Consider the following 63777-nt stretch of genomic DNA (forward strand, 5'->3'; position numbering starts at 1 on the left):
GCTTTATAGACTGAACCTAGCCTGTATGGTATATCTGTTCCTTTCAGATAATTTGAGAAGGATGGTCTCCATGTGATGAACTTGGCCCAGTTGTCCCTCTATTTTTTTAAAATAAAAGATCATACCTCTGAAAGGAGCGTCAAAACTTGACTTCTCCCATTCAAAAAAAGACCCTCTGCATAGAAAGGACTCCATTTATTAGCAAAGTTGAGAGCTCAGTATACGTGCTAAGTGAAATGTCAAACGTATGCTGCATTAAAGTGAATGGCATTGCTAGTGAAGCTTCTGAATCTTGCAGTATATAATAAATGAGTTGAGCTATTTTTATTTAATTTTTTAGAGTTCAAAGTTTCTTACATAAGAAATGCCCAGGATTTTTTCTAAAAGACAAGATTTTTAAAACTTTGTTAAAAAGTATATCTAATTGATTTTTCTCCCGCACAAACAATTTGTGAAGACCTGCCTCTTGTCCAAAGAATTGGCCTAGGATGGAAGTTGAGCTGGTGACAAATTTGGTGTGCCACCTGGGGAAAGGATACTTTTTTTTTAAACTATCTTTTTATGGATTTTTGTAAGCTGATTAGAGTTAGACAGCCATATAAGTCCTGAAAATTAAATTAAAATAAAATCAAACTATCAGGGGACGCCTATCTGTTGGTATAGGTTTCATAGGTTTTCATAGGTTTATTGGATTTATATACCACCCTTCTCGCAAGGACTCAGGGTGGCGTACAACATAAAAGAAAACACATATTACAAAAATTAAAAGGGACATTAAATAAAGTATCCAAAAAACCCCCCAATTGATATTTACAATAAAAATTTAAAAACTGAATTAAGATTAACAACCAAATTAATCCTATATTTTATTCTATTCAGGCCAGGCTGGCTTGCTGGAAAAGTCAACTTTTTAGCGCGTCGGAAGGACCAGAGGTCGGGGATTATGCGAAGCTCCAGGGGCAGCTCATTCCAGAGGGGAGGCACTCCCACAGAGAAGGGTCTCCCCCTGGGGGTCGCTAGCCGACACTGTCTGGCCGACGGCACCCTGAGAGGCCAACTCTGTGGGATTGCACTGGACAGTGGGATGCTACTGGTGGCAGTAGGTGGTCTCACAGGTATCTTCCATAAGGAATAATGCAACTAGAACTATTGTTAACAGATAATTGAAAGTTATCCGGTTGGGTGGAGGGAAAAGGGAAAATACCCTTGAACTACAAAAAGAAGAGCTGCTACCAATTCAATAGTAAGATAAGAGGGGCTAGAGCCCAGACCAAAAAATTAACATGAGAAAATGTTACTTTTCTACTTTTGCATCAGGCAAGCCCCCTCCTTTTCACACAATGATAGCAATAGCAATAGCAGTTAGACTTATATACCGTTTCATAGGGCTTTCAGCCCTCTCTAAGCAGTTTACAGAGTCAGCATATCGCCCCCACAGTCTGGGTCCTCATTTCACCCACCTTGGAAGGATGGAAGGCTGAGTCAACCTTGAGCCGGTGAGATTAGAACCACTGAACTGCAGATAATAGTCAGCTGAAGTGGCCTGCAGTACTGCACCCTAACCACTGCGCCACCTTGGCTCTTTTGGTCATGATAAAAGAAGGGAGGGGAGATGTGCATTCAGACTTGGATAGTTCCTGGTGGTGAGCGACTGCTAGGCACCCCCCCTCGCCGCACCCCCCCCCTCGCCGCATGAACAACGGACAGTGACGGCGCTTTCTTTAACGAGGCCAGCTTAACTTGACTGATTAACTTGACTGTGCAGAAGAAAGCGAAATCTTTGCCCAGGAACCAATGCTGTTTGGGGACGCTGCTGCCAGGCATTGGAAAATTCCAAAGGAGGAGGTGCGAGGAATGGAAGATGGCTGCTCGAGCGAGACGCTGAGCTGTGTGTGAGAGGTGAAGAATGGAAGTGAGAGGGACAGAGCCCCTAGAACTTTGAACTTTGAAGGGAGAAATCCCCCGCCGAGGCTACCCATTGGGACGTCCAGAGGAGCGTTTTGGTTGGAGAGGGGTTGCTCAAATAGCCCCTAGATGCCCCGAACACTCCGAACTTTTCCATCTGTATGCTGGCTTGCAGCAAGACAACGGCGCTTAAGACCGGCTTTTTGAACTTGGCGGTGGCGGCAGGGGCGGCATTAGGCGACATTAGGATGGCAAGCCCCTAAATTTCTAAGCTTGGCTGCTAGACCTGGAAGAGAGGAGTGGGGTGCACCAGAAGGGAAGAGTGGGGGAGTGCTGGAAGGGGAGGAACTCAAGTGATCCTTGGATACTTTGAACGCCCTGGAAACCTTTGCATCCCCACACTGGCATTTGGAAAATGGCGACGGCGCTCTGAACTCATTCTGAATCCGGCATTTTTAAATTTGGTGGCGGCGGCAGTGGCAGCGGCGGCGCTGGGACAGCAAGACCCCGGCCCCTGGTTTCGGAGGGGAAGAGTCCCCTTATTGCGAGGTTTGAGGAGGAATGGTGTGCGGTTCTTTTCTATCAACTGGACCATGTGTATTATGATTGGTTGGTTGGTTGGCCTGTGCTGCTGCTGCAACAGCCTTCCCTCCTCCCCCCCTTGCTCTTGCTGCTCATTATCCATAATCTGCCGCCCCACAGGGAGACATTTTACAACCGTACCCTAGGCTGGGCCAGCTACCACTTCAGTCATTTCCGAATTTTTGAACTTTGGACTTTTGGACTCTTCCCCCCACTCCTCTCCTGCCTCCTCTCCCACCCCTTCCACCATTGTTCTTAATGCTGCCCTGTTTCATCTATGCCCCCTTGGGACTGTGCCACTTCAGACTAATGGTGATAAACAGAGGGGGGGGGTTAGGCTTTGGACTGCCTCCTGTTTTAATTTGGCATTCCAGGGACATCAGGGACATCATTCCATCTGCCCTCTATTTTACAATCGTCATCCACTCCACCGTCCACCGGACTTGACTTTTTTGCGAACCCATCTACGAACTGTACTCGAATTTGCACATCTTTAATAGCTGCGCAATTCTCTTTTTGTATGGGGAGTGCATGTGGTACGTATGTATTGATTGAATGATCCCACACTTTTAACTTGTGTAATCCCCTTTTATATTATACTGTTGTATTTTAAATTTTTGTGGGGGTGTGAGTGAGTGAGTGTTTCAGTGTGTAAGTGAGATTGGGATGGGAACCGGGTTCCCCCCACACTGAGTGCTCGCAGAAGTGTTGGGGAGACCTGGGCCTGTTCCAATCTCAGGATGATTGATTCGAAGGGCCTGTGGGGGTGGGTGGAGGGACTACGGACACGGGAGTGGGCCGGAGCATTACGGTCTTAACAGGGAGGGGCAGATATGGCGGGGACTTTAGGGCTGGCCATTACCGGGGAAGGAGGGCTCGCTACGTTACAGAGATCCCTCCTTCTGGCCCTATGAGTCCCACTCCAAGGCCAGATGGCGTGAGTAATCAGGACCCTGGTCTCAGGCTGCTGTCGCTAAATGCCAGGTCTGTAGTTCACAAGGCTCCCCTCGTCCGGGACCTAATTTTAGACGAGAGGACAGACCTGGCATGTATTATTGAAACCTGGCTGGGCCCGGAGGGAGGAGTCCCCCTCATAGAGATGTGCCCAGAGGGTTTTCAGGTGCTTCATCAGCCGCAACCGCAGAGAAGGGGTGGGGGTGTGGCTATTGTTATCTGAGAGTCCCTAGTACCTCGTAGGATCCCTGCTCCGGAGCTTGTCGGGTGTGAGTCCTTGCTGGTGAAGTTGGACCTCAAGGGTCAAGTGGGCTTGCTGTTAACGTACCTGCCTCCCAACAGCGTTGCAGCAGCCCTCCCCTCGCTCCTCGAGTCAGTAGCTGAGCTGGCAATTGAGTTCCCCAGGCTTATGGTTCTGGGGGATTTCAATTTGCCTTCGCTCGGTGAACACTCTGATGGAGCGCAGGAGTTCATGGCTTCCATGACAGCCATGGGCTTGACCCAAGTAATTCGGGGCCCGACTCACTCGACGGGTCACACGCTCGACCTCGTATTCCTCTCGGAGCTGTGGAGTTGTGATCTTGGTTTGAGGGGTAGCGAGATCTTACCCCTGTCATGGTCGGACCACTACCTACTGAGGCTTGACTTTCGGAGACCAAACCCCCACTGTAGGGAGGAGGAACCGATTAGGTGGTTCCACCCCAGGCGCCTTATGGACCTTTTGGGCTCTCAGATGGAGCTTGGTGTTGTTCCTGATACCCTCGTCCGCAGTCCGGCGGAGTCTCTGGTCGCTGCCTGGAATTCAGCAGCGGCAGAGGCTCTTAACCGGATTGCGCCTTTACGGCCGATCCGAGGCAATGGATCCAGGAGGGCTCCTTGGTTTACTGAGGAACTTCGGGGGATGAAGTGCCGAAAGAGACGCCTAGAGCAACAATGGAGATCCAATAAGTCTGAGTCAGACCGAGCGCTTTTAACATCCAGCATCAGAGTCTACCTTCGGGCAATCAGGACGACAAAAAGAACACACATTGCCTCTCTGATTGCTTCTGCTGAGTCGCGCCCAGCCGCCTTGTTCAGGATAACCCGTTCCCTCCTAAACAGGAGGGATACGGGCGATCCTTTGCAAGACAGAGCTGAGGACTACGTCCAATTCCTTGTGGATAAAGTTGCTCGGCTTCGGACGGACCTGGACTCCAATTGCGCAGAGCCAGCCGAGAATCTGGATGGACATCACTGGATTGATTTTCAAGCTGTTACCCCTGAGGACGTGGACAAGGCCATGGGAGCCGTAAGTGCCTCCACATGTGTGCTGGACCCGTGCCCCTCCTGGCTGGTTGCTAACAGCAGGGAAGTGACACGGGGCTGGATCCAGGTGGATCCGGTTTAAAGGTGGTGAAACCCCTCCTGAAGAAGCCATCTTTGGATCCAGCCGTTTTAAACAACTATCGTCCAGTCTCCAACCTCCCCTTCGTGGGGAAGGTTGTTGAGAAAGTGGTGGCCTTTCAGCTCCAGCGGTCCTTGGAGGAAACCGATTATCTAGATCCCTTCCAGTTGGGATTTAGGCCTGGCTACAGCACGGAAACCACTTTGGTCGCGCTGACCTATGATCTCTGGAGAGCCAGGGATGGAGGTCATGCCTCCATCCTAGTACTCCTCTATCCTTGTGCTTCTTGACCTCTCAGCGGCCTTCGATACCATCGACCATGGTATCCTTCTGCGACAATTGCGGGAGGTGGGGGTGGGAGGCACTGTTCTACGGTGGTTCTCCTCTTACCTCTCGGACAGGTCGCAGTCGGTGTTGGTCGGAGGGCAGAGATCGACCCCTAGGCCCCTGAATTATGGGGTGCCGCAGGGTTCGGTCCTGTCCCCCCTCCTGTTTAATATCTACATGAAGCCGCTGGGTGAGATCATTCGACGGCACGGGATAAAATACCATCAGTATGCGGACGATACACAGTTGTATCTGTCCGCCCCGTGCCAACTCAGTGAAGCGGTTGACGTGATGTGCCAGTGCCTCGAGGCTGTTAGGGTCTGGATGGGGGTTAACAAGCTTGTACTCAATCCGGATAAGACCGAGTGGCTGGTGTGTTTCCCTCCTACTAATTGGCCAAGATTTCCATCTCTCAGGCTGGGGGGTCAAACAATACGCCCCTCAGACAGGGTTCGCAATTTGGGAGTCCTCCTGGACCCACAGCTGACTTTCGAACACCATCTGTCGGCTGTGACCAGGGGGGCATTTGCCCAGGTTCACCTGGTGCACCAGTTGCGGCCCTACCTGAACCGGGAGGCCCTCACAACAGTCACTCGTGCCCTTGTGACCTCTAGACTGGACTACTGCAACGTGCTCTACATGGGGCAGCCCTTGAAGAGCATTCGGAGACTTCAGCTTGTCCAGAATGCAGCCGCGTGAGCGATCGTGGGTGCACTCGGTTCACCCACGTAACACCTATCCTAGCTGCACTGGCTGCCTTTTGGTCTTCGGATACGCTTCAAGGTGCTAGTCGTCACTTATAAAGCCCTACATGGTGTTGGACCTGGGTACTTGAGAGACCGCCTGCTGCCAATTACCTCCAATAGACTGATCAGATCCCACAGATTAGGCCTCCTCCGAATTCCATCCGCCGGCCAATGCCGACTGGTGACTACCCGGAGGAGAGCCTTCTCTGTGGCTGCTCCGACCCTCTGGAACGAGCTCCCCGTGGAGACTCGAACCTTTACCACCCTCCAGGCCTTCCGCAAAGCCTTTAAAACCTGGCTGTTCCGACAGGCCTGGGGCTAAAGAGCCTTTGCCCCCCTCCTCAAATGGTATGGTTGTTGTGTGTTTTAATTGTGTATTGTTATGTTCGTCTTTTTATCCCCTGTCTGTACCCCCTTCCCTGACTGAATTGTGAGCCGCCCTGAGTCCCCTTCGGGGAAAAGGGCGGCATATAAATGTAATAAATCCAAATCCAATACTTGCAAGACATCAATAAAGAATAATGAAAAATGATGAGGGGCAGCATCTCAGAATCTGTGTATACAGAAGCCATAGGAAATGTTTTTGTTGAGAACCTATGTCAAGATGTGTACTTTTAGGGATCTCAAAGTATATAAATAGAGATTTCCCCCCCACTTATATCAGCTGAGATTTTATTCCACCGGTGGCGATATCCATCACTGAATCTTCTGTTGCAAAGCACTGAGTTATTCCTTATTCTGCCTTCCCAAAATTTGCTCTCAAAGACATTTTCAAAGCAAAAGTAAGTCACACATGCAGAGAGATACTCAAATACACATACAATTAACAAATGAATAGTAGAGGATTTCCTGTATAGGCAGATGGTTGAATGAGATGACCTTTAGTCACTGAGCCGAGGTGGCGCAGTGGTTAAATGCAGCACTGCAGGCTACTTCAGCTGACTGCAGTTCTGCAGTTCGGCTGTTCAAATCTCACTGGCTCAGGGTTGACTCAGCCTTCCATCCTTCCGAGGTGGGTAAAATGAGAACCCAGATTGTTGTTGGGGGCAATATGCTGACTCTGTAAACCGCTTAGAGAGGGCTGAAAGCCCTATGAAGTGGTATATAAGTCTAACTGCTATTGCTATTGCTATCTTCCCAAGTCTGTGACTCTATAGTTCTAAGTAATAATCAACCAAAAACAACATATTGAAAGCAACAGAGCAACAGACCAAATTCAGCCGTAGACTGGGAAGCTGGAAAACATCTCTTTATCAACCTGCGCTTGGACCAGGTTGATGGATGATGTCAGTCAGAACCTTTAGGGAAAATTCATTTATCCTGCATTGGATTGGTTCAAGCTGATAATAATTATATTATACATACACACATGCATAAGCAGTCCTTACATATTGTATTACTTCATTTCCTTTTCCTCTTTCCTTTCCCTTTCATTTTTTTCCTCTTTGTTCTCCTTTATTAAATAAATACATTTTTTTTAAAAAAGATACAGATTCTGGGATTTGAATTTGAATTTATTGGTCTTGTATGCCGCCCACTCCCAAAGGACTCCGGGCGGCTTACAATAAACAAAGGAAGGAGATAAATAGACAAATAGACAAACAACAATTTAAAATACACAACATTCATAGTTCCCGTGGGGCTGACTATTTCAACAGCCCCCCAGCCTGCCGGAGCAGCCAGATCTTCATGGCTTTGCGGAAGGCCGGGAGATTAGTAAGGGTCCGGATCTCCACAGGGAGCTCGTTCCAGAGGGCTGGAGCTGCAACAGAGAAGGCTCTCCCCTGGGGAGTCGCCAGCCAACATTGGCTGGCAGATGGGATCCGGAGGAGGCCTAGTCTGTGCAATCTGATCGGTCTATGGGAGGTAATTGGCAGGAGGCGGTCTCTCAGGTACAATGGGTGTTTCATCTCCAATTGTCCTACACTGAGTCATCAAACAAAAGCTCCTGCATGAGCAAATTACATGCCCATAGAATTTCATTTCTGTAGAAGGCAGTTGAATTCTGCTAGGATAGTATCTGTACTCATATACCGGTATATGCTTTTTATGGACATGCTTGTTGTTTCAGGGTAGTTGTTTCATGCTTGCTGTTTCATTGACAATTGTGAAATATTTTCACAGGGCCATTAATTGAAAAAATATAAGAGGTAATATATATTTCACTATTCATAATAGTACATTTTTAACGCCTACGGTTCCAGCTTGTGTTTCTTAAAGGCAATTCATTACTCTCTTCCAGATATGCCAAAGATGCAGTTGTAAGAATTAGTTTGCTGATTGTTCAGTTCAATTCACCCTTTCATATTCTAATACATTAGAAATATACAGTAATAATAATACTCTAATACAGTAGAAAACAGCCTAAAAAAAGAATTTTCTGTAAGAAAACTGATAACATCCCAACAGAGTTAATGTTGGACTTTCCTTCAGTTCTTCTTTTAGAAATAGTAACTGTGTTTCTCTGGTTTGGAGCCCACTGGATGAAATAATTTATTTGCTTTTCCTGTAATTTCTTCCTCAGCTGACCTTCATCCCCATACATGCAAGCAATCACTGTCTCTCTGTTTATCCAAAGAAGGCACTTTGACTTCTCTGTGTTGATAAATAAATACCAATCCCACCAGGGAAAGTATGGATTGTCAAGACTGAATTACACTCCACTCAGTAATGCACAGCACTTGGCAGTCCTTGAAACAAACGACTGTGAAAGCTGTGGGATGTGTGACGACAGAATGCTGGGAGAAAAGATGAGATGCAATTTGTGCCTGAGGAATCACCCAGATAGGATCTGTTGGCTCTAGAAAATGCTCAAGGACGCTTTGAAGACAAGTTTTCTTTTCCTGCTGTTGTTTTCCAACAAGCACTATGTTCCGTGGCTAACTGCTTCTGAGCGGAGATTCATTTCATTATCGTGGGAATGGTGCTCAGAAAACAGCTTCTAATTACAGCCATTCTTAAATCCTCTGATAGTAAATGCCATAAATTTATATTGATGGAAAAATCATTTTTAATTTCTCCGTGAACCCCCTCAAATTTACTGCTCATGAAGGACAAGATAACTGCAGAACGGCTACTAGGAATGGATTAAATGAATCTTCAGATTTCCAAAGATTTTAAAAGCAGAGGCCAACAGGGGGGAAAAACCACTTAACTTAAAAAAATGTGCTTGGACTTAAGTGTTTGTAAAGGATTTGATGTGGGTCTGGAATATGTCATGGTTAAATGCAAAGCTTATGAGGATGATGAATCAGATGAGCAAACAGGATCCCCTATCTGACTGTATACACTGAAATGCCTCTGGACAGAAATCCCCAGCACTTAGCTACAAACTTTATCAGCAATTGTAAATAGCAACAAAGTTGTGTCTATAGTATCATAAATCTTCAAAGCATCTATTTAAACATTAGATAAACTTTTGACTTGACTGATAAACTTTTGAAGATTATAATTATGTACAAACTTATTAAACAAAAGAAAAGGGAAAGAGCACTAAAATAGTACTATGAGTTTGTTAATTTTGTTAATTTTCTACATGCAAATACTTTAATCTTCCAATTAAATTCAAATCTAGCAAAAAAAAAATCTTCCTATTTTACTGTGCAGATCATCATCATCATCATTCCAAAATCAGTTCACCGCGTGATGAAGGCTTCTTTAATGAAGGTTATGGATCACTGGTGGGTTCCGGATCGGTTGCAATGGGGCTGGACGTCCGTCACATGAATGCGCACAGTGCACGTGCATACTCCTGCAGCACACACATGTATACTTACCGCCCACAATGCTCCACAACGCCTCCAGAATGCTCCAGCTGTTTGGCAGAGCCTCACACAGGCAGCGTATGCTCCGTGCGTGGAAGCCCTGAAAACTTCAGATACTGGTAAGGAGTGCAGATGGGTGGGTGGGCCCTCCGGAGCACCGTACCGGAACGGTACCTAGCGTTCCCGGCACATATTGTTAAGGATTTATAATATATATGATTTCTCTGTATAGAATATGATCTATTAAACTTTACAAGTTCTGAATATATATATATGGAAGGGATGCACAAAAGTTTTTTGTAACCAATTGACACACTTTCTACAATTTGTAATGGAAGATGGTTTTGTGGTGTTTTTTGTGTTTTGTCTGTGTTTATTCAAAAATAAAAAATTATTATATATAAAAATAGCAATAGCAATAGCAATAGCAGTAGACTTATATACCGCTTCATAGGCCTTTCAGGCCTCTCTAAGCGGTTTACAGAGAGTCAGCATATTGCCCCCAACAATCTGGGTCCTCATTTTACCCACCTCGGAAGGATGGAAGGCTGAGTCAACCCTGAGCCGGTGAGATTTGAACCGCTGAACTGCTGATCTAGCAGTAGCCTGCAGTGCTGCATTTTAACCACTGCGCCACCTTGGCTCTATAGGTTTAATATAATAATAAAAAAAAATAGGTTTAATAAGCATTGCTTTGTCTTTCTGATCAGGTACCTGCATGGGCAATCTCTGAAAATCAGTTTTGTGATTTCTGGCTAGGCAGACCATAACTTTGGAAACTTGTGCTATTCATTTGGTTTAAATTAGCTGATTTAAACTAGCTGCTCCAACTTGTGTTCAGACTGAGGCTACTTGCAAAGCCAGGGGGAAAATATGTTTGTAATTTGCTCCTGCAAATTACAGGGGGTCCATCAGTGTCTTCACATTAGCCAGATAATGTGAGCCAAATAAACAACTGCAGGGCAAGCTTGCTGATAAACCCATCTTGGAGAAACCTTGCCTAACTTGATTTAGAATAAGGGAGTGGTATGTATATTGAATATTTCCATAGAAACCTCTGGCAGTACTTTGAAACTTAGAATGAATTTAGACAAAGGGCTTATTTTTCTCACAGAAGTAAAAAGACAAACACTCTGTTTAGTTTAGTTTAATGAAATTTGTATGCCGCCCACTCCCATTGGGACTCTGGGCAGCTCACAGGCAAGATAAAGGCATTTTAAAATATTTTAAAATAAGAAATACAATATTAAAATTAACACAACATCCATTCTGTCCAAGAGGGGCTGGATATTAATCAACAGCCCCAGGCCTGCCGGAACAGCCAGGTCTTGGTGGCTTTACGGAAGGCCGGGAGAGTGGTGAGGGTCCGGATCTCTACGGGTAGTTTGTTCCATAGGGCCAGTGCAGCTACAGAGCAGGCCCTCCCCCGAGGGGCCGCCAGCCGGCATTGTCCGGTCGACGGTACCCGAAGAAGGCCCAACCTGTGTGATCTTATTGGTCGTTGGGAGGTAAATGGTAGCAGGCGGTCTCTCAGGTAGCCAGGTCCTAAACCATGTAGGGCTTTAAAAGTAACAACTAGCACCTTGAAGCGTGTCCGGAGACCAATGGGGAGCCAGTGCAGCTCGCGAGGATAGGTGTAACATGGGCAGGGACGTGCAGTCACTAGAGGCAGGGGAGGCGGGGCCTCACCAGTCTTCTGAGGGAAAGGAAGAATTTTAAATAATTTTTTTAAAATAATTAAAGCCAGGGTAGTTGCTACCAGATTCAAAGTCACAGTGGCTTGGTGTCTGCTCTCAGTGTTAACTATGGGAGGAGGCCAGAGAACTTGGAGCCTCTTTTGCCTAAGGAATTGTTCGCCTTTTAAAAGTTAAGGCGGAGTTAACAAGCGGATACTTTCATATGCAAAAGAGGCACTGATTCTCCCACCTCCTGATCGGGGAGCAGCAAATCATTCCTTATGAGCTTACGTTAGCACGCTTACGTTGGGCGGACAAGAGGAGAGTTGAGAGAGTTTCCACAGCTGGAAAAGGTGGATTGGATGGAGGGAGGGGGGGATTCAAATTTATTGTAATTTAATTTGTAATTTGTAATTTAATAAAAAAATTAATTTTTTATTGTGAGGTTTGTGTGTGTGGTTTTTTTCTTTCTTCACAGCGGTGGGGTCGGAGGAGGCAGGGGGGCAAGGCGGCGGAGCACGGAAGCGGCAGGGACGTTCTCGCTGCTGTGTTTCAACAGGTCAGGCGTCTCGCATTCATGTCCGCCATAAACACGAGACACCTGGCCTGTTGGACACAGTGGTGGTGGGGGGAGGAATTGGCTGGGTGGGCTGGCTGGCTGGGGAGGGGAGACCCCTTTAAAGCCCAGCACCGAGCGGGGAGGAGGAGAGCGGGGAAGTGCGCATGGGCAAGAAAGATGGCTGCCGGGTTTGCCGCTCGGCTTCTGTACTGAAACAAAATCTTGCAGAGAGGAGGAATTTGGCGTTTTGGAGCTGGCCCAAGGGAGGTGAGGCTGTCTGAACACCTAGCGGTCCTAGAGCTGGCAGCGGATCGGAAAATTTGACCTCTCCGAGTTGCCAGCTCGGAAAGACGCCGAGCCCCGAAAAAAAACGCCGAGAGACGCCGTTATAGGTGGCCGCCGACATTGCTGGCCGCGGACGCCGCCTAACGCCGTCTAACATTGCAGAACGGAAAAAAACCTGCGGAGACGGCGGAGACTGAACAACTAAAAGAAACGCTGGTGAGAGGGGAAATTGGCCCCTAGGACCGAGTCGGGGGAGTTGGGAAGCAACGCGGACGCCGAGAGACGTCATTATTGCTGACCGCCGACATTGCTGGCCGCGAATGCCGCCTAACGCCACCTAACATCGCGGCTTGAACGAAAAAACTTGCGGAGACTGCGGAGACTGAAAAAACAAAAGGAGAGCTGGTGAGAGGGGAAATTGGCCCCAGGGACCGAGTCGAGGGAGTGGGGAAGCGATACGGATGTCCTGTGACTTAGAGCTGGCAGCGGATCGGTAAAACTCCAATTCTCCGAGCTGCCAGCCCCGACGGACGCCGACATTGCTGGCCATTAACATCACCAATATTATTGGTTATAGACATCGCCCACCTCTGGATTTGACTTTCTGACGTGTTGGGGCCCTTAAGAACGCTGAGCTCGACCGTTGAATGGAACGCCCCCCCCTCCTCTTCCATCGAAGACAAGTTTTCTTTCCTCCCTCTTTCGATTCTTGGAAATGACACTAAGGGAGGTTATTGGAATGAACCCACCCATCAGGCTTTTTCCATCATGGTTAACTTCCCGGCTCTCACTGCTGCAGTTGACATTTGAACCCACTCTATCTCCCAGCCCCTCCCCTCCTTGGACTATATTGAACTCTTCAGAAGAGCCCCCCTCAAGGTGTGGCCCTCCCCTAGGAGAGGGCGGAAGACACCTTTGGACTTATATAAGCCTAGTACGGACTTTGTGAGCCTGCGCAATTTTTAATTTGGTATGTTGAGTGTATGGGATTGTCTGTGACAGTGTGAATGACCTCACTTTTACTATTATTATTGCTGTAATTTGTGTTTTTAATTACTACATGAGGACTGTTTGAGTGAGTGCCTGGGTATGACTGATTCGGAGGACCTGCCGGGGTATGCGGGGGTCACCGGGGTGGTTGGGGGGACTACGGCCATGGGAGAGGGTCGGAGCATTGCGGTCATAACAGGGAGAGGCAGATATGGCGGGGATTTTAGGGCTGGCCATTACCGGGGAAGGAGGGCTCGCTACATCACAGAGATCCCTCCTTCCGGCCCTACGAGTCCCACTCCAAGGTCAGATGGCGTGAGTAATCGGGACCCTGGTCTCAGGCTGCTGTCGCTAAATGCCAGGTCTGTTGTGCACAAGGCTCCCCTCGTCTGGGACTTAATTTTAGACGAGGGGGCAGACCTGGCATGTATTACTGAGACATGGCTGGGCACGGAGGGAGGAGTCCCCCTCGTAGAGATGTGCCCAGACGGATTTCAGGTGCTTCATCAGCCGAGAGCCCAGGGAAGGGGTGGCGGTGTGGCTATTGTTATCCGGGAGTCTTTAGCACCTCGTAGGATCCCTGCTCCGGAGCTTGTCGGGTGTGAGTCCCTTCTGGTGAAGTTGGACCTCAAGGGTCAAGTGGGTCTGCTGCTAACGTACCTGCCTCCCAACTGCGTTGCAGCAGCCCTCCCCTCGCTCCTCGAGTCGGTAGCCGAGCTAGCAATTGAGTTCCCTAGGCTCATGGTTCTGGGGGACTTCAATTTGCCTTCGCTCGGTGAACACTCTGATGGAGCGCAGGAGTTCATGGCTTCCATGACAGCCATGGGCTTGACCCAGGTAATTCGAGGCCCAACCCACTCAGCGGGTCACATACTCGACCTCGTAATCCTCTCGGAGCAGTGGACTTGTGATCTTGGTCTGAGGGGTAATGAGATCATACCCCTGTCGTGGTCAGACCACTGCCTACTGAGGCTAGACTTCCGGAGGCCAAACCCCCACCGTAGGGAGGAGGAACCGACCAGGTGGTTCCGCCCCAAGCGACTTATGGACCCCTTGAGGTTCCAGACGGAGCTTGGGGTTATTCCTGATACTCTCGCCCACAGTTCGGCGGAGACTCTGGTTGCTGCCTGGCACTCGGCAGCATCAGAGTCTCTTGACCGGATTGCGCCACTACGGCCCCTCTGGGTCGGCGTATCCCGGAGGACTCCTTGGTTCACCGAGGAGCTCCGGGAGATGAAGTGCCGGAGGAGACGCCTAGAGCACTTGTGGAGGTCCGATAGGTCCGAATCGAACCGAGCACTTTTGACAGCATGCACCAAGGAATATATCAGGGCATTAAGGACAACTAAAAGAACACATATTGCCACCTTGGTTGCGTCCGCCGAGTCCCGCCCAGCCGCCCGGTTTAGGATAACCCGCTCCCTCCTAAATAGGAGGGAGGCAGGGGACCCCCTACAGGGTAAGGCTGAGGAGTATGTCCAGTTCTTGGCGGACAAAGTTGCTCGGTTTCGGTCGGACTTGGACTCCACCCCTGCAGATCCAGCCGAGACACAAGGGGATAACTTGGCAGACCATCTCTGGGTTGAGTTTCAGGATGTTGCCTCTGGGGATGTGGACAAGGCTATGCGAGCTGTGAGTGCCTCCATCTGTATACTGGACCCGTGTCCCTCCTGGCTGGTTGCCAACAGCAGTGAGGTGACACGAGGCTGGATCCAGGCGGTCATTACCGCCTCCCTTCGGGAGGGGCACTTCCCCGCCGCACTTAAAGCGGCGGTGGTGAGACCCCTCCTGAAGAAACCATCCTTGGATCCAGCCGTTCTTAATAACTACCGTCCAGTCTCCAACCTTCCCTTCGTTGGGAAGGTTGTTGAGAAGGTGGTGGCCTTCCAGCTCCAGCGTACCTTGGAGGAAGCTAGTTACCTTGACCCCTTCCAGTCCGGCTTCAGGCCCGGTTACAGCACAGAAACCGCTTTGGTCGCATTGACCGACGATCTCTGGAGAGCCAGAGATGGAGGCCATGCGTCCATCCTGGTTCTCCTTGACCTCTCAGCGGCTTTCGATACCATTGACCATGGTATCCTTCTGCGACGACTGCGGGAGGTGGGAGTGGGAGGCACTGTTTTGCAGTGGTTCTCCTCCTACCTCTCAGACAGGTCGCAGTCGGTGTTGGTGGGGGGGCAGAGATCGTCCCCGAGGCCCCTTACTTATGGGGTGCCGCGGGGCTCGGTCTTATCCCCCCTACTATTTAACATATACATGAAACCGCTGGGCGAGATCATTCGGAGGCACGGGATAAAATACCATCAATACGCGGACGATACACAGTTGTATCTGTCCGCCCCGTGCCAACTCAATGAAGCGGTGGACGTGATGAACCGGGGTCTTGAGGCCGTTAAGAACTGGATGAGCGCTAACAAACTGGTACTCAACCCAGACAAGACCGAGTGGCTGTTGTGTTTCCCTCCCAACAATTTGGCCAGCGTTCCATCACTCAGGCTGGGAGGTCAAAATTTACACCCCTCAGATAGGGTCCGCAACTTGGGAGTCCTCCTGGACCCACAGCTGACTTTTGACCATCATTTGTCAGCTGTGACCAGGGGGGCATTTGCCCAGGTTCGCCTGGTACGCCTACCTGAATCGGGAGGCCCTCACAACAGTCACTCGAGCCCTTGTGATCTCTAGGCTGGAATACTGCAATGTGCTCTACATGGGGCTGCCCTTGAAGAGCATCCGGCGACTTCAGCTAGTCCAGAATGCGGCCGCGCGAGTGATCGTGGGCGCACCTCGGTTCGCCCACATAACACCGATCCTCCGTGAGCTGCGCTGGCTACCTGTTGATCTCCGGGTGCGCTTCAAGGTGCTACTTACCATTCATAAAGCCCTCCATGGTAGTGGATCTGACTATTTGAGAGACCGCCTTCTGCCGATTACCTCCCTTCGTCCCATCAGATCGCATAGAGTAGGCCTCCTCCGAATTCCATCTGCCAGTCAGTGCCGACTGGCGACTACGCGGAGGAGAGCCTTCTCAGTAGCAGCTCCGATGCTTTGGAACGATCTCCCCGTGGAGATTCGTACCCTCACCACCGTCCAGACCTTCCGCACAGCCCTCAAGATCTGGCTATCCCGTCAGGCCTGGGGATAAGACCCTAATCTCGCCCCACCCGAATGTTGAATGAATGTTGTGTTTTAGTGTTTTTATTTTATTATATTCCACATTTTCTTTTTGTGTTTTGTCTTGCACTCCCTTCCTACAAATTGTAAGCCGCCCTGAGTCCCCTCAGGGAAAAGGGCGGCCTATAAATGTCAAATAAATGACTAAAAAAATGAAAATGAGTCCAGGCAGGGAGCAGGTCGGGCGGGCTGGCTGCAGGATTGTGACTGGAGGCGGGGGCGGGGGCAAGGTGGTGGAACGCGACGGCGGCGAGAAGCATCTCAGATGGAGCCAGGACACCCGGAAGACAAGCCGGCACTTAAAGGCATGCCGAAGTGCCGGCTTGTCTTCCGGGTGTCCTGGCTCCATCTGAGATGCTTCTCGCCACCGTCGCGTTCCACCGCCTTGCCCTTGCCTCCTCCGACAAACAATCCTGATGCCCCGGCCTGCAGCCAGCCCAGCACCAAGCGAGGACGAGGGGGAGGAGGAGGAGAAGAGCGGTGAGTCCAGGCAGGGAACAGGTCGGGCGAGGGGTGGGTGGGCTGGCTGCAGGCCGAGGCAGCAGGATTGTTCATCGGAGGAGGTGGGGCACAAGGCGGTGGAGCGTGACGGCGGTGAGAAGCAACACCCCCGCCACTGTGTCCGACAGGCATCTCGCGTTTATGTCCGCCATAAATGCGAGACGCCTGTCGGACACAGTGCTGGGGACATTGCTTCTCACCGCTGCTGCGGTCTTGCCTCACCAACGCTAACCATCACCGCACGTCACTGAACATGGGTGTATCTAGGTACACCCAATATCGCTCACGCGGCTGCATTCTGGACCAACTGTAGTCTTTGAACACTCTTCAGGGGCAGCCCCATGTAGAGCGCGTTACAGTAATCCAGTCTTGAGGTGACGAGGGCGTGAGTGACCATTCGAAGTGCCTCCCGGTCCAGGTAGGGTGCACCAGGCGAACCTGGGCAAAAGCCCCCCTCGTCACAGCTGACAGATGGTGTTCTAACATCAGCTGCGGGTCCAAGAGGACACCCAAATTGCGGGCCCTCTCTGAGGGGTGTATAATTTCACCCCCCAGGCTAAGAGGTGGAATGTCTGGACTATTCTTGGGAGCAGCATCAATAGCCACTCGGTCTTGTCTGGATTGAGTGCAAGCTTGTTCGCTCCCATCCAGACCCTGACAGCCTCCAGGCACTGGCACATCACTTCCACAGCTTCGCTGAGTTGGCACGGGGCGGACAGATACAACTGAGTATCGTCCGCATATTGATGATATTTGATCCTGTGCCGGCGTATGATCTCACCCAGCGGCTTCATGTAGATATTAAATAGGAGGGGGGACAGGACCGAACCCTGTGGCACCCCATATTTGAGGGGCCTAGGGGTCGATCTCTGTCCCCCAACCAACACCGACTGCGACCTGTCCGAGAGGTAGGAGGAGAACCACCGTAAGACAGTGCCTCCCACTCTCACCTCCCATAACCGTCGCAGAAGGATACCATGGTCGATGGTATCGAAGGCCGCTGAGAGGTCAAGAAGCACAAGGATAGAGGAATGTCCTCTACCTCTGGCCCGCCAGAGATCATGGATCAGTGCGACCAAAGCAGTTTCAGTGCCATAACCAGCCCTGAAACCCAACTGAAAGGAATCCAGATAATCTGTTTCATCCAGGGTCCGCCAGAGTTGAAAGGCCACCACCTTCTCAACAACCTTCCCGACGAATGGGAGGTTGGAAACTGGGCGATAGTTGTTCAAGATGGCTGGATCCAGGGAAGGTTTCTTAAGGTGGGGTCTCACCACCGCATCCTTTAGGGGGTGCGGGAAAGATCCCTCGTGAAGAGAGGTGTTAACAATCCTCTGGAGCCAGCCACCTTTCATCTCCCTGCTGGTCGAGACCAGCCAGGAGGGACACGCTCCCATGGCCTTGTCCACTTCCTCAGGAGCGACAAGTTGAAACTCGCTCCATAAGATCCGATCAAGACCTTCCCCCGGCATCTCGGCTGGTACCGTCCAAGTGGAGTCCAGGTCCGTCCGAATCTGAGCGATTTTATCCGACAGAAACTGAACAAATTTCTCAGCTCTACCCTGTAAAGGCTCGTCCGCATCCCTCCCTTTGAAGAGGGAGTGGGCTATCCTAAACAGGGTGGCTGGGCGCGACTCTGTGAGTGTTTATACATGGTAGAACCAAAGGTGCCCTTTCAGTCTTTGTGGAGGAGGGCAAAGAGAATGCAGGAAGAGAGCAATAATAACGAACAACTTATATTCATCTAAACATGTCCTTAATATTATATCAGAGTCCATCCTCCAGGTGTATTCCTGAAACCTTTAGTAACAGGCAAGAGTATCTGCAGGTTAAAAAAAAATTCAAGACATGATCAAAGCTCTGTTTTTCATGTGTGTAACAAATATGATTCATATATAAAAGATGGGTGGAGCTTTGTTTGCAGTGTTCTAGCCGCTATCTTGATTTTTTTAAATCACACCCCGTTGACACCTCTGGTAGCAGGTATCTAAGGAAAAGGTGTATTTTCTCCCCTTTATCATGGCATCCTAGTTGTGGAATGTTGCTCCAGTAAGCCTTGCAGAATCAAATGAACCTTTATTTTTTCAATTTAGTCTTTCCTACTTGTAATATTCAACTCTAATTTAACTTTTCCTTCTGTTGCTTGAAACTTTCTGTCCTAGTAATGTAATCTTCAGCTGTCCTACTTCCATGTGAATGCCTTTTTATAGTAATGGACCCCAGAGTACTCTGACATTGAGCTGCCTTTAAACCTTATTACAGGGAATACTTACAAGATTACTTAGCTGCCATTCTTGTCATACTATTTGACCACATTCTCCACTATAATATTAATATTAAAAATTAAAGCTTCGTTGTGTTTATTTTTAAATATTTTGGAGGCAAGTTAAGTCTTTAAAAAAATCCAAAATACAATATACAGGTAGTCCTCAAGTTATGACCATGATTGAGCCCAACGTTTATGTTGCTAAGCGAAACATTTGTTAAGTGAGCTTGCCCCATTTTACGACCTTTCTTGCATAGTTGTTAAGTGAATCATTGCAGTTGTTAAGTTCCTAACATGATGAATCTGGTTAATCTGCTTAAGTGAATCTGGCTTCCCCATTGATTTTTCTTGTCACAAATGCTGATCACATAACTCCAGAACAGCGCAATGGTCATAAATGTGAACTAGTTGCTAAGCAACTGAATTTTGAACAAATGACCATAGAGATGCTGCAGTGGTCGTCAGTGTGAAAAATGGCCATAAGTCACTTTTTTCAGTGTTGTTGTAACTTTGAATAGTCACTAAATAAACTGTTGTAAGTCGAGGACTACCTGTATATTGGATAATATATTCATGTCGGTGAAATTATTATATAATTCAAGTTATAACTCTTTAAAGAAGTGTGTACTGAGGTATTTTTATTTTGTATTGCTTTAAAATGTTCTGATATACCTTGAATTTGATTGGAAATGTTAAATCAAGCTAGAACTGCTATACAAAGGCATTTCTGTGGTCAGCTGAGAATGATAATTAGATTAAATGCTCTTCTCTTCTTACTCATTCCTTTCTCTGCCCTTTCTCTGAAATTTGTTGCACCTTGTGAATTGTAGCTGAGTTCATATCCCAGCATAACTTCAGCAACTACAAGACTTTTTTTGTGCTCATTTATATGGGTGGAGTTCCTGATGATATGGTGAACAGGTATCAGGGACAATCCCTGGCTGTATTCGAACACTGGGTGGGGTTCCTGCTGCAAGTTCAGTAGACTAAGCAATAATTAATGTTTAACTTTATGAAATGAAGTTTCAAAATTGGAAAGCTGTAGAAACCTCTAATGAATTTGTTGCCAAGGAAATATTTTCTTTCTTTTGAAATATTTTTTTGTCCTGGATTTCTGTCAACAGTACAGAACACTGATGGCTGTCTAGTGAAAACAAGAGAAAGGAAGTTGAAGCCAATATTGCAGAAGCTGTGTGTGTGTGTGTGTGTGTGTGTGTGTGTGTGTGTGTGTGTGTGTGAGAGAGAGAGAGAGAGAGAGAGAGAGAGAGAGAGAGAGAGAGAGAGAGAGAGAGAGAGAGAGAGAGAGAGAGAGAGAGAGAGAGAGAGAGAGAGAGAGAGAGAGAGAGAGAGAGAGAGAGAGAGAGAGAGAGACTTCACCAACTGAATAACTCAATGATGACCAAGTATGCCCAGTTGTCACATTAACTACAGTGGGAGTTTGTTGAATAAATGTAAATATTTATCTCTACAAAGGGTGTTTTAAGTTTTTGCCTTAACTACAGTTAAAAAATGATTGCATTTTGTTTAATGCCAAATTTATTCTCTCTTAGCCAGGATTGAAGCTTGCTACAATTTGGTAGTTTATTATATTTGCTGAGTTGGTTTCCTCCCATTTTAGTTTCTAAATGCTACTTAAGGAATCCTGTATTTGCTCCAGAAGAAAAGTAACTCATTCAACTATTCCCATTTAAAGAAATGTGAAAGGATCTAATGTTAGTTATCCATTCCCAAATTATTAACATGTTTTATTGCTTTGAAAGTCATTTACGTCCCATATAATTTTTCTTTAGCTTTCAAGTAATCTTTAAATAGAAATTGAAAGAAGCTGCATAATTCTAAGCCTGCTTCGAAAGTGTCTGAGTGGGGTTGCTTTCCAGTGGCGTCCCTATATTAGAGAACAGAAGTTCAGTGCAATGGCAAAAGCATTATGTGTAACTGTTATGCCAATTGATAGGAGTGGATGTGAATTTAATAAGAATGCTGCTCATGCCCACATTATGTCTTGAAATGGAATGCTCTGGGTGGGGCAAATTCAGCTGCAGCTCCTTTCTCTGGAGGTAAGCCAACTCATCTCTTCTGCTTTGATCATCTGAATCACAAAAAAGGTAGGTTATTTTCACAGGATATGAAATAATATACATGTTTAATAGAAAAATAAATTTGTCTTTACAAAAAAATCTTGATTTTTAAAAAATCTTGATTTAAAAAAAAACAATATTGTTTTTTCCCCACTTGTAAAATAAATTTAATTCCTAACCATATACAATATTGCTACTTGAATGGTGGAATAATGAAAAACAATCTGTGTTAAATCTATTTAATCCTAGCAGATTTATTTGTGCTTAACTGAATTAAGATGTTTAAAAGATGTACAAAGGCTATATTGAATCACCATAGGATCATCAGTAAGTTCATAGATATGTCATATTCTTCTGGAAATAACTTTTCTGAGTGAATATATTCCCACTGCATGATCAGATAGAACAGTCACTTATTTAGGGATGGAATCTCCATAATAGTAATGTTAGTGACTTCATTAATTTCACTTGGACAAAAATTAATGTGAGCACAGAAACTTTAAAATAACCTGCATGTTCCCCAAAGAAAAGGTGTAAAGGAGTCTAATAGGTCCATTTTGGATTAATAAGCTTATGTCTTTTAATATATATATTTTAATTGGAAAAAGTGCTACCGGGTTCTTTCTGATTTTTTAAAAATTAAACATGTAGAAGGTTCGATTATTATTGTTTTAGTCCTACCTGGAAATTGATATACATAATATTTCTTTTACAGAACCTTGAAGACAAGTACTCTCTGCATGTCAGTTTCCCAATTTAATCCCATATATGTTCACCTGAACGTTTCAGTAAAACTCTGGAGACGCTATGGATCTGACAGTCTTGAGTAGCTGATGAAATGCACAGTAACTCTTGTCGGTATAAAATTATTGTTTGCAGGCAATTGTTTGAATGGAGGCTGAAGTGCACTGATAACCATGTAAGAGCTAAATTTTGCTTAGTGTATCCAACAAGATGTAGTTCAGTGGTGAGAAAAGCAAGGCCTGCTTCTTAGGCCAGAAAAACCAGATGCACAGGTACAGAAGAGGCACTACTGGCTCAACAGTAGTGCCTATGAGGGGGATTTAGATGTCCTGGTGGACCACTGTTTAAGCATGAGCCAGCAGTATGCTGCAGCTGCCAAAAAGGCCAATGTAGTTCTAGACTGCATCAACAGAGGGATAGGATCAACATGGGAAATGGTAGTATTGCTCTATATTATATTAGTCAAGTCACATTTGGAATACTGTGCCCATTCTGGTCACCACAATACAAAAAAAGATTCTTGGGGCCTAGTAAGAGTGCAGAGAAGAGCGACAAAGATGATAAGGGTTTTGGAGGCTAAATTGTATGATGAACGGCTAATAGGAACTAGATATGTTTAGCCTAATGAGGAGAAGGCTTAGGAGAAATATGACAGCAGTCTTCAAATACTTGAAAGGTGTCACAGGGGAGAGGGTATGAATTCACTCTACATAACACTTGAGGGCAGGATAAGAAGCAATGGGTGGAAGCGTGTCAGAGGGAGAGCCAACCTCAAAGTAAGGAGGAATTTCCTGAGAGAATGATTTATATATATATAAATATATATATACTTAAAGTCACAACCCCTGGTATGCCCAAGTATGGGAGGAAGGTCACACTTCCACTCTCTGTCATTAGGCTCGTCACAAGAGACCATACAGACAGAAACCCAATATTTTTTACTGTTGCCTTTTTGTTATATTTGCTATATTTATGCTGATAAATAAATAAAGGGAGACTAGTATAGATCTATTTCAAGCTATTTAGCTCTCATCAGCTAGCCATACCCAAGTTGGGAATCGAACCTGTGCTCTATTGCCTCCCAGGCAGGGAGTTAACCATTTGAGCTACATAGAACGACTCCTTATCAGCCAGCCAGGATGGGAGGTATATACTTAAAGTCACAACCCCTGGTATGCCCAAGTATGGGAGGAAGGTCACACTTCCACTCTCTGTCACACTTCCACTCTCTCTCTTTACACTCTCTGGGTATGGCTAGCTGATGAGAGCTAAATAGCTTGAAATAGATCTATACTAGTCTCCCTTTATTTATTTATCAGCATAAATATAGCAAATATAACAAAAAGGCAACAGTAAAAAATATTGGGTTTCTGTCTGTATGGTCTCTTGTGACGAGCCTAATGACAGAGAGTGGAAGTGTGACCTTCCTCCCATACTTGGGCATACCAGGGGTTGTGACTTTAAGTATATACCTCCCACCCTGGCTGGCTGATAAGGAGTCGTTCTATGTAGCTCAAATGGTTAACTCCCTGCCTGGGAGGCAATAGAGCACAGGTTCGATTCCCAACTTGGGTATGGCTAGCTGATGAGAGCTAAATAGCTTGAAATAGATCTATACTAGTCTCCCTTTATTTATTTATCAGCATAAATATAGCAAATATATATATATATATATATATATATATATATATATATATATATATATATATATATATATATATATATATATATATATATATATATATATATATATATATATATATATATATATATATATATATGTTTTTTTATTTGTGCTGATAAATAAACGAGCCGATTGACAGATGATGGAAGCAGTTAGCTTCCTCCCATAATTGGGGCTTACCAGGGGTTACATACATACATACATACATACATACATACATACATATATATAGTGTCACAACCCCTGGTATGCCCCCAATTATGGGAGGAAGCTAACTGCTTCCATTATCTGTCAATCGGCTCGTCACAAGAGTCCATCATGACAGAAACCCAATATTTTTACTGTTGCCTTTGTTATATTTGTGTTGTATTTATGCTGATAAATAAATAAAGGGAGACTAGTATAGATCTATTTCAAGCTATTTAGCTCTCATCAGCTAGCCATACCCTTACTGGGATTCGAACCTGTGCTGTATTACATCTTAGGCAGGGGTCTTAGCCATTAAGCCACAGGTCCTCCTCCTTATCAGCTGAAGCCAGGGAAGAAAGTATATATTTAGTGTCACAACCCCTGGTATGCCCCAATTATGGGAGGAAGCTAACTGCTTCCATTATCTGTCAATCGGCTCGTCACAAGAGTCCATCACGACAGAAACCCAATATTTTTACTGTTGCCTTTGTTATATTTGTGTTGTATTTGTGCTGATAAATAAATAAAGGGAGACTAGTATAGATCTATTTCAAGCTATTTAGCTCTCATCAGCTAGCCATACCCTTACTGGGACGTCTGCCTAAGATGTAATACACCACAGGTTCGAATCCCAGTAAGGGTATGGCTAGCTGATGAGAGCTAAATAGCTTGAAATAGATCTATACTAGTCTCCCTTTATTTATTTATCAGCACAAATACAACACACACACACACACACACACACACACACACACACACACGCACATATATATAAGCTTGTCTTAAAATAATTTGCATACAAAGGCTTGGAAGATTTGCAAATGCAAAGGATTTTAATTTTTCTGCTGGATTAAAACAATGAACACAAATCAATAAACTGGCCCTCTGCCTCGTTAAAGCATATGAAATGAACTTTTATTGAGCTGGATATCCCTGGTTAATAACCTTCATAGGTATTATAATGACCTTAATGGTTTTTAAGACAAGATTTTATTTGGAACCATTTGGTTTTCTATACGGGAAAATTATATCCTTGCACTTAAAATAACACCATCATAGCAACTGAGTGTTTAGAAACTATTATACATGAGCAATAAGCAACATACATATAGTCTCAACCATTCCTTTAGTCACCATTTGAAGTTACAAATAACACTGAAAAAAATGACTTATGACCAATCTTCAAACTTAGGACCATTACAGCATCATCACAGTTGCATCCAGTCATTTGTCATTTGGCATTTATGACAGTTCCAGTGTCCAGGTGATTAATTGCAATCTTCCCAGCAAGTTTCTGATTAGCAAAGTCAATGGGTAAAGCTGGATCTACTTAATAACTATGTGATGCATTTAATAACTACAGTGATTCGCTTAATAATCATGATAAAATCGTACATGACTCACTTAACAACAGCCTGGCCTACAACAGAAATTCTGGTCTGACCAAGGATTGCCTGTATATTTTCCTTTAAAAGGGCTTATGAATGAAAATGTCATTAAAGGGCATTTGATTAATGCTATTTGAAATCTAAATATTCCTTATTCTGGATAAACATTTGGCATCCTTTTGCTAAGTTTCCTTCCATCCATCTAGTTTTCAGTGGGTATTTAGGAATCTGTAGGAAGAAGGAAAAAAAAGAAATTGTAATAACAGCACCAGAAACATAGGTGACCTATATACTATATCTTCACCAAATGATTTGAATGGGATGCAGGCTTTTAATGAAAATATTATGATATGTTATATTGTATTCAAATAAAACTAGGAATATAAGTTATGTACCAAATTTACATCTATCTACATAAATCTTATTTTGGGGATGGTTACCTAACTACTGTTGTCTTCATAATTGGACACATTTTTTAAAGTAATCCAATCCAATGTACGATTCTCTAAGTAAATCTTTATTAGGAATAGGACCTTTTCTGTGGATGCTTCAAAAAAAGAAAGAGTTGGAGGGATACAGAAAAAGAAGAATTTCCTACTTCCTGGCTTTCGGAAATCAGGCAAAAGAAACCTCTGAGAATTATATTTATACTTCCACTGGATTTTATATTTTATAACACTGCTTGTTGTTATAACAAATAATGTATTAGTTTTTTTTATTTTAATCATGTAAATCATAACGACATTTTATTGATGTGAAAATATTTTAATACAAATATAATGAATAAAAATGAACAAAGTAATATGATTGGAGCTGGATGATGAGCAACATTTGGCAATGAGATATTGGCTGAAAATTGCAATATTGTTTTTTAAAATTTGTGGATGGTTTTGAGTAAGATATTTCTTACAAGTAACAATTTATTTTAAGTCCAATCTGAAATATCTACACGTATCATTTAATTAAAGATTACCTTGCATTGTATTTTTATCATTCATAATACAGAAATGCTCTTGAAATGCAGAAGAAACCAGTCTCAAATTCTATGTCTTCCTTTGAACGTCTGACTCTTGCTTGAAGAAGAATACATTACATACTTGGTCACCTTCTTGCATGTGAATTTTTAGAGATGAAAGTCATTTGGGGGAGCTCCCCAAGCTATCATACACTTCATATGAGAAGCAGTCTTTAGATGTCCCATGAGTCAACTTGCAGTGGGACTTCTTAAGGCTTAAATGGAGGTGTGGCCGACCTAAGTCAAAACTTTATTGGAATTTCCCCGGTGAGACAGCAAGAATCATTTGTGCACTTGCCAGCAAGACCCAGCATTTTGAATTGGTGTTGAGTGAACTTCGATATTATTCTGTCATGTGTGTTTTAGATACAGATCTGTCATGATCTTTGCAATGTCTCTTGTTGGAACTTCCTCAATGGAAGGAAAGATATAATCTTCAATTAATCAGTTGAAATATTCTGCTACAACATTTTTAAAAAAATGTATCTGTCCAAGGCCTGTACTCACTTTTCAATTAATGAAAGAACCAAATAAGTTATAAGTAAGATGAGAGATAGGAATTCTAAAATCTCATTATTGAATAGTTTTCATGTAGATTATATAGTACTTAAGATCCAGTTCCCAAAAGATATCGACCAGATGGGACTGTTTGCAACATTTTGAAACAGGCACTTTTTTTCAGGATTATATTACAGATGTTAAAGCAACCAGATGATCCCAGGAAAACATGTGGCAGCTTTAAAGGACTGCAGATAAGTCCTAAATTTGTGTTTCTACATTGCTCCGTAGCATTTTTAGAACTGACTCTGAAGTATTTACACAGCTTTCCTAGCTACAAAACCACAGCATTTTTAAACCTTTCACATAGGCCATGGGTACACCACCTGGACTTTGAGAGGTATGTTGGGAACTGTCCTCTAAAAACTAGTCAATGGTGCAACAACAAAAATTCAATCTTATTTCATTTTCTTTACATTCAAGTTTAATTTAAATTAAATGTCATGAATATGATTACTCTCCAGTCATGTATTCAATAACTTTTTCCTAATGTCACATTCATTTCACAATTTGGCAAAAGATTTGGAAGTTCTTTAGGACAGCATATGACTCTAGGTTCAGGGGATTCAGTGACATCAGAATACTAAGTGCAAATGAACAATCAAAGCTCTGCTCCCTTTCAACAGACATGTAATACTCGTGACCTTGACTGTAGGTACTAGTTTATGCCCAGTGGTGGGTTCCGGATCCTGTTGCAACTGGTACGGTTGCAACAAGGCCCAACGTCCTCCACATGAATGCTCGCAGTGCATGCATGCATCCTACCTTCCAGCGATGCCTCCGTGACACTCCAGCTGCTCAGCAGAGCGTTGCGCAGGTGCTGTACGTGCAGTGCACGTGCACAGAAGTGCCGAAGAGTTTAAAGACAGGTAAGGATGTCGGGTGGGTGGGTCCTCCAGAGCACTGTACCATACCAGTGCTCCAGGCAGGCATCGGTTCGCCCGTACCGGGGCATACCGCTTGCAACCCACCACTGGTTATTCCTGCTATTTTAATGTCATTTACCCCCCTCATAAACAGTTATCTTTAGATATCAAGTTATGAATCATTGAGATAGAGTCTACATTGTTAAACAGACTTTGTAAACTTTTTCCTTGAAATATGATGGCAAATCCCATTGTTCCTTGTTGGCATCTTTTGGAATTGCAGTACAACTAAAGTGCACTAATTTGGGGGAGATAGTTGTGGAGTCTCAAGAACATTAAAGTACAGTAAGCAGCTAGGATCTTTTTCTACTTTAACAGTAACTCAAAGTTGTTTTTTTTATGTTATACAACTATAAAGGTGGGAGTTAGGCTAAAAATTGTATCCTGAAGTTTGAGGGATGTCCTCTTTTCTTTTTGGCAACCATATGACTGTGATGTCATTAAGGCCAGCTAGTGGCCATACGCTAAGGCACTAATGGCAAGATGACAATGAGATAAGAATATAGAGCCAGTACAAGAAGATCCCCTGAATAAATTTTAGACTCTTTCCCCAAATCATGGGAGATGGGTTACTTTATTGGACAATGTTTTGTTTATTGAAGAATTATGAAACACTTCTGCCTCAATTCATTCAGCTTCTGTCAGCTTCTGCTTTGCTATTGCTTCAGCTGCCATTGAAACGGGGAGGGAGGGCATGGTATTTTGGGTGGGGTTACTCGTTGTGCTGGAGGAATGTTCTGGAGGTCTTTGGATGGACAGACTACGCATGCGTGGGGGTTTTCCGCCTGGACTAACGGCACTGACATTCCATCTTCGTGATGCCTTTTGAAGTTATCTCACACCTGACACTTGAAGGACTTATGATTGGACTAGGCCTATGATGCCAGGGGGTGTGGAATGGGCTATTCTATATATCAACTGCTTTCGCGCCTAATTAACCAGACTTCGCCATGCAATCGCTCTTTAACCATTTTTAATTAGTAAAAGTACATTTGATTTTCCACAAATGGAGTCTCGTGGTTTTCTTTCCTGATTATTAAATGGAGAGGTGCTGACAAGTAGCGAAGTCTCAAAACCACCTTTCCAGGAGATCAACATCTACTGTGGAGGGTGCAAATGTCTTCGCCAGCCAGAGAAGAAAAGGAGGCAGAACTCCCTGCTGAGGGAGAACTACCCGCCGAACTCTTGCTTCAAGAAGAATTGTGTCAACTGCAGATATCAAGCCCGGCTGATCCACCTCCCCCCCGGTGGTCTACCTCGGTAGGACAAAGAGAGGAAGGGGCCAGCTGGGATGCGGGGGTTACCAGAAGAAGACCCCAACAAAGACCGCTGGAGGCGGGGGCCGAAAGGAGACCCCAGGAGAGAGATCTACCTGATTACTGGGGACAAAGGTACTTTGGGCAAATAGGTGGGGAAGATGAAGAGGTCAGGAGGGGCTGGGGCCGAGAAAACCCACGCACTGATTCACCCCCCCTCGAGCTGACTCACCCCCTGTTGCTGGGGCTTTTGCCAGAGCAGGGGCCCCACCTCCCAGGAGACGCAGAATGGCTAAGATTCCCCCCTTGCCTGTGAGATATGATGGAAGCCCTGCAAAACTGGGGTCTTTTATCATGCAAATCTTTAATTACATGGAAATCTACGGCCCAGATTTTGAATCAGATACTATGAGGATAAGAATGATTTTACTATCCTTGGACGGCGAAGCGTCTGACTGGAGTGCTGGTTTACATCAGTCAGCTTCCCCCCTCCTAAGGAATTTTAATAGGTTTATGGAGGCTTTCAAAAGGCGCTTTGATGACCCCCTTACTGAGAAACGAAGCAAGTTGAAATTTATAACCCTCGAACAAGACGACAGACCAGTGGCCCAGTATATTCAAGAGTTTCAACGCCTTTCCCAATACATGAGAGGGTGGAGTGAGGAGGCACTTTTGGACAAATTTGCTTTGGGCTTAGATGAAGATATCTATCAGCAATGTGTCAATCGAAATCTCCCCAGACGCTTAACTATTTGGTTTGAGCACGCTGCTGACATTGAGCTGGATTTGGCCAGGCTCCGTTGCGCTAAAGAGGAGAGACGGAAAAGAAAGGAGAAAGCTGCAAAAACCACCACCCCCCCTAGCCGGAAAGCCCCTTTTGGTGGAAAGAGCGAGGGGAGATCCAGACCAATAACGTGCTTTCGTTGCGGGAAATTAGGCCATCGCGCCCCTGACTGCCGTGCTAAATTGCCCTCAACCTCCCAACCCCCACCCAAGCGGGAAGAGAAATCTGGCAAGTCCTCAGACAAGAGAAAGAAGGAAGCTGCCTTCGCTGTGGATTCCAGACCCCCTCGCTTCAGCCAGGCCTTGGAGGGAGAAGCGGACGCCTCCCCCACCTCTTCGGATGACTCTGACGATGACACATCGCCTCACTGGGTGAGTTCAAACAAAGGCCCCATGCTAATCCCCATAGAATTAAAAGTGCCGCCTGATGGGGAACCGGAGCCCCTTCACGCTTTACTTGACTCAGGGTGCTCCCGGTCAATGATCAATCCTGCTATGGTGGAAAAGTTGGGCCTCAAATTGCGTACTTTAAAAACCCCCATTGTCTTTTGCCAAATAGTTGGGTCCATCGCGGGGGGGGGGGCGCTCATTTCTTTACTGAGCCCTTGGAAATGAAAATGGGTTCCCACACAGAACTAATCTCCTTCATCGTGGCCCCGGGAATGGACAGGCCTCTCATTTTGGGCCTCCCTTGGCTTAGGAAATGGAACCCTCACATAAATTGGAGGGAAGGCTGGTTACGCATTCGCACGGCTGAGCCTCCGGAAGGGGAGGGCGTTCCTGATAAACCTGTTAATTGCAATCCTGAGGTAGCCGCCAGAGGGCAGGAGAGGATTGAAGGAGAAGAAAAGATTCCTAAAGTGTATTGGGACCTGAGGGGAGTTTTCAGTGAGAAGTCTTCCGACAAACTTCTGCCCCACAGACCTACTGATTGCTCTATTGACATTCTACCCGGGGTTAAACTACCAAAACCCCAAATATACTCCATGTCACCCAGGGAGATGGAGGAAATGCGGAGTTTCATAGATAAAAATTTGGAACGGGGATTCATTGAACCTGCTCGCCCCAAGGTTGCTGCCCCTGTACTTTTCCGTGAAAAGAAAGAGGGCTCTCTCAGATTATGTGTTAATTTTAAAAATTTGAACGGAATATCAGCTCAAAATGTATACCCGCTTCCCTTGATGAAGGACATGTTGGCCCAGTTGGGGAAGGGCCGCATTTTTACTAAATTGGACCTCAGGGAAGCTTATTATCGGGTCCGCATAATGGAGGGGGATGAATGGAAGACTGCTTTCAACTGCCCTCCTGGATGCTTCCAGTTCCGGGTCATGCCTTTTGGCCTGCAGGGGGCCCCTGCAGTCTTCATGCAGTTAATCAATGAGATCTTGCATGACCACCTCTACAAAGGAGTTATCGTATATTTGGACGATATCCTTATCTATACTCGCTCCTATGATGAACATGTCGCACTTGTGCGCACTGTTTTGAAAAAACTCAGAGCTGCTGATCTGTATGCCAAATTATCCAAGTGTGAGTTTCACCAAACTAAGATTGATTACCTTGGGTATCGCATCTCTCCTGCCGGCATTGAGATGGACCCTGAAAAGGTGAGAGCGGTCACTGAGTGGGACGCGCCCAGAACTTGTAAACAATTGCAAAAAAATTTGGGGTTTGCGTCAATTCATTCCTTCTTTTGCCAAAATTGCGCTTCTTATAACTAACTTGCTGAAATCCAAAGATGGTCCTAAACCTAAGCCTAGCAAACCTCTTGACTGGACCATGGACTGCCAAGCGGCTTTCGAGAAGCTGAAACGCCTTTTTGCTGCGGAGCCAGTGCTGAAGCATCCCGACATGGACAAGCCTTTCGTCGTCCAAGCGGATGCCAGCGACGTTGCTGTTGGGGCCGTCTTGTTGCAATCCAACGGCCAAGGTAACCTGCAACCTTGCGCATACACTTCCCGCAAGCTCACAGACACTGAAAGACGTTGGGCAGTTTGGGAGAAGGAGGCGTTTGCGGTTCGATGGGCCTTGACCACGTGGCGGCATTTTCTGGAAGGCGCTAAGCACCCTTTTGAGGTGTGGACTGACCACAAGAATTTGGAGGCTTTGAGAACACCGTGCCGACTCTCCCCCAAACAAATGCGGTGGGCCCAACATTTCAACCGGTTCAATTTCACACTCAAGTACATCCCCGGTGGGAAGAATTTCATGGCGGACGCCTTGTCCAGACTCCCTCAATACAACTGCTCTAAACTGAGCATCGTGCAACCAGTGGTTCCCACTTCCAGCCTGGCGGCTCCGGTGGTTACTCGCAAGCAGGCACAAGCAAAAGTCGACGTGCCTCAAGATTTTCTTTCTGACCTCAAACTCGCCCTTCCCCAGGATGACTGGTTCCAGAAGCATCAGGATGAGTGCACAATGAGGGACGAACTGCCATGGATCGGTGCCAAATTATATGTCCCCACCTCCCTCCGTCCCGTTGTCCTCCTACGGGCTCACGACTCCAAGTTGGTGGGTCATTTTGGTTTTGTAAAGACTTTACATTTAGTGAAAAGACTATTTTGGTGGCCAGCTTTGAAAAAGGACATTGAACTTTATGTTGCCAGTTGTCCCGTTTGTGCCGCCGCAAAACGCCCCCCAGGGAAACCGCAGGGATTGCTCCAGTCTGTTGCCCGACCTGTTGCCCCTTGGAAGGAGGTCTCTATGGACTTTATTGTTGAGCTTCCCGAGAGCCAGGGGCACACCGTCATTTGGGTCGTTACAGATTTGTTTTTGAAACAAGTTCATTTCGTGCCCTGCCACAAGATTCCTTCCGCCAAGGCACTGGCTAAACTCTTCATTTCCCACATTTACCACCTACATGGGGTGCCTGATCGCATCATCTCAGATAGGGGCGTCCAGTTCACCTCACTGTTCTGGAAGGAATTTCTTAAGCGTATTGGCTCCGCCCAGGGCCTTAGCTCCGCCTATCATCCTCAGACTAATGGCGCTTGTGAGAGGACTAATTCTGTTCTTGAACAATATTTACGTTGTTTCATCAATTATCAACAAGATGACTGGGTGGACTTATTACCACATGCTGAAGTGGCCTACAACAATTCTGTCCATTCCAGCACTGGGTTCACGCCTTTCCGGGTTGTGTATGGTCAAGACTTTGTTCCTATTCCTGAATTGCCTAGTGACCAGCCGCAGGTTCCGTCCGTCGCTGACTGGAGCGAACGTCTCAGCCACATTTGGCCTTTGACCCTAGCAACTCTGGATGCTGCGCATCGTGCCCATAAGAAACAGGCGTACAAAAAACGTACACAGCCTTATGAATACCGGGAGGGTGACATGGTTTATTTGTCCACTAAGTTCCTTCACACCATGCAGAAGTCCAAAAAGTTGGGGCCGAAGTACGTGGGTCCGTTCCCCATCGTGAAGGTCATCAATCCTGTCTCTGTTCGCTTGCAATTGCCCAAGCACCTGAACCGACTTCATCCGGTTTTCCACATTAACCTGATTAAGCCTGTTCATGTTTCACATTTACGTCCGCCTGATGTCCTGCCCCTTTACTCATCGATGGTGAACGGCATTTTGAAGTTCGTCAAATTCTTGATTCCCGCAAGCGGCGTAATCGCATCCAATACTTGGTCGCTTGGAAGCATTTCCCTCCTTCTCATACCGAGTGGGTTGACAAGTCCCATGTTTGTGCCCCCCGGCTACTTCGGAAGTTTTATGAGGCGTATCCTGATAAACCCTAATTTCTCTCTTTCCCCTCCCTGTTTCTCTTTGTGTTTTGTTGTTCGTCTGTTTGTTTGTGTTTTTTTTTAGGCCTGACAGCCTTTTTTCCGGGGGACAGCCGGATGTCAGCTTCTGCTTTGCTGTTGCTTCAGCTGCCATTGAAACGGGGAGGGAGGGCATGGTATTTTGGGTGGGGTTACTCGTTGTGCTGGAGGAATGTTCTGGAGGTCTTTGGATGGACAGACTACGCATGCGTGGGGGTTTCCCGCCTGGACTAACGGCACCGACATTCCATCTTCGTGATGCCTTTTGAAGTTATCTCACACCTGACACTTGAAGGACTTATGATTGGACTAGGCCTATGATGCCAGGGGGTGTGGAATGGGCTATTCTATATATCAACTGCTTTCGCGCCTAATTAACCAGACTTCGCTATGCAATCGCTCTTTAACCATTTTTAATTAGTAAAAGTACATTTGATTTTCCACAAATGGAGTCTCGTGGTTTTCTTTCCTGATTATTAAATGGAGAGGTGCTGACAGCTTCTAAGCAACAGGAGTCAGTGACTCAGTTATCAGATGAACTTTGTGCTCACACAGAGGGGAATAATGATATGATACCACCAAACTTGATTCTTGTCATTGTATGGGTTCCCTAGATAGAAATCCATTGGACAAAATTGTGCATCCTCCCCAATTTGTTTCTAATTCTGAAGAACATAAAACATTTGTTCCTAAATGCTTATATTAATTAAAATGTTTACATTAATGCACTCAATATAAGCATACAGTAAATTTTATTGCTGGAGCTGTACACACATGAGATCTGTTTCACGCACTTATTTGCCAATGCGGCATGGGACTGGATTGGACCCTACACAAGGAAACATTTTGTTGTCCAAAAGTACATTTTAGCTACATTTTTTAGCCTCCTGGAACAGCATGTGGATGGCCATTAGAAGAAGGAAGAGGAAGCCATTAGAAGATGGAAGTGACATGAAATCTTCAGTCCTTTTTTTTGCTTGTTTTGAGAAGAATAAAATAATCCAAGTTTATTAGATGTTTAATAAGATATGCCTATTACAGTGATGGTGAACCTATGACACGCGTGTCAGTGCTGACACGCGTAGCCATTTGGGGTGACACACACAGGATTTCATGCGATTCATCCTCGGCTCCTGCACGGCCGCCGCGGATGAAAGAATCTGTGCTGGAGGAACGGGGGGGGGACGTGTGATCTCCCCCACCCACACTCACTTACTGTATCACCGCCGCCCCTTTCTGAGCGCAGGGGCTGCTGGTAAGGTGTGCGTGCCATGCGCACACACGTCATCAGCGCGGCGAGGGAGGACCCGCAGGAGAGGAGCGCGGGAACAGTGCGTGCCTCTCTCCAGTCAGGCTGGCACAGAGAGTCTACTCCTGGGACTGTCAGTTACGACTGCACCACAGCAGGGAACAGTGGAGTGCCAACGGGAACTGTGAGCGCCATTAGCAGCAACTATTGGGGTGCCATGGACTTGTAATTGCCCACAATAACTGAGATAAGTGAGGGGGAGGTTGTGTTAGCTTGTTAGGCTAGTTAACCCCTACATTTTTGTAGTTTAAACTATAAATTGCCCAAAATTATGTTTTTGTCGAAGTGACACACAACGCGAGTTATGCTCGATTTTTTGCCGATTTTTGACACACCACGCCAAAAAGGTTGCCCATCACTGGCCTATTAGAAGCTTAATATGCTTATTATACTATCTATTAAAATAATAAATGCTACCTAATAAAAATAAACCCTGACACAAGATCCATCAACATGACGCACACTGATCATCAAAGTCTCCAAACATCTGATGACAGAAGAACAACATAGCACAAGAGAAGTGAACATTTCGCAAAGCCAGAGCTGCAAATGCTACAACAATGGTGACCACACGTCTGCCTGACATTTGGCAGAACATTTTATGCTCATATAGGCTTTACCAGCCACCTGCGGACACATCTTGGACAGCCCACAACTTGAAAGATGTCAAGGTCCTCTTCGAACATGATGGACAAACATCATTAAAAATAATAAACGTCAGCAGCTTGCTATTGAATTTCTTTAATGTTCAGAAGGGAGGATATGTGTGTAGATAAAAAAATCAAGATGGTAGAAGTGGCCTTGTGAGGCAAATTCCAGCTCTTTTGTCAAGGGCACATGCAAAAAGGATGGGGTTTGTACCACAATACAACTTCTACTGTTTTATCTTTCTCTCTCCACCACCCTCTTGTGGATGCCACAAGATCTCTGGGTGCTTCAGAAAGAAAGGACTATGGTTACATAGATTGCCCATGGTTATATTCATTTTGCAAAATGGAATGTAAAAATAAACATTTTGCTATTCCATCATTCTTTAAAAAACAAATATTTGAACACCCCCACCCCAACCATCTTTTAAACTTTCTGGCCCACAAGCATTTTAGCCACACCTTTACCTAATTCACAGGTTGTTCCACAGGACAAGCTACAACAATGACTAATTTTGACTCTCAGTTCACAAGTCAAGTAATTCTCATATACCCTGCTAGTGACAGCCCCTCTCTGTTGTAGGGATAAAGGATCTGTGGAAATGCTTACCATATTAAAAAAGAGGATATAGAAAGTACCATTCACTCAGTTATTTTGAAACTCTAGAACATGGAATGTCTTTTGATTTTTGAAGCAATGTCAAATGATAAAATAATTGGTAGACTAAAGCAGGGATTTTTACATGTTTTAGGCCCTGGAATCTATCAGGTTTTTTAAAATAAAAATTCCAGAAGTCCTGGCCAAAAATCAAAGCTCTAGTGACAGAAAATTTGCTATATTAGAGCAAACCTATCCCCCACAAGCTCATTGAATATAGTGTCAAAAGTGTGGCTGTGAGGAAACCCCCTTCCACCCAGCTCATGAAATGACAGTTCTTCTGTCTTCAACCATGGACTGATGTATTTACTAAGCCCTTCAAGAAGAATGCTACTCAAATTCTGTGTAACCCTTATAGAAATGACTGATATATCCTTAAATCCTGATTTTGTATTTCTTCACACATCTCAATACAACAGAGAGTAGTTCTGCAGATTGAAAGAGGTATGGTACAGCCTGTTCTAAAGATGGTAGCCCTCCGTTTGGAATCTGTTTTACTTGTTATATAATTGATCATTGTATCATATCTAGCAATGGAATAGCAGATTGTGTTTTTTAGTGATTCCATTCCTGTTCCCAAGGATACTCCAAATGATGACCAAGTGACCTCTCCCAGTTGTCTTATTACATGAAAACTATAGACAACATTATAGATAGATTTGGTCTTTGGCCAGCAATATGCTGCTCTCTATTTCTCTATAATTGAAGTCAGATACAGTGGTCCAGTCACTAGCTGGATATGTCCCAAAGGTATTTCTTTCAAAAGAAAGCACCTTTGGGACATAGACAATTAGCTAGACATTGTAATGGATATGATGTACTGGGGCAAAGGTATTGTCTATTGGCAGCTTACAGCACTGGAAAGTGTATAGATCTTTGACTCTGAATTGGATTGTACACCCTGTGAAGGAGCAGGGACAAAGCCTAGTGTATTCCTGAGACAAATACACTTATTTCTGTTCACAACTGCTGCTCCATTATTTTGTTCACATAAGCAACAATGAAAGGTTCTCTACTCTGCTGATCCCAGGTTGCTACCCAAGATGTTCCAAATATAGTTGCCTTTTTCCATATAGCTAGCAGAGTTGCCTTTACCCACTAAACTGGTTTGATTCAGCCTACTAAAGCACTGTAGTATGTCAGCTGCCAACATTGGTCAATAGTTTTAGGCAAGTACCTATTTGTATTTAGAAATGGGATTATGTCAATTATTGCTTGATTCATTCAGTTTCTTTGGGAGGTGAAACTCTTCTTTCAAGAGGGCTTGACTATTCTGTCAATTGCTTGAATCCAGTGGCAATTAGTCACATAAATATATACAGTGAGAATAAAAGGCAATATATGCCTGTGCTTATGCCAGTACTTATGACCAAGAATGGATGCCCTTCTCTTTAGGGTCTGGATCTGCTTTCCGGAATTGAGGAAGCTTAATCTTCAGAGGAACCGGACCTTCATTGGTCAAGTAATGAGAAATGGAGAAATTTGGTAGGTTGAAAAACAAATCTACCTGGGCAGATGGACAAAAAAGCTAGAGAAATCATGTGAAAAAAATATATAATGAATCAGTTAATCCATAACATAGAACTCCTGTGGTGATAGGAGCTGCTTGTCTCAATAGCCTTTTTATAGCATGGAGATTATAAAGACTTTAAAATGCCCTTTGATTTATAAGATTAAGGGCTGAAGCTGGCAAGACAGGACCCAATAAAGCTCAGTCCAGACAGAGTTGCGGAAATAGTGAGTCTGTTGACTCAAAAAGGCAGAAGAAAAGTTGTAAGATTTAAACTGAGGGCTGTGTTATACAAGACTCTGTTTTGCAAATAAAGATATAATTTACATTTTTGCATTCCTAATCCAATTCTTGTTATGAACCACTGTTCTGTTGACAATATTAATTATCTCATAAATTGTTTGCAATTGTAAAACATTATTAACTAAAATAAATTCATAACATTGGCAAATCTTAGTTATATTTGCATGACAAAGAACACACAGAGGTATCCAATGAATAAATGAATGAATTTTGACTTTCTTAGGGATAAATCTATTTACTATTTAATCGTCATCACTATTTTATTATTAACTTTCATATTAAATTATAATGTACTGGAATCATAGAGTTGGAAATAACAGTAGAGATCATGTAGTCAATCCTGATCAGTGCAGGATCCACTAGCATTTCTTACAGATGATCATCTATGCTCTGTTTGAAGACTAAAAGAACCACCACATGATTTTAAAAATAGCTCTTTTGTTTTATAATTTTTGGGATGCAGCTACTTTTTAAACAAAGTAAATATAAGTATATTTTTTTAGTTTGCTAAACTATTAAAAACACAAAAAGCATGTATATTTTAGCCAGGGTTAAATATATTGCATATTTTAAAATTTTTAATGAAGGATATAAATACCAACTAATAACAAAAACCAATTCAATCATTCTAGAACTGTGGTTACTGTCCCCCAATTCAGAATTCCTCATCTCCTCCCCAGAAAAGGAAATAGAGAAATGAGGACAAAGATACTTGGGAAAGCACAGCTATGAGATACTTTCATAAAACTAAAATGTTTCTTCATTTACATGAACCAAATTAGTAAATGAACATCATTAAATTTATTTAATTAGTTTCAAACTAGGTAACTATGCATTTGTAATGTCAGTTTGATCTCCAAATTAAATTCAGTGATCTCCAAGTCAATGAAATCTTGAACTGCTAAGTGAGAAGATACTGAATAATGGAAGGAAATATTTACAGCTGCATTCTTGTGGGCTGTCCTACAGTTAGTCAACATTTTAGATTTCTCTGCCTGTGGCTGAACAGAAAGGGCCACCAAAGGATTGAGAGACATGACCTGAGAGTTACCCTCAATCATGCAGCTTGCAAACGGTTGCTCTAGCCATAAATAGCAGCATGATTAGCAACTGTTGGAGATGAGATGCCCACATTTAATATTATCATGGAGGTAAACATCACAAAAGGTAGTCATGATATAAAAAGGATATGGGATTTTCTAGTTCTTTGCCCAGTTTTTGAAGAAATGAGAGGTTTTCTTTTTTAAACCAGGTACATCCTTCAGGTTACACTACAGTTTTGGTTGACACTCATGAACATTACACTGAATTTTCTACTGTGCCCTACAGCCATACTTACTTTTAGTATTTTGCCTAAAGAGTAATATAAATATATAACAGATAAACCATCATGTCTCCTTGTAATGATTTTATAAGCTGCTTCTTCTTCTTCTTTTCTTTTTTTTTTTGCATGTATAGTGGTTGCAAGAGTAAGTCATCCAATACATTTTCTGGACCAATTACCTGTCCCTCCCATACTTCAAGTTGAAGTTTCTCAATGCTAATCCTCATTAGTGATAATTACACCAGTGGTATTTGTTACTTACATTGTATGTGCTGTACACTTTGCAAGATATTATAGAATTATTTGCATATCTAGATGCATCTGTTTGTGGAGCTCTTGATGCTCTTTCAGCTTGGTTGAACTTGGAGAGCATCAAGAACGCTGCAGTTCAACTCTGAACTATGGTTACTTTCTTCTATTGAAAAATGATTTGTAACTTTAATAAATTCAAAAATAATAAATGATGATTGTATGTCTCTTTTAAATGATGTGATTGTTGTAGGACATAATGACATTCTGCTGTGTTCTTCTCTAGTGTACTAATATCACAAGAAAGTGATCATAGTTTTTATTTATTTATTTCTTTGCTTGTTAGATTTTTATCCTGCCTTTATTACTTTATAAATATCTCAAGGTGGTGAATATCCCTAATACTCCTTCATTTTCCTATTTTCTCCATAAGAGCAACCCTGTGAGGTGGGTTGGGCTGAGAGAGAGTGGTTGCCCAAAGTCATCCACTGAGTCGGATTAGAACTCATGGTCTCCTGGTTTCTATACCAGCACCTTAACTACTGAATCAAACTGTTTATATCTGGATTAGAACCAAAAGTTAAAGATAGACATATAAATACCAAAGTGGTTCAGTGGTTAGAGTGCAGTACTGCAGGCTATTTCAGCTGACTGCTGGCTGTAGTTCGGCAGTTCAAATCTCACTGGCTCAAGATTGACGTAGCCTTCCATCCTTCTGAAGTGGGTAAAATGAGGACCCAGATTGTTGGGGACAATATGCTGACTCTGTAAATCGCTTAGAGAGGGCTGTAAAAGAACTATGAAGTGGTATATAAGTGCTAGTACTCAGTGCTATAAATACTGATTTCTTATTGAAAGGATTTGCAACCTGAGGACTATAATCTTATCTGATTCCTTATAGACTTGTCTAGACGTTGTGAGTCTATCTCAGAATCCATGCTTTCTATGTTTTATTCTTGTCCTTCAGGCATTCAGCATGAGAGACTGTCCCCTCCTCCCCATGGTGATTCAGGGATTTAATTCAGTAATTTTTTATTTCACATTTTTAATTCAAAATATGAGAGCTGACTAAGGAATTGAATTTGAATTGAATTTACTTTATTTGTATGCCGCCCTTTTCCCTGAAAGGGACTCAGGGCGGCTCACAATTCAAGGGAGGGGAAAAACAGACAAGTTACAAAACATGAAGACCATACACAATTAAAAAAGCACAACAATCATACCATTCGAGTGGGGCTACAAGTCTTTAGCCCCAGGCCTGTCGGAACAGCCAGGTTTTAAGGGCTATGCGGAAGGCCTGGAGGGTGGTGAGGGTACGAATCTCCACGGGGAGTTCGTTCCAGAGGGTCGGAGCAGCCACAGAGAAGGCCCTCCTCCGGGTAGTCGCCAGTCGACACTGGCTGGCTGATGGAATTCGGAGGAGGCCTAGTCTATGGGATCTTATTGGTCTAGTGGAGGTAATTGGCAGTAGGCGGTCTCTCAAGTACCCAGATCCAATACCATGAAGGGCTTTGTAGGTGACAACTAGCACCTTGAAGCGCACCCGGAGATCAATAGGCAGCCAGTGCAGCTCGTGGAGGATAGGTGTTACGTGGGTGAATCGAGGTGCACCCACGATCGCTCGCGCGGCTGCATTCTGGACAAGCTGAAGTCGCCGAATACTCTTCAAGGGCAGCCCCATGTAGAGCATGTTGCAGTACTCCAGCCTAGAGGTCACAAGGGCACGAGTGACTGTTGTGAGAGCCTCCCGGTTCAGGTAGGGACGCAACTGGTGCACCAGGCAAACCTGGGCAAATGCCCCCCTGGTCACAGCTGACAAATGGTGTTCAAAAGTCAGCTGTGGGTCCAGGATGACTCCCAAGTTGTGAACCCTATCTGAGGGGCGTACTATTTGACCCCCCAGCCTGAGAGATGGAACACTTGGCCAATTAGTAGGAGGGAAGCACAACAGCCACTCGGTCTTATCTGGATTGAGTACAAGCTTGTTAACCCCCATCCAGTCGCTAACAGCCTCAAGGCCCTGGCTCATCACGTCCATCGCTTCATTGAGTTGGCACGGGGCGGACAGATACAGCTGTGTATCGTCCTCATACTGGTGGTATTTTATCCCATGCCGTCGAATGATCTCACCCAGCGGTTTCATGTAGATATTAAAGAGGAGGGGGGACAGGACCGAACCCTGCAGCACCCCATACGTTAGGGGCCTAGGCGTCGATCTCTGCCCTCCAACTAACACCGACTGCGACCTGTCCGAGAGGCAAGAGGAGAACCACCGTAAAACAGTGCCTCCCACCCCCACCTCCCGCAGTCGTCGCAGAAGGATACCATGGTCGATGGTATCGAAAGCCGCAGAGAGGTCAAGGAGTACTAGGATGGAGGCATGACCTCCATCCCTGGCTCTCCAGAGATCATCGGTCAATGCGACCAAAGCGGTTTCCGTGCTGTAGCCAGGCCTGAAGCCTGACTGGAATGGATCTAGATAACTGGTTTCCTCCAAGGACCGCTGGAGCTGAAAGGCCACCACCTTCTCAACAACCTTCCCCACAAAGGGGAGGTTGGAGACTGGACGATAGTTGTTTAGGACGGCTGGATCCAAAGATGATTTCTTCAGGAGGGGTCTCACCACCGCTGCCTTTAGTGCGGGGGGAAAGACCCCCTCCTGAAGGGAGGCGGCAACAACCGCCTGGATCCAGCCCCGTGTCACCTCTCTGCTGTTAACAACCAGCCAGGATGGGCACGGGTCCAGCACACATGTGGAGGTACCTACTGCTCTCATGGCCTTGTCCACGTCCTCAGGGGTAACAGCTTGAAAATCAATCCAATGATGTTCTACCAGATTATCCCTTGGTGCCTCGGCTGGTTCTGCAGGATTGGAGTCCAGGTCTGTCCGAAACCGAGCAACTTTATCCGTGAGAAATTGGACGTAGTCCTCAGCTCTGCCCTGCAAAGGATCGCTCGTATCCCTCCTATTTAGGAGGCAGTGGGTTATCCTGAACAGGGCGGCTGGGCGCGACTCAGCGAAAGCAATCAGAGAGGCAATGTATGTTCTCTTTGACGTCCTAATTGCCCGGATGTAGGCTCTGATGCTGGATGTTAAAAGTGCTCGGTTCGACTCGGATTTACTGGATCTCCATCGGTGCTCTAGGCGTCTCTTTCGGCGCTTCATCTCCCGGAGTTCCTCAGTAAACCAAGGAGCCCTCCTGGATCCACTGCCTCGGAGCGGCCGTAAAGGCGCAATCCGGTTAAGAGACTCTGTCGCTGCCGAGTTCCAGGCAGCAACCAGAGTTTCCGCCGGACTGCGGGCGAGAGTATCAGGAATAACCCCAAGCTCCGTCTGGAAACCCGACAGGTCCATAAGTCGCCTGGGGCAGAACCACCTGGTCGGTTCCTCCTCCCTACAGTGGGGGTTTGGTCTCCGAAAGTCCAGCCTCAGTAGGATGTGGTCCAACCATGACAGGGGTAAGATCTCACTACCCCTCAGACCAAGATCACAACTCCACTGCTCCGAGAGGAATACGAGGTCGAGCATGTGACCCGCCAAGTGGGTTGGGCCCTGGATTACTTGGGTCAAGCCCATGGCTGTCATGGAAGCCATGAACTCCTGCGCTCCATCAGAGTGTTCACCGAGCGAAGGCAAATGACCATGAGTAGGGCCTCCCAGTCTAGGCATGGGTGTGATTGATGTACAAGATGGGTTTGTGTAAAGGTCTTCTTGGCCAAGATTGCCACTTGTTCTTTGAGAAGGAGCCACAAGTTCAAGAGGACCTCCAAATTGCACACCAACTCTGTCTGAGTTTATTCCATTCAGAGTTAAAGGTGGGAAATCTCTGGATTTGGGAGCACTGAAACCAACACAAAACATGTTTTTTGCACCTTCCAGCTTTCAGACTCTGGGAAACAATTTTGACAGTATCACCTGGCATGTATTACTGAAATCTGGCTGGGCCCGGAGGGAGGAGTCCCCCTCACTGAAATGTGCCCAGAAGGTTTCCAGGTGCTTCATCAGCCACGACCCCAGAGAAAGGGGTGGGGGAATGGCCGTCATCGTCCAATGGTCTTTAGCTCCTCGTAGGATCCCTGCTCCAGAGCTTGTCGGGTGTGAGTCCCTTCTGATGAAGTTGGAGCTTGGAGGTCAAGTGGGTCTGTTGCTAACGTACCTACCTCCCAACAGCGTTGCAACAGCCCTCCCCTCGCTCCTCGAGTCAGTAGCTGAGTTGGCGGTAGAGTTCCCCAGGCTTATGGTTCTGGGGGATTTCAACCTGCCTACTCTTGGTAAACGCTCTGATGGGGCGCAGGAGTTCATGGCTTCCATGACAGCCATGGACTTGACCCAAGTAATTCGGGGTTTGGCGGGTCACACGCTTGACCTCGTATTCCTCTCGGAGCAGTGGAGACGTGATCTAGAGTTGAAGGGCACTAAGACCTTGCCCTTGTCATGGTCTGATCACTTCCTACTGAGGCTTGACTTTCGGAAACCAATCCCCCACTGTAGGGAGGAGGAACCGATTAGGTGGTTCCGCCCCAGGCGCCTGATGGACCCTATGGGATTTCAGACGGCGCTTGGAGAAATACCTGACACTCTTGTCCACAGTCCGGTGGAGTCCTTAGTCGCTGCCTGGAATACAGCGGCGGCGGGGGCTCTAAACCGGATTGTGCCTTTGCGACCTCTCCGAAGCAGCGGATCCAGGAGGGCTCCTTGGTTTACCGAGGAACTCCGAGAAATGAAGTGCCAAAAGAGACGCCTTGAGCGCCGCTGGAGGGCCAGTAAATCTGAGTCAGACCGAGCACTGATGAGAGCCTTTATCAGAGCCTATCTCGTGGCAATACGGGCGGCGAAATGTTCGCATTTTGCCGCCCTTATTGCATCTGCTGAATCGCGCCCAGCCACCTTGTTTAGAATAACCCGCTCCCTCTTGAAAGGGAGGGATGCGGATGACCCTTTACAAGGTAGAGCTGAGGAATTTGTCCAGTATTTAACGGATAAAGTCGCTCGGATTCGGACAGAGTTGGACTCCAATTACACGGTACCAGCCGAGGTACTGGGGGAAGGTCTTGAGCATACTTTATGGATTGAGTTTCAACTTGATTCTCCTGAGGAAGTGGACAAGGCCATGGGAGCGGTGAGTGCCTCCACTTGTATACTGGACCCGTGACACGTGGCTGGATCCGGATGATAGTTAACACCTCTCTCTGGGAGGGAACTTTCCCGCTCCTCCTAAAGGATGCGGTGGTGAGACCCCTCCTGAAGAAGCCATCTTTGGACCCAGCCATTTTGAGCAACTATCGTCCAGTCTCCAACCTGCCACAGGGTTCGGTCCTGTCCCCCCTCCTATTTAACATCTACATGAAGCCGCTGGGTGAGATCATACGCCGGCACGGGATTAAGTACCACCAATATGCGGACGATACGCAGTTGTATCTGTCCACCCCATGCCAACTCAGCGAAGCAGTAGAAGTGATGTGCCAGTGCCTGGAGGCTGTTAGGGTCTGGATGGGAGTAAACAAGTTGGCACTCAATCCAGACAAGACCGAGTGGCTACTGATGTTCCCTCCCAAAGATTGGCCAAATATTCCACCTCTCAGGCTGGGGGGTGAAATTATACGCCCCTCAGAGAGGGTTTGCAATTTGGGAGTCCTCCTGGATCCTCAGCTGACTTTAGAACACCATTTGTCAGCTGTGACCAGGGGGACCTTTGCCCAGGTTCGCCTGGTGCACCAATTGTGACCCTACCTGGATTGGGAGGCCCTTCAGACAGTCACTCACACCCTTGTGACCTCAAGACTGGATTACTGTAACGCACTCTACATGGGGCTGCCCTTCTTTATATATATTTTATTATGTTTTCATTCTATACAATCACATATTCACTGTGCTTAATCAGGGCATATAACATAATGCCCTCTACAATACAAACCCAGTATACCACCTTGGCCCGCCATACACCCTCTTTCAACCCCCTCCAACTTTCATTCTTCCTTCTCACACACCCCTCTACGCCTACTTTCCCTCCCCTTCTTTCTAACCTTAACCCTATCACTCCCTCTCCATTCCCTCCCTCCCTTCTCCTCCTCCTCTCTCTCACCCTCTCCACCCTCCTTCTTCTTTCACTCGACTCTTTCCTTCGGTATCTATTACCTTCCAGTATATTCGGTTTGTTCTATTTTCGCACTAACATTGAAAAGCCACAGTATACAAATACAATCATGGAATTTAACACATATTGTATTTCCCCCCTCCCCCCTCCCCCTAAATCCCCACCTCCCTTCCCTCCCCCCGACTTCCCAAAGACCATACGTGGTATAACTTTTGAACAACATGGGGCTGCCCTTGAAGAGTGTTCGAAGACTCCAGCTGGTCCAGAACGCAGCCACGCGAGCGATCGTGGGTGCACCCAGGTACACCCACGTCACACCTATCCTCCGCGAGCTGCACTGGTTACCCATTAGTCTCCAGATCCGCTTCAAGGCGCTGGTTGTTACCTATAAAGCCCTTCATGGCATCGGACCTGGGTACCTGAGAGACCGCCTCCTGCCAATCACCTCCCATAGACCGATTAGATCACACAGGTTAGGTCTTCTCCGGATTCCATCTGCCAGCCAATGTCGGCTGGTGACTCCCCGGGGGAGAGCCTTCTCTGTTGCAGCTCCAGCCCTCTGGAACGATCTCCCCATGGAGATCCGGACCCTTACTACCCTCCCGGCCTTCCGCAAAGCCGTTAAGTCCTGGCTGCTCCAGCAGGCCGGGGGGGGGGGGCTTTCGAAATATCCAGCCCCTTGGAAATTGTGACTGTTGTATATTTTAATATGTTGTTTTGTGTATTATCCCCTTCCCTTGTTTTATTGTAAGCCGCCTGGAGTCCTCCAGGAGTGGGCAGCATACAAGATCAATAAACTAAACTAAACTAAACCAAGACAGAAATGTACAATTGGGTATGATCTGCACTTTGATGATACATCAGCCTATGTTGATAGATTACCTCATCTTGCAGCTTCATGTAGATGTTGAGTAGGATCAAAGAAAGAATGGAACTTGACACAGCCTATAAATGATAATGAAAAAAATGGATTAATTTTTTTTAATTTTTTGTGGATTGGAACTCTCTCAGACTTTTTTTCAAGTTTCTTTTAATATTTTCCAGAAATAATTCTATGAATAATTTTGTTTAATGGCATGCCCATTTGCTAAAAATATTGCACATGAAATAACAGATCTGATATTTGTTTATCCCTTTCACTGAGGATTTTGTGCAAACTTAGAAATAAGGTTTCTTTGATATTTACTAGGCTTATAGATTCCAATTGCCAAGCAGTGTGGTGGCCTAGAGGTGAAGACACTCACCTCATACTTGGGAGGTTGAGAGTTCAATTCTAGGTAGTGACAGATGTTTCTCAATCGGAGCGTAAAGAGAAAATATCTGCTGCGAACTCCATGTAGGCACCAGGAAGGGCATCTGGCCAGCTCAGCTACTTTTAGAGAAATAAATTTATCTTGATTATTTAACAGACAGTCCAGATAAAATCTGTCAGAGTATCATGTTGCATTATTGTTGTTGATTATCTTACTTTATGGGAATATTGTCAATGCATAGCAAAATATGCTTGAATTTTGATCAGGAAAGTTGATTTTTTTTTAGCCAAGGTTAAAAAATATTACTGGAGCTAGTGGCCAGAGCAACGAGCTAATTATATTCACTAGGAGAGAGAAAGAAGACTGAATTTGCACTATATATATACTGGACTGACTAATCCAAAATTGTCATGCCACCGCCAATGTTTTATTGTACGATTTATCTGAACTGAGTTCAGATATTTGATTAGTGACTGTACAATGTTAAGAAATTCAGGGATTGGTCTCCAAATTAGCCAATTAAAAGTTCTAGATTGCAGTAAACTGTAATATCCATGAAATACAATCATTTTGAGATGAAATACAATCTTGCTGAGACAAGTCTTTATTCCTACTCTCATATCTGATTATGTACATAGGGATATGGTGAGAACCAAAACACTTTCTTAATAAAACACTTCCTTAATAAAATGAGAATCAGAGTTTAAAATTAGACTGCAACATCAAGTTTATGTAAAATTGACTTCAGATTTTGCTTCAGTGCAGATCAGGTCACTGGACAACCCAATTGTTGGTGAGTTAGCCTGTCTGTTGATTTAGGTTTGGGAGTGGCAGGAATGTTGACCTTACAAAAAATATGAGCATTTGCAACATGGGGGTGTGGCAGGCAAGGCTTCCTGCAATTAGGCTGCAACAGGCTAAAGCTCCTGTCCCGTCTAGATTTGGTTCAGTAATTCCTATCCTTCAACTATGAAGATGTACCTTGCAATACAAGTACCCATTCAGGAAACAATATTCAAGGAAAGTTTTACTCCTGTAAATGCCTTTCCCTAAATGAACATTGGTTTCCTAATTGGCAATTAACTTCCATACAGGGATGAGAAAATGAAGATGGTTGGAGAGGGGCTAAAAGCCATATGATGGCATCTAGTAAACATATGTCCTAGGTGATTAATAGAAGAAACTTTCCCTTTCAGATACCTTTCCAAGCTCTACCCTAACAGTCTGTCTATGGAGATTCTCAGTCATCCAGGCCAGGGATGTCCCAAAGGTGCTTTTCAAAAGGTAACTGGACTTTCTTAGTTTTTTTCCCACTTGAAAGTTTTTCACTTCTCATCCAAGAACCTTCTTCAATTCAGAATTGAAGAAGGTTCTTAGATGAAAGTTGCCTTTTACAAAGCACCTTTGGGATAGCCAAACAATCAAGTAATGTTGTAGATAGACCCTGGGCCAGAGATACACCACAAGGCAACTATGAAGCAGGGGGGAAAAACCCAAGCTTTCCCATTCACCAATGTGAGGGGGACAGGTTGGATGAGCTCAGTGCCTCAGAGATTATCACAAAATAAGAATGCCACATAGATACCCCGATATTGGTCAATTTTTCCCAGGGAACTTTTAGCAGCATAATTAGAACAGGTGAAGATAAGCTTTTCTTCAGTTTCCCTCTTCAAGCAGATTAGTGCCTTGAAGACATACAATGGCATACAGTAGCAACCCTATGAGTTGCATAATGTCTCATTACAAGATTTCTCTACAGCACTACATTTTCTACATCAGTATTCTTGATTATCACAGAAGTATAGATCACAGAAGTTTAAATTGTTCAGAAGGGTCTGGAAACAATGAAGCATGCCAAAGATAAGTGTCATTTTCAACATAAGCTAGTATTGCTACTAGTAATATAGTACTTCTACCGAAGAATGTTTAAAATTTGCAGCTAAAATGTGGGGCAGTAAATTGCACATGAACAATGGCAAAGATTTTATCATGAGACTCATCAGAACAGGGCTGTCCTAGTCGTTATGTGGTTCCAGATATAAGAAGAGAAGTTAGATTCAAATCAGGAGTGGCTCTATAGTTTCACAGCCAAAGGCTAATTATTCACCAAATTCTCCACCCAAGAAAAGCTGTATGACTGGTTCAACTTTGCCAACAGTTTTTGAAAGCATGTTAATCAGGCCAAATGATTTGTGAGAGCAGATTGCTCTCTACAAAACATATTCACTCCTTTTGAAGGCTGGGCAGTTCTCATGACAGGGATAAAACAAGATGCCTTTTATTAGGAAAAAAAAATAGCTAAACCATAATGCACAATGTATGTATTGTGTAGCTTTTCTTTCTCCATTCTCCATATTTAACCTGCTTTGAAGCTATTGCATGAATGTAATCCTTTCTGAATTTTTTTAAAAAAATGCATAACTGTGCAGGTACCTAACCATATAATGAAAACTATTGGTGTTTTTTTTCTTTAAAAAAGGGCTTTGGAGAGACGTTAGAGGATTAATATTTTGCATTGCCCTACAGAGCAACTTCATTAACCTTACTTTAATATTGTTTAGGCTTCACTCTTCCACACTAAGTATGTTTCTGTATGTGTCCCTTCAGGTCAGTGATTGCCTAGACAAGCACATACAGTTTTCTTGGCAAGATTTTGATAATGGTTTGCTATTGTTTGCTTCCTGGACTGAGGGAATGGCCCAAGGCCATCCAATTGGCTTTGTGCCTGAGGCAGGGCTAGATCTAATGGGATATGGAAAAAACCTTGGGTGGGGGCGGGAAAGCTGGGCAAAGAGATGTCAAGGGAACAGTCAGATAAGAGACAGCATAGCCTGCAGAAGGATAGTGGAAAGCACAAGAGGATCAGGAGAAGACCTTCCCTAGTTTCTCAGGTGGTAAAGAAGATAGATAAGTGTACTTTCAGAGTCGCAAGATTCTGTGAATATAGCATTAGAATAAAGTAGAATGAGCTCATCTGGTTGAGATACTATCTGGTTAAAGGTTGACATCAATCTTGCAAGTCTGGAAATACAATTCTCCTCCCCCATCTACTTTATCACCTGAGAAACTAGGGAGGGTCTCTTCTGCCCATTATCCCTCTGAGCTATGCTCTCTCTTATTTGACTATTATTCCCTTGGCAGCATCTCTGTGCCAGTCTCCCAAGGTCTTTCCCACATTCCATTACCCTAAAACTCATGGTTTCCCAATTACTAGCCTTAACCACTAAACCAACTGGATCTCTTTCACTAAATATACAGTAAATTCATTTTCACAACACTTAAAGTGCATCTGAGGCTATTATTTTTTCAGAATTTCCCTCTCAAAATCTGGCAGGAATCAAGTAGACTGAAGGGTAACTCTCCCATTTGAAATCTCTCTCTTTTTCTTTCTGGAAATATTTTTTAATTATTTATTCTAAAATATCTAATTTTGTTAAGGTAATTCAAAGGAATATGGTTGTGGCATTTGATACCTCCCATTTAAAGAATATTGGATTGTTGTATCCAGTATAAAAGAATGAATTAAAGGGATGTCAAGTAAGAATTGTGCCTCATATTCTTATACATGGAGTACTTAGAGGTCACAAGAATTCTTTGATGTCCTACTTTTTAAGAGTTGTGCAAAGCTATTTCCACATTCCTGTTCCCACATTACTTTTGCTACTGAACTACAACATAAGGTGTTGAAACAGATTCACAACATACTATTCCCTTTGAGGCTTAGGAATGTAATTGATGTGGATGATAATATGGTTATGCTTGGAATGTTTGGGAACATATCCAGGAAATTAGTCCCAATCTGGCATCCTTTAAGATGAATAGGTACTTCATAACTAAACTACAAAGAGTATACTACTATGAAACATGCAATATCATATAAAATAAGAAAAGGAGGACTGAGAAAGTATTTTGTAATATTTGCTTCATGGGTGATGTTCTTACTGTCTGCATCAGAGGTTGTATTCTGCCGGTTTACCCCAGTTTGAGCGAACCGGTAGTGGTGGCTGCGGGAGGCTCCACCCACCCACCCAGACATCATCAAAGATGCTCTGTGCATACGCAGAAGTGCTGCACGTGGTCCCATTCCGAATTGGTAGCTAAGATTATACCATTTCATGCCTGGTCTGCATGTTCATATTCTCCCCAAAAGTTATATGCCATTGAAAGGATCTACTTTATAAATAAAAATAACTCATATGATATTTTTAAAGTATCATTCTTTGTAATATCAATGCTGAAAGAATTCAACCTACCAAAAAGTCACTATAGCAAAGAGCACAAAATGAAAACCAAGCACTTCAATGAATTCATAAGCTTCTATAGCAGGTACACCCCTTTTAAACTAGTCATTACACAAATCAGTAGCTACAGAAATAATTACTTCCTTGGCTAAATGGCATTGGCATTCTTATTTCAAAAATACAAACAGTTGAATCCCCGAGGCACTGAACATGTCAAAACTGATACTTGTATTTAATAACTACCTTCTGATTAATAATCTTAAGATCTACTTTAGGTTGGCTATAAGAGGGAGTGTTCTTGGTACAAAAATCCAGTGTAGATAGCTCATTGCTTTATTTTTCTTCGTCTGATTTTCTGCATGTTAAAGATATTCAAAGATAAATACATATTGAAATGTAGCCATTTCAAGCATTGTACTCTTTGAGGTAAATGTTGCCATTGAGTTCCGAGATTGCAAAACCAGAAGTAACTTGATAGACGAAGCGAAGATAGGGCTGGGGGAGAAGCTGCTTTTGGTGTTAGCCTCCCTACTAGTAAAGAATTGCTCTGCTAGTAGCAAAGAGTTCTCCACCCCTCCTAGACACTCTCTCCAGTTAGAAAATTTTACAGACACAAAACTGCCATTATTGATAATTCAATTGATGAAAACCATGGAAGTTTTCTATCATGGTGTAATTGAGAAACATAATGATATGTATGTAAAGCTCCCAGTACTTCCTGATTGGGCCCCACAGTAAACAATTCCCTCTGAGCTTCTGCCCTGACCAATGCAATGCACAGACGTTGCAATTTCATTCTGACTCCATTTGTTTTCCCAGAGAGCAATTTCACTGCTGGTTTACTAGTTCTAAGCCCCACTGAGCTTAGTTTGTGATATGCTGAGAAGTACGTATTAATCCATTGGTGTTCATACAACTTCTTGAGAGGGTGAGTGAATTTTGTAAAGGGGCCTCTTGAATTTGCAAGCAAAAGAAAAACTAAGCTGCAGTACTCCAACTTGCTCTAAAACCCTAGGAATAAAACAAAACAAAAACAAAATGTTTTAAAAGCAGGGATGTGTGGTATTTGGGAAATTGAAGTTCAAAGTCTCCTGGGGATGACTGAAACTGGTGATATAGTTCTTTGACTCTTGGTTTTCCCCATGTATAGTCCTGCAATAGTCCCTTGTTTATTCTTTCAGTCTGGTTATAATACTAGGTTAGGAACACTAAATCATCATCAGGTTCTTTTACAAAGCTTATCTCTTCAGTGAACAAATGTGTGGGTGTGTACAGGCATGGCCTCTGGTTTTCCTTTAGGAACAAAGCAAATGAAAAATACAAATCTTATCAGTTTTACTCCTCTTGTACCTAAATAAGCCTAATGAGGTATTATTAGACTGCCTATTCTACTTAAGTATGACCTTTCATCTTGGCTAAGAGCTACTTCCCCAAATAAGTGCCCCAGAATAACCTCAGTGAATGTCACTGCTTCTTTTTCCTCCTAGATCTTTGCTCTTTTCAGGCCTCTTTGTTTAGATTTCAGATTCATGTGGTGTTTTACATGTTGGGTTTCTCTAAGGGTAGCTTGCTCCTGTTTTCTAGAAATAAGTTAGTAATTATACTAAAGAACATTATAGACGAATTTATATTTGTATTTATTAGTTTGTCAAACATGTACAATATAACAGGTATAAATATAAACATGGTTTGGTTTGGTTTGGTTTATTGGATTTATATGCCGCCCTTCTCCCAAGGACTCAGGGTGGCATACAACATTTAAAAAACACATATTACAAAAGTTAAAAAAAATTAAATAGAATATCCCAAACAAACCCAATTAGGATTAACAATAACATTTTTTTAAAAAAATGATTAAAATTAACAATAATCAATAATTTATTTTGTTTTGTTCAGGCCAGGCTGGCTTGCTGAAAAAGCCAACTTTTTAGGGCGCGTCGGAAGGACCGGAGGTCGGGGATTATACGAAGCTCTGGGGGCAGCTCATTCCAGAGGTAAGGCACTCCCACAGAGAAGGCTCTCCCCCTGGGGGTCGCTAGCTGACACTGTCTTGCCGACGGCACCCTGAGAAGGCCAACTCTGTGGGATTGCACTGGATGGTGGGACACTATGGTGGCAGTAGGTGGTCTCGCAGGTATCCTGGGCCTAAGCCATGGAGCGCTTTAAAGGTCATAATTAGTACCTTGAATCGCACCCGGAAGACAACCAGCAACCAGTGCAGGCCGCCTAAAAGGGGTGTAACATGGGAGCTCCATAATAACCCGCACAGCCGCATTCTGAACAAGTTGAAGCCTCCGGGTGCTCTTCAAGGGCAGCCCCATGTAGAGAGCGTTACAATAGTCCAGGCGAGAAAGGACGAGGGCATGAGTGACTGTGCATAGAGCATCCCAATCCAGGAAGGGGCGCAACTGACGTACCAGGCGAACCTGGTAAAAGGCGCCCCTGGTCACGGCCGTCAGGTGTTCTTCTAAACTAAGCCTCGTATCCAGGAGGACGCCCAGATTGTGGGCCCTCTCTGAGGGGGCTAAAATTTCTCCCCCTATCATCAAAGATGGAACAAGATGCACAAATTGGGATGACGGAAACCACAGCCACTCAGTCTTGGAGGGATTGAGCTTGAGCCTGTTCCTCCCCATCCAGATCTGCACAGCCTCCAGGCATCGGGACATCACGTCGAGGACATTGTTTGAGTGGTTTGGGGTAGAGATGAAAAGTTGGGTATCATCAGCATATTGATGATACCGTACCCCAAAACCATGGATGATCTCACCCAGTGGTTTCATATATATGTTGAACAGGAGGGGTGAGAGAACCGACCCCTGGGGCACCCCACAAGTGATGCACCTCGGGGTCGATCCCTGCCCTCCAGTCAACACAAACTGCGACCGATCCGACAGGTAGGAGGAGAACCACCGTAAAACGGTGCCCCCCTCCCAGCCCCCTGAGTCATCACAGTAGGATACCATGGTCGATGGTATCAAAAGCCACTGAGAGGTCTAATAGGACCAGGACAGAGGAGTAGCCCCTGTCCCGGGCCCACCAGAGATCATCGACCAACACGACCAATGCTGTCTCCGTGCTGTATCCGGGCCTGAAACCCGACTGAAACGGATCAAGGTAGACAGCTTCATCCAGGTACTGGGGAAGCTGATGTGCTACCGCACTCTCAACAACCTTCGCTACAAAGGAAGGGGCGAAAGATTTATACGATCTGAAGAGAAACCAGAGTATGTGTAAGACAAATGACTGAATGTTTGGATCTTTGTATCCTTAACGGGTCCCCATGGGGCGATTTCCCAGCAGAATATACTTACCGGGGAGCAGGAAGAAAATCCACAGTTGACTACTGGATAATATCATATGACTGAAGTTCTTACAGAGGATAGAGGTAGACTCGCGATTGGAAAGTGATCATAATACAATACTCCTTACTCTCATATTGCACCAGAACTCTCTAAGGGCAGGCACAGCCTACCTACCCAGGTTAGAAACTCAAAATACCCAGGTAAAAATTAAATGGAATAAGAAAAACGCTAAGGAAGTTACCAAATGGATGTTAGCCCCTGAAACCATAAAGTTACGTACATCTCTACTAAGAAATAATTGTGGGGGATCTTACCTAGAGGGGTTTGAATCCTTAATTGTAAACTTGAATTCGGTTCTCAGTAACAGATCACTAGCTCATCCCAAAATGCTAGTTTCAAAAAACAAAAAATGGTTTGATAGAGATTGTGTTCAACTAAAAAAGATATATAATGAAGAATACAAGAAAAGTAAAGGTGCCCCCTCCGAGGAGCACACTTACTACTTAAAGCAGCTGAAAGCACAATATAAGAACCTTCTAAAAGAAAAGAAAAGTGCAGTCCTGAAGGAGTCTTGGCATAGACTAATTACGGCAGTCAGGACAAAAAATACATCCCTTTTTTGGTACATCACCAGGCGACTGGGAAAACCTCCCCTACCACCTACAAATCAGGTTCCAATTCATGCCTGGGAAGAGTACTTTAGGGAGCTTTATACAGATCCTGACTACATAACCAAGGAGACCCAAGCTAGTTTGGACCACACTCCTCACTGGCCCCCTGTTACACCAGAAGAGATATCCCGGTTGATTGGAGCCCTAAAGGCTAATAAGGCACCTGGAGCTGATAATGTCCTGCCAGAAATAATCAAAAAGAATGCCAGTTGGTGGGCTCCACTTTTAGCATCACTGTTTACATTTATAGACAATACAGGCCATATACCTAGAGACTGGGGAGTAGCAATTTTCATACCAATTTATAAAAAAGGGAATAGAAATGACCCAGGCAACTACAGACCCATTAGTCTTCTAAGTGTTATTAGTAAACTGTATGCCAAACACCTAAATTATAAACTTCAAGATTGGCTAATTTCAGGGGGGATCATCAAAGACGAACAAGCCAGTTTTAGACAAGGAAGATCGACGGTGGATCATATCTTGGTACTCCACCATTTAGTACAAAAATACACACATAAAAAAATCCTCTCTTTTTGTGGCCTTCCTGGATTTTAAACAGGCCTTTGATTCAATATCCAGGATCACCCTCTGGGAGAAGTTAAAATGCACCACTATCGATAAACGCCTTCTCTTCCTCATACAAAAATTGTATGCCAATTCCACCCTGAAAGTGAGGTGCAATCCCCAAGGGAGTTTAACCAGCTCAGTAAGAGTACAAAAAGGGGTACGGCAGGGTTGCATCCTGTCCCCCTCCCTCTTCAACTTCTATATTAATCACCTGATTGATCTTTTACAGAACCCTGATTTCCATCCTCCAAACCTAACACAACACAAAGTGCCAATTCTCTTATATGCTGATGACGCCGCTATCATTTCACAAACCCCCATAGGACTGAAGAGAGCAATTAGGGCAACACTCGGCTATTGCAGGCAAAACAAGCTGGTCCTTAACTTCGATAAATCAAAAATTTTAGTTTTTGCTAAAAGACCAAGCCAATACTCCTGGCAAAGGATATAGTTTGGAACATGTGAGAACATTTAGATACCTTGGTGTGGTTTTCCACTCGCTAGGGACATGGAAGGCACACCTGGATCACACATTGCAAGTAGCCATTAGGTCCTCAAATGCAATCAAACATTTCTTTTATACAGGTGGAGGTCAGTTAGTACCTGCTGCCTTAAAACTTTTTGAGGCCAAAACATTGGCACAAATTCTTTATGGGGCACAAACAGGAATCCTTGCAAAGAGAGACTTGTTAGAAACCATTCAAACAAAATTCCTGCAAGCCATCTCAGCTGCTCCCAATGGAACTCCAAATGCCCAGTTAAGAATTGAGACAGGCATGCTTCAAATTCAAGTAAGAGCCTGGAAGATGATGGTCATTTATTGGCTTAAAATGCATTTCTTTCCAGAGGGACTGTCTCCACTAGTGTTAACTGACAATTTCCCTTCCCCCTGGAAACAAGCAATTGATCACAAGCTAGGCTCTTATGGGCTTTCACCATTATTCTTAATGTCTCTAGGCTTTGAGCAAGCAAAGCAAGTAGTAATCATAGAATGAGGGACATGGAGTTCCAAGAAGAACTAAATAAGTTGCCTTTCCACAGCAGGGACAGAATCAAACAGGGTGTGTGGGAATCGACAAGATATCTAAATGACCTGATCTCTCCAAAACAAAGAATAGCTTTCTTCAGAGCCAGATTTAACATTCTTCCTTCAGCACTCCTCCAGGGCAGGTATAAGAGAACACCTATAGCCGAACGTGTTTGTATATGTGGTAAAGGAGAAGTGGAAGATAATTCACATGTACTATTACACTGTGAGCTATACAGAGCTTGTAGGTCTGCATATATTCTCCCCTTATTAGAGAGATTGCCAGGGAGGGCAGACAATTTTTATCTAGGCTTCCTCCTCCAGGACACTAACCCGGTTACCACGTATGCAGTGGCAAAGTTCTGGGCTGCTGCAATGTCCATAAGAAAAAAATTGGCTATAGTATAGTACCACCTTGTACCAATTATCTGGACATACCTTCAACAATCTTTGGACTATAGGCTTTCGGGGAGTGGCCTGTCGCCGGTCGGCAGCTTAACAGAGCTGCCCCCAGAATTCAGGTTCGTTATCTGCTCAATATCAACAAGATAACTCTTTTTTCAGACAAGAAAAAAGCAGTGAGGAATCTCAGCTGGTAAGAATCTTCTTTGAAGTTCACAGTTTTTTTTTTTTTGTGAGCTGTGGACGGAGGGGGAGGATCAACCCAAAGCTGAGTCATTCAACTCCGACCTGAACTTCGCAGCTGTTATTCACAGCATTAGACAGGACCCCTCCCCCTTAGGACAATCTTTAGAAAAGAGACTATTAAAAAATACGAGCAAAGACCAACTTGTGAACTTTAAAACTTTTCTCTATCTGAAATACCAGCTTCAATGTTATAAAAACCTCTTTTGTTTAATTGTTTTCAAAATGGCGTTTACAGCTTCTGCATTTGTTATCTCCGGCTTCCTGCTACAGAATCAAAGAAATAATTTCTTATAATCCAATTAGAGCTACTCCCTTAAAGTTTTCAAGACGCTTTGTTGTTGATAAAGAGACATTCCAAACATTCCAAACGGACTTTCTCTTTTGAAATCCTCCGTAAAACCCCTTGAAAAAAAAAAAAAAAAAAAAGGAAAAAAAGGGGGGGGGAGGAATTTCTTTTTCTCCACATAGCACAGTGGATTAGTAATTTAGAACAAATAATTAAAACCAAAATATAATGGCATCCAAATCAACCTCTGTCAAATTACCTCCGAAAACGTCTCCCATACCTGGTACAAAGTTGCAGCCCCCACCATCTATGCCCCCTAGTGGAGATGTACTAACAAAAGAATTTTTTCTGGAAATGTTCAAAGAATCCAGAGAACAGAACTTAGAAATGTTTAAAGAATTCAGAGAACAGAATCAAGAAATGATTAAAGATTTCAAAGATGAAATAAGGAGTGAGATGGAAGTTCTATATGACAAATTCGATACCAGGGTCACTAAAATGAATGATAATATGATGGGAATTGTAAATGTGATAACAGAATATATTTCTGGAATGGAAGATAATTTAGAAACTCTCAACGAAGCTAAAACTAACCTGATATCCAAAACTGAAATGGTGGAACAAAAAATTGACAATGCTGAAAAACAAATTATTATGATACAGTATAAGCAGATGGAGCTTGCATTAAGAGTGAGGGGGCTGCGTGAAGAAAAGCAGGAGAACTTAAAGCAAATGTTTTCTGAAGCTTTTGACCGTCTGGTGGGAAAACCGGGATCCAATTTTGATTGGCAGATTGACAGGATTTTTCGTGTTAACTCATGGGCGGCAAAACAAAGGCAACTTCCCCGAGATGTGGTAATATACTTTGTTACAAGAGAATCTAGAAATATAATACTACAAGAGTCTTACAATACTAAGCTTCAAATTGGTGGACAGGACCTGATTGTTTTGAAAGAAATACCACCTCAGATGCTAAGAGCCAGAAGAGATTATGCTTTTCTGGTGGAAGAGCTCAGAAAGCGTCAGATACAGTACAGATGGGATGCCCCATTCGGTATTACAGTTACAATGGACAAACAAAGATATCGTCTCAGCTCTGTATGGAAAGCTCGTGATTTCTATCATAGGATTCTGAAGATGGGATACCCTGAACCTTCGGGATATGGTGAAAAACCACGAGACGAACAAGATAAACAGCAAACCACACAACCATCAGATGAAATGTATCATCTCCCTCTTCCGGAAGGGCAAGGAGTCAAGGAAAAAAGATCCAACCGTAAGACCACCAGACAAACGGATAAACAAGCTACTATGCAACAATCTCAACAATCGTTGGCCATTGATCAAGGAGCTACTGCAACAAGCTCAGAAGCTGTGGGAGGAGCCAAACCAAAGGTGAGACAGGCCTTGCGGGAGGCTCTAAAAAAGCTTCAGGCAACCAAAAATGACAACTAAGATTTTGACATGGAATGTTAACGGACTGAACTCTCCACAGAAAAGAAAGAAAATATTTCATTATCTCAAACAGTTTAAGAATGACATAATTTGCTTGCAAGAAACTCATATCAAATCAACCGATCAAAAATATTTGTTTAACCCCAAACTGGGCCAACATTTTGCGACCTCAGCCATGGAAAAGAAAAATGGCATAGTAGTATATTTAAGAAAAGACATTAAAGCTGAGCTAATTGAAGCAGATCCCTTTGGAAGATATATTGCATTAGATTTAATCTTAGAAGGGAAAAAGACGTTACTTTTGGGAATTTATGCTCCTAATCAACAACAAGATGGATTTTATAGAAATCTTCACGCTAAATTAGTACAGTGGGACTTTGAGTCTTGTATATTGTTGGGTGACTGGAATGGCGTGATCGACACCAAAAGAGATAAGAAGACAGCTCGCCCGAACACCAAATTTCGAGCTAAGTTACCCAAAGCCTTTTTTGACATGCTGGACGACTTTGAATTGCGAGACGCTTGGCGCGAGAGGCATGCAGAAGAACATGACTTTACCTTTTTTTCCAATAGACATCAATCTCTTTCAAGGATTGACTTCATACTAATTACAAATGATTTACTTTGTAGGGTGAAGAAGACAAAGATTATGGCGAGAGTTCTTTCAGACCATAATCCAGTCTGGATGGAATTGGGAAGGGTAGCCCAGCCAAGAAGGTCCTGGAGGTTGAATGAAAACTTATTTAGATATGAAAAGTATGTTAATGATTGTAAAAAATTGCTATCGGAATATTTTGTTCTCAATATGAACAAGGGTACATCTTTGGAATATGTATGGGATGCAAGCAAAGCGTATATGAGAGGAGTATTAATGAATATAAACAAAATACATAGACACAAACAAGGGCAAAAACGAAAAGAATTGGAAGAGGAAATTAAAGGGAAAGAGTCAGAATTAACATTGAATCCAGGAGATACAAAGATTAGGGAAACAATTGCTATATTAAAATCTCAGTTTGATATGCTGATCTCTGACCAGGTAGCTACTAGTTTATTATATGCTAAACATAATACTTTCTGCAATGCAAATAAACCCGGTAGGTGGTTGGCTTATCAGATTAGAAAAAAAAGGAAAGCTCGAAATGTATCCAAATTGTGTTACAGAGGGAAGGAAGTGTTTCAACAGGAAGAGATTCAAAAGGTATTTCGGGAATTTTTTACAGAGTTGTATAAAGGGGATAAAATTAAGGACGGAGATATAGACAAATACCTAGATAAAGAGAAAATCCCCCTAGTTAGAGAAGAACATAGGCATAAGCTGAATCAACCTATAACCTCTGGGGAAATTTTGCAGGCAATTAAACAATTAAAGTTAGGGAAAGCACCAGGCACAGATGGTTTAACAGCTGTTTATTATAAAAATCTACAGTTAGAAATGGTAGAACCCCTCAGAGAACTATTCAATAAAATTCAATCGGGAGGGAAAGTGCCTCCTTCGTGGAAGACTGCGATCATATCGTTGATACCCAAAGAAGACCAAGACCCTACCCAACCAAAAAATTACAGACCTATTTCATTACTCAATGTAGATTATAAAATTTTTACTAAAATATTAGCAAATAGGCTAATGGGGGTAATTCAACAACTGATACATACCGATCAAACTGGTTTTATACAGGGCAGACAGATGAAGGACAACGTTAGATTAATTATCAACGCTTTAGAATACCTGGGAAAGAACAATCAAATTCCGGCCGCATTCATATTTCTGGATGCGGAGAAAGCCTTTGATCGAGTTAATTGGCAATTCCTGCTGAAGACATTGCAAAAAATGCAGATAGGATATGGTTTTTTACGGTCAATTGGTGCAATATATCAGCAGCAAACAGCCCAGATCATTGTCAATGGAAGTCTGACAGACTCCTTTCAAATTGAAAAAGGCACAAGACAAGGCTGTCCTCTGTCCCCATTATTGTTTATTATAACTTTGGAAATATTGTTGAATAAGATACGGGGCCTAGGCGGTCTAAAAGGGATTAAAATTAGACAGCAAGAATATAGAGTCCGTGCATTTGCGGATGATCTGGTTATAATATTGGAACAACCGCAGGAAACTAGTAGGGTATTATTGAATACGATCAATCAATATGGTCAAGTCTCGGGATTTAAAATAAATCTAGGAAAAACCAAAATAATAGCTATAAATATGACTATCAAACAGAAGGAAGAACTGGGGGCGACGCTAAGATGTGAGGTAGTTAAAAAAGTTAAATATCTTGGAGTTAATATTTTAATCTCAAATGGGAAATTATACAAGTATAATTATGAATCACTTTGGCATAGTACACAGTTGGAGTTGAAAAGGTGGGAAAAACTGCATTTGTCCTTGCTGGGTAGAATAGCGGCAGTAAAAATGAACATTTTACCAAAATTTTTATTTCTTTTTCAAATGTTACCAATACTTAAAAGAGATGCGAATCTTTTAGAATGGCAGAAGGGTATCAATAAATTTGTGTGGGCAGGAAAGAAGCCGAGGGTAAAGATGAAAATAATGCAAGATGCACGTGAAAGAGGAGGATTGAAATTACCTAACTTAAAATTATACTATGACGCAGTGGCATTATCTGCAATTAGTGATTGGATTCATCTAACTAATGACAGAATTTTGAATATCGAGGGATATGACTTGTTATATGGTTGGCATGCTTACTTGTTATTTAACAAAAAAACGGATAAGAAATTTAAAAATCACATCTTAAGAAATGCTTTATTGAGGGTTTGGAAAAAATATCAACATAAATTAAATGATAAAGTGCCCATGTGGGCAATTCCTAGACATGCAATTGAAAATATGAATGTAGAACAAAAACACGATAGAACCACCTATAGACAACTTCTTATCCCAGAAAGAGGGGTGATGGAACTAAAATCTTTAGAGGTACTTAAAGAAGAGAAGGTAGTTCAAACGTGGTTTCAGTATGGTCAATTACAGGCTAGGTGGAAAATAGATCAAAAAATTGGCTTTGTAAAAGTTGAGGATAACTTGTTTAAACAAATAAGAGATCAAAGCTCAATGCATATAAAGAGGATATATAATGTATTAGTACAGATGGATTCTGAAACGGAACTGATTAAGGATTGTATGATAAAATGGGCTCAGAATATCGAGGAACCAATAATGCTTGAAACATGGGAAAGAATCTGGGTAAGAAATGTGAAATTTACACAAGCACAAAACTTGAGAGAAAATTTTTATAAGATGTTTTATAGATGGCACCTAGATCCTAAAAAGCTTGCCTCTATGTATCCAAATGTTCAACCTAAATGTTGGAGATGTGGTTCTTGTGATGCTACATATTTTCATATATGGTGGACATGTCGTAATGTCAAGGCATTTTGGATAAAAATATGGTGGATCCTGCAAAACATCTTTAAAAGAAGGATAAAATTTACCCCCCAGTTGTTTTTACTGGGTATATGTATTGACTTTACAGCAGCAGAGACTAATTTGGTTCTGTATTTAATAACGGCAGCAAGACTCTTGGTGGCGCAGTATTGGAAGAAGAAAGATTTACCTACAATTCAAGAATGGACTTTGAAAGTTATGAACTTAGCCGAAATGGCCAAAATTTCTGCATATCTCAAAGAACATTCAAACGAGAGATATAAACGAGACTGGAAAAAATGGATTGATTACATAAAAAGTAAATATGGGACTAAGAAACTCCAGATAGCTTATGCTTAGTATCAGTAATAATTTAAATTGTTTAAAATTTGGGTAACAGTAAGAAGCTGAGTTCAATGTAGAGATATCTTAGACTGTGATTGTTCAAAATTTATACCATGTATGGTCTTTGGGAAGTCGGGGGGAGGGAAGGGAGGTGGGGATTTAGGGGGAGGGGGGAGGGGGGAAATACAATATGTGTTAAATTCCATGATTGTATTTGTATACTGTGGCTTTCAATGTTAGTGCGAAAATAGAACAAACCGAATATACTGGAAGGTAATAGATACTGAAGGAAAGAGTCGAGTGAAAGAAGAAGGAGGGTGGAGAGGGTGAGAGAGAGGAGGAGGAGAAGGGAGGGAGGGAATGGAGAGGGTGTGATGTCAAGGTTAAAAGAAGGGGAGGGGAAGTAGGCGTAGAGGGGTGTGTGAGAAGGAAGAATGAAAGTTGGAGGGGGTTGAAAGAGGGTGTATGGCGGGTCAAGGTGGTATACTGGGTTTGTATTGTAGAGGGCATTTTCTATATTCAATGTTATATGCCCTGATTAAGCACAGTGAATATGTGATTGTATAGAATGAAAACATAATAAAATATATATATTAAAAAAAAAACAAAAATAAACAAAAAAAAATAAAAATAAAATAAAAAAAAAAACCATCTTTGGACTATAATGTTATTATCCACTTTTAATGTAAATACTTTTAATTATATTTTAATGTTAGTATTTTTAATATAGTGTAAAGACAAATGTACATTGCTGGTCTTTGATTGTAATAAAGATCTTACTTACTTACTTACTACAAAGGAAGGTTGGAGACCGGACGATAGTTGGCTAAAGAAGCTGGGTCCAGGGAAGGCTTCTTAAGGAGGGGCCTCACCACCGCCTCCTTCAAGGTGGTGGGAAAGAACCCCTCTCTCAATGAAGCGTTGGTAATCGCCTGGAGCCAGCCTCGTGTCACCTCCCGGGAAGCCGAGATTAACCAAGAGGGACACGGGTCCAGCAC

General features: G+C 43.8%; 1 long non-coding RNA gene across 1 annotated transcript; it reads right to left on the reverse strand.

The window, feature by feature from the left end:
* Window positions 1-24890: 24890 nt before the first annotated feature.
* Window positions 24891-46953, reverse strand: LOC148049219 (uncharacterized). Its single transcript, XR_015695653.1, has 3 exons — window positions 46838-46953; window positions 46476-46538; window positions 24891-25421 (listed from the first exon to the last, which is right to left on the reverse strand). It is a non-coding gene; the product is annotated as an uncharacterized LOC148049219 (long non-coding RNA).
* Between the last annotated feature and the right edge of the window lie 16824 nt (window positions 46954-63777).

The sequence above is a fragment of the Thamnophis sirtalis genome, unplaced genomic scaffold (genome assembly GCF_051295495.1).
Source record: "Thamnophis sirtalis isolate CommonGarterSnake01/CBP01778 unplaced genomic scaffold, rThaSir2_p1.2 scaffold_2, whole genome shotgun sequence".
NCBI classification, from domain to species: Eukaryota; Metazoa; Chordata; class Lepidosauria; order Squamata; family Natricidae; genus Thamnophis; species Thamnophis sirtalis.